The sequence below is a fragment of the Zalophus californianus genome, chromosome X, assembly GCF_009762305.2.
Source record: "Zalophus californianus isolate mZalCal1 chromosome X, mZalCal1.pri.v2, whole genome shotgun sequence".
NCBI classification, from domain to species: domain Eukaryota; kingdom Metazoa; phylum Chordata; class Mammalia; order Carnivora; family Otariidae; genus Zalophus; species Zalophus californianus.
In genome coordinates this window covers 52,678,895-52,750,983 of record NC_045612.1, presented here as the reverse complement: position 1 = coordinate 52,750,983, position 72,089 = coordinate 52,678,895, and positions in this window count along the sequence as shown.

Sequence of the window (72,089 nt, the reverse complement as noted above, 5' to 3'; positions counted from 1 at the left end):
AACTGGTGCTCTGCTAAAGTGACTCCTGTCCTTGGGGAGGTGGAAAGATAACCACACATGCCAGTGTGCTCACAATCCCAGCAGCCAAACTTTATACTTGGCAGCACAGAAAGAGTTACCAGCTGATCAACTCAACTGCAGCCCCTGCAGATGGACAGAGGGCAGACATTTGGTCTGAATGCTGACCACCCAACAAGCTCACAGCAGCTTCAGACAGGAACATTAATAGCACAGGGACCAAACCCTGCCTGGTGTGTGCACAACAGGCAAAGTGGGCCATTGCAGTCAACTGAATAGAAAGCAAACATGGCTCAGCCATAACAATAGAGTGCATGCAGCCCACATAGGAAGACACCTCTTGAGTGACTGGTTCTGGTGGACAGGGAACATTGCACTACAGGATACCACAGAGCCTTTTCTTTATAAGGCCACTACTTTAAAATCAGGAGATGTAGATGAGTTTCCTAATACATAGAAAAAAATAGAATTAGAAAAAACGAGGAGACAGATGGATATGAAAAAACAGGACAAAACCACAGCAAAAGAGCTAAATGAAATGGAGATAAGCAATATGCCTGATATAGAATTCAAAGTAATGGTCATAAAGTTACTCACTGACTTAAGAGTGGAGGATCTCAATGAGGCCCTCAATAAAGAGATAGAAAATATAAAGAAGAACCAGTCAGAGATGAAAAAATCAATAATTGAAATTTAAAAAATATACCAGAGGAAATTAATAGCATATTAGAGTGGGGAGAAGAATGGATCAGCAACCTGGAAGACAGGATAATAGAAAGCAATGAAGCTGAACTGCAAAAAGAGAAAAGAATAATAAAAAATAAAAATGGGTTAAGGGAACTCAGCAACATTATCAAGCATGATAACATTGGCATTATAGGGATTCCAAAAGGGGAAGAGAAAGAGAAGGGAAAGAAAATTTATTTGAAGAAATAATAGCTAAAAACTTCCCTAATCTGGGGAAAGAAACAGACATCCAGAACAAGGAAGCACAGACAGCTCCCAACAAAATTAATCCAAGAAGGTCCAGATCAAGACACATAATAAAATGGCAAGAAGTACCAATAAAGAGGGAATTTTAAAAGCAGCAAGAGAAATAAAAACATTACATACAGGGAAATACTATAAAGCTATCTGCTGACTTTTCAGCAAAAACTTTGCAGGCCAAAAGGCACCATATATTTGAAGTGATGAAAGGAAAAACCTGCAACCAAGAATATTCTATCCAGCAAGGCTATCATTCAGAATGGAAAGAGAAATAAAGTTTCCCAGATAAACAAAAGTTAAAGGGGTTCATTACTACTAAACCAGCCTTACAAGAAACTTTAAAGAGAAAATTCTTTGAGCAGAAAGAAAAGGTCATAACCAGGAGTAAGATAATTATGAAAGGAAAAATTTCACATGTAAATGTAAAAATATAATAAAGGTAGTAGATTAATCACTTATAAAACAAATATGGAGGGGCATCTGGGTGGCTCAGTCGTTAAGCATCTGCCTTCAGTTCAAGTCACGATCCCAGGGTCCTGAGATTGAACCACGCATCAGAATCCCTGCTCTGCAGGAAGCCTGCTACTCGCTCCCCCACTCCCCCGCTTGTGTTACCTCTCTCACTGTGTCCCTTTCTGTTAAATAAATAAATAAAATCTTTAAAAAACAAAACAATATGGAGGTTAAAGCAAAAGAACAGTAAAATAAATTATATCCACAAAAATCAATCAAGGGATTCACAAAATAAGAGAATATAAACTGACATCATATATATAAAACATGGGGGAGGAGAGTAAAAGTTTAGTGCTTTTAGAATGGGTTCAAACTTAAGCAACCATCAACTTAATAAGACTGCTATATGCATAAGATGTTATACATAAACCTAATGGTAATTACATATCAAAAACCTATAATAGATACACGAAAAATAAAGAGAAAGAAATCAAAGCATAACACGAAAGAAAACCATCAAACCACAAGAGAAGTGAGCAAGAGAAGAAAGTAACAGAAATGAACTACAAAAACAACCATAAAACAAGTAACAAAATGGCAATGAGTGCATATGTATCAATAATTACTTTAAATGAAAGTGGACTAAATGCCTCAATCAAAAGACAAGGGTGACTGAATGGAGAAAAAAAGCAAGACACATTTATCCTGCATACATGACACTCACTTCAGACCTAAAGATATATACAGATCAAAAGTGAAGGGATGGAAAAAATTTACCATGCAAATAAAAGGAGAAAGATGGAATAGGAAAACTTATACAGAAAAACATAGACTTTAAAACAAAGACTGTAATAAGAGAAAAAGTGGAACTCTACATAGAGATAAAGGGAACAATCCAACAAGAAGATATAACATTATAAATATCTATGCATGAAACATGGGAGTACTCAAATACATAAAGCAACAATTAACATAACAAACATAACAGAAGAAATTGACAGTAATACAGTAATAGTAGAGGACTTTAACATCCCACTTACATCAGTGGATAGATTGTCCAGACAGAAAAGCAAGAAGAAAACAGTGGCTTTGAATGAAACATTAGACCAGATGAATATAACAGAAATATTCCATCCTAAAATAACAGAATACACATCTTTTTCAAGTGCACAAAGAATATATACCAGGGCAGATCACATATTAGGAAACAAAACAAGTCTCAATAAATTCAGAATATTGAAATCATATCATGCATCTTTTCCAACCACAATGGTGTGAAACTGAAAATCAATCACAAGAAAAAATCTGGAAAGAACACAAATACATGGAAAATATGTGGAGGTTAAATAACATGCTACAAAACATGAATGGGTCAACCAAGAAATCAAAAAGGAAATTAAAAATAATACATAAAGACAAATGAAAATGAAAACACAATAGTGCAAAAAATTGGGGGTACAGCAAGTTATTCTAACAAGAAACATTACACAGAAACAGGCCTACCTCAAAGAGCAAGAAAAAATCTTAAAGAAACAACCTAACTTTACATGTAAAAGAGCTAGAAAAAGAAGAACAGAGTCCAAAGCCAGTAAAAGGGAGTAAATAACAAAGATTAGAACAAAAATAAATGAAAAAGAAACTAAAAAACAATATAACATATCAATAAAACTAGGAGTTTGTTCTTTGAAAAGTTCAACAAAATGTATAACTCTTTAGCCAGATTCATCAAGAAAAAGAGAAAACTCAAATAAAATAAGAAATGAAGGAGCAGTGGGGTGCCTGGGTGGCTCAGTCGTTAAGCCTCTGCCTTCGGTTCAGGTCATGATCCCAGGGTTCTGGGATCAAGCCCTGCATCAGGCTCCCTGCTCTGCAGGAAGCCTGCTTCTCCCTCTCCCATTCTCCCTGCTTGTGTTCCCTCTCTCACTCTGTCTCTCTCTGTCAAATAAATAAATAAAATCTTAAAAAAAAAAAAGAAATGAAGGAGCAGTAATAACAACCAACACCACAGAAACACAAAGGATTAGGAAAGGAGGGAAGATGACAAAAGAATAGGAGACCTTCGTTTCATCTGGTCCCTTGAATCCAGCTAGAAATCTATAAAATCATTCAGAACACCTGTGAATTCAATCTGAGATCTAAGAAAAGACTTGCTACAATTCTACAAATAGAAAACCGACCACTTTTTGCAAGGTAAGAGGTGTGGAGACATGGGAACTTAAGGGGATATATCAGAAGATAAACCACAAGGGGTGGGAGCCTCCAGAAGCTGGCTACTGGAAAATGGTATAACAGTGTAGCGCAAAATTGGAACTTTTACAAGTCTGCTCCTGTGAAGGATGTCCCTGCCTGAAAGGTGTTCAGGTGGTGAAGAGAGGCAGAATCCTAGGTGGGACAGTGTGGTCTCAGGATCCACAGGTTCACAGAAAGAGCAGGGGTGCCTGAGTGTGGCAGAGCTCCCAAGCATTGGAATAGGGAAGCCAGCTACAATCAAGGAGCCAGAAGTGGGCTCTCAGCTTGGTGTTGCCATAAACCATGAACCTGCAGCATGATCAGGTGACCACTCAACAAGCAGGGGCCCAGGAAGCTGATGAAATCCAACTTTTACATCAACATGGATAGGACTGGAGGAGATTATGCTAAGTAAAATAAGTCAAGCAGAGAAAGACAATTATCATATGGTTTCACTTATTTGTGGAACATCAGGAATAGCATGGAGGACATTAGGAGAAGGAAGGGAAAAATGAAGGGGGGTGGAAATCAGAGGCCGAGATGAACCATGAGACACTATGGACTCTGAGAAATAAACTGAGGGTTTTAGAGGGGAAGGGGTGGGGAGATGGGTTAGCTTGGTGATGGGTATTAAGGAGGGCACATATTGCATGGAGCACTGGGTTTATATGAAAACAATGAATCGTAGATCACTACATCAAAAACAAATGATGAATTTTATGGTGACTAACATGACATAATAAAATAAAATAAAATTTAAAAAATAAAAGAATAAAAGAAACAAGGGCTTTCAATGACACACTGAAGCAGAGGGACTTCACAGATATATACAGAGCATTCAATCCTAAAGCAACAGAATACATATTCTTCTCTAATGCACATGGAACATTCTCCAAAATAGATCACATACTGGGTCACAAATCATGTCTCAACTGGCACCAAAACATTGGGATTATTGCCAGCATATTTTCAGACAACAATGCTTTGAAACTTGAACTCAATCACAAGAGGAAATTTGGAAGGAACTCAAATACTTGGATGTTAAACAACATCCTGCTAAAGAATGAATGGGTCAACCAGGAAATTTAAGAAGAATTTTTAAAATGATTGGAAATGATGCCTAAGTCACACATTAGAAGAGAAATAATTGATTAGAGCAGAAATCAATGAATTAGAAAACAGAAACACAGTAGATCAGATCAACGAAACTAGAAGCTGGTTCTTTGAAAGAATTAATAAGATCAATAAACCACTGGCCAGACTTATCCAAAAGAAAAGAGAAAGGACCCAAATTAATAAAATTAAGAATGAAAGGGGAGAGATCACGACTAACACCAAGGAAATAGAAACAATTATTAGAAATTATTATCAACAACTATATGCCAATAAACTGAGCAATCTGGATGAAATGGATGCCTTCCTGGAAACCTAGAACCTGCCAAGACTGAAACACAAAGAAATTGACAACCTGAATAGGCCAATAACCAGGAACGAGACTGAAGCAGTGATCAAAAACCTCCCAAAAAACAAGAGTCCAGGGCCTGATGGATTCCCTGGGGAATTCTACCAAACATTCAAAGAAGAAATAATACATATTCTCCTGAAGCTGTTTCAAAAAATAGAAAAAGAAGGAAAGCTTCCAGACTCATTTTATGAGGCCAGCATTACCTTATCCCCAAACCAGGCAAAGACCCCATCAAAAAGGAGAATTTCAGACTGATATCCCTGATGAATATGGATGCCAAAATCCTCAACAAAATCCTAGCTAATAGGATCCAACAATACATTAAAAGGATCATCCACCACAACCAAGTGGGATTTATCCCCAGGATGCAAGAGTGGATCAACATTCACAAATCAGTCAATGTGATAGAACACATTAATAAGAGGGAGAGAAGAAATATATGGTACTCTCAATTGATGCAGAAAAAGCATTTGACAAAATACAGCATCCTTTCCTGATTAAAACACTTCAGAGTATAAGGATAGAGGGAACAATCTTCAAGTTCATAAAATCCACCTATGAAAATCCCACAGCGAATATCATACTCAATGGCGAAAACCTGAGAGCCTTTCCCTTAAGATCAGGACCGTGTCAAGGATGCCCACCCTTGCCGCTATTGTTCAACATAGTGCTAGAAGTCATAGCAACAGCAATCAGACAACAAAAAGAAATAAAATGTATTCAAATTGGCAAAGAAGAAGTCAAACACTCTATCTTCTCAGATGACATGATACTTTATGTGGAAGACCCAAAAGACTCCACCCCCAAATTACTAGAAGTCATACAGCAATTTAGTAATGTGGCAGGATACAAAATCAACGCACAGAAATCAGTTGCTTTCTTATACACTAACAATGCAACTGTAGAAAGAGAAATTAGAGAAACAATTCCATTTACAAGAGCACCAAAAACCATAAGATACCTCGGAATAAACCTAACCAAAGAGGTAAAGGATCTTGCTCTAGGAACTACAGAACACTCATGAAAGAAATTGAAGAAGACACAAAAAGATGGAAAAACATTCCATGTTCATGGATTTGAAGAATAAACATTGTTAAAATGTCTATGCTACCCAGAGCAATCTATACCTTCAACGTCATCCTGATCAAAATTCCAATGACATTTTTCAAAGTGCTGGAACAAACAATCCTAAAATTTGTATGGAATCAGAAAAGAACCCGAATCGCCAAGGAAATGGTCAAAAAGAAAAACAAAGTTGGGGGCATCATGTTGCCCAATTTCAAGCTCTATTACAAAGCAGTGATCACCAAGACAGCATGGTACTGGCACAAAAACAGATATATAGACCAATGGAACAGAATAGAGAGCCCAGATATAGACCCTCAACTTTATGGTCAAATAATTTTCGACAAAGCAGGAAAAAATATGCAATGGAAAAAAGACAGTCTCGTCAATAAATGGTGCTAGGAAAATTGGACAGCCACATGCAGAAGAATGAAACTCGACCATTCTCTAACACCCTACACAAAGATAAACTCAAAATGGATGAAAGACCTCGATGTGAGACAGGAATCCATCAAAATCCTAGAGAAGAACATAAGCAATAATCTCTTTGATATCAGCCACAGCAACTTCTTTCAAGATACATCTCCAAAACCTAGTGAAACAAAAGCAAAAATGAACTTTTGGGACTTCATCAAGATAAAAAGCTTCTGCACAGCAAAGGAAACAGTCAACAAAACAAAGAGGTAACCCACAGAATGGGAGAAGATATTTACAAATGACACTACAGATAAAGGGCTGGTATCCAAGATCTATAAAGAACTTCTCAAACTCAACACCCAAAAAACACATAAGTAAAAAATGGGCAGAAGACATGAACAGACATTTCTCTGAAGATGACATACAAATGGCTAACAGACACATGAATAATTGTTCATCATCATTAGCCATCAAGGAAATTCAAATCAAAACCACACTGAGATACCACCTTACACCAGTTAGAATGGCAAAAATGGACAGGGAAAGAAATAACAAATGTTGGAGAGGTTGTGGAGAAAGGGGAACCCTCTTACACTGTTGGTGGGAATGCAAGTTGGTACAGCCACTTTGGAAAATAGTGTGGAGGTGCCTCAAAAAATGAAATATACAGCTACCCTCTGACCCAGCAATTGCACTCTGGGTATTTACCCCAAAGACACAGATGTAGTGAAAAGAAGGGCCATATGCACCCCAATGTTCATAGAAGCAATGTCCACAATAGCCAAACTGTGGAAAGAGCTGAGATGCCCTTCAACAGATGAATGGATAAAGAAGATGTGGTCCATACATACAATGGAATATTACTCAGCCATCAGAAAGGATGAATACCCAACTTTTACATCAGAATGGATGGGACTGGAGGAGATTATGCTAAGTAAAATAAGTCAAGCAGAGAAAGTCAATTATCATATGGTTTCACTTATTTGTGGAGTATAAAGAATAGCATGGAGGGTGAGGGGAGCTTTTGTTGCTGAACTTTGGGTGCAAATAAGTGCAGCCTGATGGGAACAGGACTCCTATAACGCCAAATAATGTCTGGAAGGCTGTGGTCCAAGACCATTTTTTCTGACTATAAGCAGGGTCTCTGGAACCAGAGGGAGCACACAGCTCTTCTTAAAATCAAAGGTGTTTATGCTCGAGATGAAACAGAATTCTATCTAGGCAAGAGATGTGCTTATGTGTACAAAGCAAAGAACAACACAGTGACTCCTGGTGGCAAACCAAACAAAACCAGAGTAACCTGGGGGAAAGTAACTCGTGCTCATGGAAACAGTGGCATGGTTCCTGCCAAATTCCGAAGCAACCTTCCTGCTAAAGCCATTGGCCACAGAATCTGTGTGATGCTGTACCCCTCAAGGATTTAAATTTAATGAAAAGTAAATAAAGGTGTAGATTTGTTCAAAAAACAAAAAAGAATAGCATGGAGGATATTAGGAGAAGGACAGGAAAAATGAAGGGGGCGGAAATCGGAGGGAGAGATGAACCATGAGAGACTATGGACTCTGAGAAGCAAACTGAAGGTTTTAGAGGAGAGGGGAGTGGGGGGATGGGTTAGCCCAGTGATCGGTATTAAGGAGGGCATGTACTGCATGGAGCACTGGGTATTATACAAAAACAGTGAATCGTGGATCACCACATCAAAAACTAATGATGTATTGTATGGTGACTAACATAACATAATAAAATAAAATTTTGAAAAGGAATTATTGGAAACAAAAGAAAAATAAAACGCAACTGTTCAAAAGCTTTGGGATGCTGCAAAGGCAGTCCTAAGAGAGAAGTACATAGCAAGACAAGCTTTCCTCAGGAAACAAGAAAAGTCTAAACTATATAACCTAACCATACACCTAAAGGAGCTGGAGAAAGAATAGCAAATAAAGCCTAAAGCAAGCAGGAGACAAGAAATAATGACTATCAGAGTAAAAAAATCAATGAAATAGAAACTGAAAGAACAGTAGAACAGTTTAATGCTGATTCTTTGAAAGAATTAATAAGATTGATAAACCCATAGCCAGACACATCAAGAAGAAAAAAGTACCCAAATTAATAAAATCATGAATGAAAGAGGAGTGATGATGACCAACACCAGGAAATACAAACAATTATAAGAACATATTATGACCAAATATATCCCAAGAAATTAGATAATCAGGGAGAAATGGATGCATTCCTAAACACATAAACTACCAAAACTGAAACAGGAAGAAATAGAAAACCTGAACAGACCCATAACCAGCAAAGACATTGAATCAGTAATCAAAAATCTAACAATGGGGCACGTGGGTGGCTCAGTTGGTTAATTGTCTGCCTTCGGCTCAGGTCATGATCCTGGGGTCCTGGGATTGAGCTCCGCATCAGGCTTCCTGCTCAGTGGGGAGTCTGCTTCTTCCTCTTCCTCTGCCACTCCCCCTGTTTGTGCTCTCTCTGTCAAATAAATAAATAAAATTTTTAAAAAATCTCCCAACAAAGAAGAGTCAAGGGCCAGATGGCTTCCAAGGGAATTCTAACAAACATTTAAAGAACTAACACCTATTCTTCTGAAGCTGTTTCAAAAAATAGAAATGGAAGGAAAACTTCCTAACTCATTCTATGAGGACAGCATTACCTTGATCCCAAAACCAAAGACCCCATCAAAAAGGAGAATTACGCACCAATATCCCTGATGAACATGGATGCCAAAATTCTCACCAAGATACTAGCCAATAGGATCCAACAGTACATTAAAAGGATTATTCATCATGACCAAGTGGGATTTATTCCCAGGCTGCAAGGGTGCTTCAACATCCACAATTCAATCAATGTGAAACATTACGTTAACAAAAAAAAAAAAAAAAAAGGACAAGAAATATATGATCCTCACAATTGATGCAGAAAAAGCACTTAACAAAATAGAGCATCCTTTCTTGATTAAAACTCTCCACAGTGTAGGGATATAGGGAACATACCTCAATATCATAAAAGCCATCCATGAAAAGACAATACCAAATATCATTCTCTATGGGGAAAAACTGAGAGCTCTTCCCCTAAGGTCAGGAACATGACAGGGATGCCCACTCTCACCACTGCTGTTGAACATAGAACTAGAAGTCCTAGCATCAGCAACAAACAACAAAAAGAAATAAAAGGCATTCAAATTGGGAAAGAAATCATACTCTCACTCTTTGCAGATGACATGATACTTTATGTGGAAAACTCAAAAGACTCCACCCCCTAATTACTAGAACTCATACAGCAATTCAGCAACATGGCAGGATATAAAATCAATGCACAGAAATTGGTTGCATTTTTATACACTAACAATGAGATGGAAGAAAGAGAAATCAAGGAATCATTCCACTTACAATTACACCAAAAACCATAAGATACTTGGAAATACACCTGACCAAAGAGGTAAAGGATCTGTATTCTAAAAACTACACAATACTTATGAAAAACTGAAGAAGACACAAAGAAATGGAAGAACATTCCATGCTCATGGATTGAAAGAATAAATATTGTTAAAATGTCTATGCTACCCAGAGCAATTTATACATTCAATGTAATCCTTATCAAAATACCATTGACATTTTTCATAGAGCTGAAACAAACAGTCCTAAAATTTGTATGGAACCAGAAAAGAACCCAAATAGCCAGGGCAGTGTTGAAATAGAAAACCAAAGCTGGGGGCGCCTGGGTTGCTCAGTTGTTAAGCATCTGCCTTTGGCTCAGGTCATGATCCCAGGGTCCTGGGATCGAGCCCTCCATTGGGCTCCCTGCTCCACGGGAAGCCTGCTTTTCCCTCTCCCACTCCCCCTGCTTGTGTTCCCTCTCTTGCTGTGTCTCTCTCTCTGTCAAATAAATAAAATCTTTAAAAAAAAGAAGCTAAAAATAGAGCTTCCCTATGCCCTAGCAATTGCACTATTAGGGATTTATCCAAAGGACACAAACATAGTGATTTGAGGAGGCACATGCACCCCAATATTTATAGCAGCAATGTCCACATTAGCCAAACTGTGGAAAGAGCTGAGATGTCCATCAAAAGATGAATGGATAAAGATGTGGTATATATATAGAATAGAATATTATTCAGCCATCAGAAAGGATGAAATCTTACCATTTACACTGCTGTGGGTGGAACTGGAGGGTATTTTGCTGAGTAAAATAAATCAATCAGAGAAGGACCATTATCATATGGTTTCACTCATATGAGGAATATAAGAAACTGCACAGAGGATCGTGGGGGAAGGGAGGGAAAACCTGAATGGGAAGACATCAAAGAGGCAGACAAATCATGAGAGACTCTTAACTATGGGAAAGAAAATGAGGGTTGCTGGAGGGGAGGTGTGGGGGGGGATGGCATTACTGGATGATGGACATTAATGAGGGCACGTGATGTGATGAGGACTGGGTAGTATATGCAACTGATGAATTACTGAACTCTACATCTGAAACCAATAATGTTCTATATGCTGGCTTTATTCAACATAGGACTAGAAGTCCTAGCTAGAGCAATGAGACAAGAAAAGGGAATAAAAGACATCCAAATTGGTGAGGAAGAAGTAAAACTTTCACTATTTGCAGATGACTTGTTACTATATACGGAAAACCCAAAAGACTCCACCAAAACACTACTATAACTGATAAATGAATTCAGTTAAGTCACAGGATACAAAATTAATATACAGATAGCTTTTTCATTTCTATACACTAATAATGAAGTAGAAGAAATAGAAATTAAGAAAATAATCACATTGATAATTGCACCAAAAATAATAAAATACCTAGGAATAAATTTAACCAAGGAGCTAAAAGACCTGTACTCTGAAAGATTTAAAAAACATTGATGAAAGAAATTGAAGATGATGCAAACAAATGGAGATATACTCCATGCTCATGGAGTGGAAGAACCAATATTGGTAAATTGTCCATACTACACAAAGCAGTCTACAGATTTAACCCAATCCCTATCAAAATACAAACAGCATTTTTCACAGAACTAAAATAAGTAATACGAGGGCACCTGGGTGGTTCAGTCATTAAGCATCTGTCTTCGGCTCAAGTCATGATCCCAGGGTCCTGGGATCTAGCCCTGCATCAGGCTCTCTACTCAGCAGGAAGCCTGCTTCTCCCTCTCCCACTCCCCCCTGCTTCTGTTCCTGCTCTCCCTATCTCTCTCTCTGTCAGATAAATAAATAAAATCTTTTAAAAAATAAAACAAAATAAGTAATACTAAAATTTGTATGGAACCACAAAAGACCCTGAATAACCAAAGCCATGTTAAAAAAAGAACAAAGCTGGAGATATCACTATCTCAGATTTAAAAATATTCTACAAAGCTATAGTAGTCAAAACAGTATGGTGCTGGCAGAAAAATAGACACATAGACCAATAGGAAAGAATAAAAAGTTCAGAAATAAATCCACATTTTTATGGTCAATCTATGACTATGATGAAGGAGGCAAGAATATACAATGGGGAAAAGACTCTTCAACTTGGTGCTGGGAAAACTGGACAGCTACATGCAAAAAAATGAAAATGGACTACTTTCTTATACCATACACAAAAATAAACTCAAAGTGGATTAAAGACCAAAATGCGAGACCTGAAACCATAAAACTCCTAGAAGAAAACATAGGCAATAATTTCTTTGACATCAATAATACAAACATTTTTCTAGGTAGATCTCAGTTAAAGGAAACAAAAGCAAAATTAAACTATTGAGTCTACACCAACATAAAGAGCTTTTGCACAGTGAAAGAAACCATCCACAAAGCAAAAAGGCAACCTAATGAATGGGAGAAATCTCTGCAAATTTATATCCAAAACATATAAAGAACTTATACAACTCAACACCGAAAAATCCTCAAATAATTTATTAAAATCATCTCTTCATATTTGAGACTTTTTGTCATATCCACCAGTGTATCAACATTAACATGTTGGCAGACAAACTGAACATGACTCCAGAAGAAGCTGAAAGGTGGGTTGTAAATTTGATTAGAAATGCAAGGCTGGATGCCAAGATTGATTCCAAATTATGTCATGTGGTTATGAGTAACAATGCAGTTTACCCTATCAGCAAGTGATTGAAAAGACCAAAAGCCTTTCATTTAGAAGCCAGATGTTGGCCATGAAAATTGAGAAGAAACTTAATCAGAATAGTAGGTCAGAGGCTCCTAAATGGGCAACTCAGGACTCTGGCTTCTACTGAAGAACTGTATAAAGACAAGATGAAAAAACTATAAAATAAAGATGAAATAATAAAACCATTATATAAAGGGTGACCTACATTTTAGGAACAATTAACATACTGAGTATAAGTTTTGGGGAATTTGAATAAAATTGGCTGTTTCATTTAAAAAAAAATGGGCAGAGGACCTGAATAGACATTTTTCCAAAGAATACATGCAGATGACCAACAAACGCATGAAAATATGCTCAACATCACTAATCATCAGGGAAATATAAATCAAAACACAATCAGATATCACCCTACAAAAAAAATAAAGATAACACCTTACACCTCTCAGAATGGTTAGAATCGAAAAGACAAGAAACATAAGTTGTTGGCGAGGATGTGGAGAAAAAGGAAACTTTGTGCACTGTTGGGAATGCAAATTGGTGCAGCCACTATGGAAAACAGTATAGAATTTCCTCAAAAAATTAAAAAGAAAATTACAATATGATCCAGTAATTCCACTACTGGGTATTTACCTAGAGGAAATGAAAATACTAATTCAAAAAGATATATGCACCCCTATGTTTATTGCAGCATTATTTACAATAGCCAAGATGTGGACAAAACCCAAGATATGGAAGAAACTCAAGTGTCCATTGATAGATGAATAGATAAAGAAGTTGTGAGATATATATGTATCAGCCATGAAAAAGAATGAGATCTTGCCATTTGCAAAAATATGGATGGACCTATGGGGTATAATGATAAGTGAAATAAGTCAGAGAAAAACAAATATCATATGATTTCACTTATATATGGAATTTAAGAAACAAAACAAATGAGCAAACAAAGAAAAAAAGAGATAAACGAAAAACCCAGACCCTTAAATACAGAAAACAAACTGGTGGTTGCCAGAGGGGAGGTGGGTGAGGAAATGGCTAAAATAGAGAAAGGAGATTAAGAATATAATTGTGATGAGCACTTAATAATGTATAGAAATGTTGCAACATTATATTGTATACCTGAAACTAGTATAACATTGTATGTTCATTATACTTCAATTAAACAGGAAAAAAACTAGCTGAGAAAAAAATGTAATGACTTAGTATATACTCAGACATCTTTGTTTCCTCCAGTTCTCAAAGCAAGTTTTAGTTACAGTGAGTCCCCCAGACATAAAACAAGAAACAAGGACCAAACCTTACCAAGTAAGAGATGCAACATCCCTTTCACTTTGAAAATAAAGAATATATTGTTGTAAAAGCATTAGGATTGCTCATATTTAGTTTACTAATGGATTATGTTTTGCTCTAATATGTCTTCCTACACAGAAATACATGTAACTGTAACATACTGAGAAATTATACAGAATTAAACCATTTAATTTTATAAACATATTTATTTTGTTGTTGAACATGTAAAAGGTCACAATCAAATCTATTTCTTATAATTTATCACTTAGCCCAAGAAATGTGTTTAATGAAAACTTATTACAAATTCAAAGTATTAGTGTCTGAAGACTATTTAACATTTTCTTATTTGCACTGTATATTTTATCTTAGCATTGACATAATATTCTGTTTTACTTCTTCAAAATCAAAACGTTTGGCTCAGTTGTTAAGCGTCTGCCTTTGGCTCAGGTCATGATCCCAGGTTCCTGGGATCGAGCCCCACATCGGGCTCCCTGCTCTGCAGGAAGCCTGCTTCTCCCTCTCCCACTCCCCTGCTTGTGTTCCTGCTCTCGCTGCCTCTCTGTCAAATAAATAAAACTTCAAAATCAAAACGTCTTCTATTATTCTAACCAAATAGTGTCCAGACATCAAAGGATAAGTTTTTTAGTCTTTTTACCTTTTAAAAGACACAGAGAACTACTGGAGAGGAAGAGAAGAAAACTAAATCAAATTTTAACATTTTTTAAGCTATATATTCCCATTTCTTAACAGATAAAGAGACAATAAATAACATTTATATTCTGTGATCAATAGAAATGTAGAGATTTGAGTTTTACTATTTTTCTCTTGCTTGCCTTTAAAAATAAATAGAGCTTCCCAATGACTTCATTACACACAGCACTTCAAGGTAAGCATAATAGAAATCTGCTTTATTGGCACATTGCATTGGCATGTTCTTTGTGGTTAGTAAGAGATGACATTGAATTAAAGAACTTATTTCTTTATAGGAAGTCAATTAGAGCCTTCTCTGGCATTCTCCTGAATCATATCCACTGATACATCTTGAGTTAAAATTCTCATATACTCCCCTTGGCACAGAGGTAAAGGAAGATTTCTCTGCCCTCTTCTTTGATCTTCCTCTTCAAGCAGGTTAAAAATCCAACCCAGGATTTTTAACAAAGACAGCTGTATTTAAAAAAACAATTGCTAGAATACCCAAATGTTGCCAAGTTCTCCAGTCTTCTGAAGCCACTCTTTCATGTAATATCCAACTGTAAAATTACGTAAATCACATTACTCACACAATGAGAAATCCAATACGTTTCCTAAAATCTAAGGATTCCTGGGGTGCGGGTTGTTGACTGGAGAAGCCAAAATGTGGCCTCCTTATTTCTCAATTCCCTGATCATCATATGTCTGAAACCCGCTAATCTTTTTTCCCCCATTTTGCAGCCCAAGCTAGGGTCTTTGTCATATACTTAATGTTTTTTCAGGATGGTATTTTTTCTTTTAATGAATCCAATGATTAGAGATCTGTCAAAGTAAATAGGAAACCAGAAAGTAACCAGGGAATAAGTGTTGTGTTTTATAATTGGCCAGGTGACTGAAGACCTGTCTTGAGTGAGTAACTGGACAAGAAGTGGCCAGGGAGGAATAATGTTTTCAGAAAGTCTGACTGAGAGGGAATTCTATGTTCTTATTGTCTAGCAAGATATCCAACATCTCCCAATCATTACACATGAATAACTAGAAGAAAGGTTGTTCAAGCTTATTCAGTGCACCTGTGTGATAATATTCTAACTCTTGATTAGAGTTCACTTGCTCTATAGAAAGCCATTTCCAAATGAAGTGTTACTATTTAATCTTCCTGATTTTATTCCTTGTTTCTTAGACTCAAAGAAATACTTGCTAACAGGGTCACATTTTCTGAAATATCCAGTGAGCTGAGAATTCAAATAAATGCTGGATCCTAACTGTAAATTTTAAAAGTATTGGACAGTAGAAATATGTAATCAGAATTGGAAATACAGATACACAAAGAGGAAAGACTTTCAAAAAATAATCTTCCAGGCACTCTTGTACTCTACTTATATATTTCCGTGTTTGACCTTGAAGCAACTTCTGGCAAGTTGGGTGGCGTAATTTCCTAGAATATCATAGTGGAAAAATCCATTAGCTTGATGACCCTCACTCGGCATTTTCAAAGAAATTTACTGCTGGTAATGATAAGGTTGCAAACACTAAAATCTGTCAGGCTGATGGAAATCCTATTTGAAAAAAAAAAATCTAAGCAGATTTCACATTAAGAGTTCCATCAAATACACTCACACATATATACTGTTAATATGTATACTTTCTAAAACCATACATTAAGTCCTGAGGATATCATGGACATTACAAATTAATTGAAATTATTCTTAATGCAGGGACCTACTATGTGCAAGGCATATGCTAGGTGCTTAAGGGAGCACAAAGATGAATAATAGAGTGACTCCTTCTTTCTCCTAAAAAAGATAAGACAATTAGGCAAATAACCAAAGCAGAAGAAGTAAGTACTAAGTAGAGATAGAAATGCCATATTGGGAGAGCTCAGGGAAAGAAATGATTGATTCTGACCAACAAGGATTAGGGGAGGCTTAATTGAGGTGAGATCTGACTCCAATTTGAAACCAAATTAAGCCACATCTTTTGTGGAATCAAACAATAATATGCATTTTTTAGCTGGATAATATATGTTGGGAAACCTGCTCAGAGATTATGCATCTTACAAATGGAGAAATGTTATTAATGAAATAAAAGAGCTTTTGCCCATGTCATCATGAATTACACAACCTAAAATGCTATAAGTGAATAATAACTGACCTCATGAGAATTGCAATATGACAAAGTATAAAATTTCAAGAAGAATAATGTCATGAATCTTCATTGTAGAAAATAACATTTTGAACAGTGCCTAAAGGAGCAGAAGGACATAAATATTCTATAACATACTGAGGGTTGATGGAGGGGTGGTGGGCAGGGGACAGGATAAATGGGTGATGGGTATTAAGGACGGCAGGTGTTGTTATGAGCAGTGGCTGTTATATGTAAGTGATGAATCACTGAATTCTACTCCTGAAACCAATAATACTCTATATGTTAAAAAACTACAATTTAAATAAAAATTTGAAACAAACAAACAAAAAGAAAGATGTATTACGGAGTAGAACAGGAGTAGTTTGCTTGGCTCAAGCATGACTAAGATGCACTCTTCTCCCAAAACTACCAATTATTTTGCTCTTATTCCATAATTAACTAGTAGCATTTTTATTACTAATATAATCACACATCTTAATCCCAGAAAAGAAATTGTTTTAAGGATAGCACTAATCTTTTGACTCCTTGAAGGCAAGGACTATATGGTTAGCATAGATCAATATGGCAGTGCTTGATGACTCCTTAGGTAAACTGGCAAAATTGAAAACTCACAACATTGTCCAAATCATAATCTTAAATACCAGCAAAGGAAAACTGACTCTTGCTAGTCAACTCTTACACATCTTACTAGACCTGCAAATTTACCTATTGTATCCTTATTTTCCAAAATAAAAGAAAGCCAGTAGAAAATTACTGAAAATAAAACAATGAAATAATCTGATATATAGCATGAGGCTATATCTTCAGTTTGATCACAAGTATTGGATATCAGAATGAAGTAGAAGGCTAGATGATCAAGGATCTATTTATTTTTTAAATCATATCAGCAATATTTAAATAATAAATATGATGAGAGAATGTAGAATATTTTTCAAGTACATCAAAACTAGAGCACAAATAACAATGAAGAAATTTAATGAAATAAGTATATCTTGACTCAGTTAAAATTATTTTAAAGTCTCTTGTGGCTCAAATTTTTAAAAATACTTTTTGTTTAGCAAAATTTTAATCTATTTATTCATTTGAGAACTATTATTAAACATCTACTCAATACTAGACATTGAGCATACTGTGGGGGCCAAGACAGGCACTGTCCCTGTCTTTTTGAAGCCAGGGCCAACATACTCATTAGGCATGGTAAACACAGTGCCTAGGCCCACAATATTCTTCAGGGGTCCGTGTTTTAATATCTTTTAAAATAAGAAGAAAAAAAGTGAATATAATCCTGACTTGATTGTATTAATATCAATGCAACCATAAAATATAATTTTTGTATTTTTATGAAGAAAGAAGCCCATGAAAGCAAAAATTGTTAGGGTTCATGAAAGTCATAAAGCCTGTCTGTGTGGAATTCACACTCTATAAGAAAACACTGGTAAATAGATAGGAGAGCTAAGATGGCAGCATAATAGGAGGACTCTAGCCTTGACTCATCCCTTGAACACAGCTAAATAAGTATCAACTCATTCTAAATACCCAAGAAATCAAACTGAGGACTGAGGGAACAAACTGCACAACTAGAGTGAGAGAAGAGGCCACATAGAGGAAGTTAGAAAGTGCAAAGATGTGGTTTGGGGGAGAAAGGGATCACAGGTGCTCTGGAGGGGAGGGGGCCCTGGTCATGGAGAAAGGTGAGAGAGAGAGGGGGGAGTGCACAAGGGAATATAAAAGGAGAATAATTCCCCAACGTCTTTGGCTGGGAAAATGAGAGGGGCTGCTTCTCTTGAGATTTTGCCAACAGTGGGGTTCAAAGACTGGAGTTCTAGAGGATAGCAGTCTTGGCTGGGATAGAGATCTGAGGGTGCTGCCCTACTCCTGGAGAGAAGACAGGCAAGGAACCCTGGGCAGATGGTGTGATCTAAAGATTGCTTAGGGGTGCCTGGGTGGCTCAGTCACTAAGCGTCTGACTTTGGTTCAGGTCATGATCCCAGGGTCCTGGGATCGAGCCCCACATCAGGCTCCCTGCTCAATGTGGAGCCTGCTTCTCCCTCTCCCACTCCTCCTGTTTGTGTTCCCTCTTTCACTGTCTCTCTCTCTGTCAAATAAATAAATAAAATCTTTAAAAATAAATTTAAAAAATAAAGATTGCCTGAGGTACACAGGGAGAGAATGTTCACTCTTTTGGAGTGCATATGTGAGAGGTGGCATTTTCCAAGTCACATCTCCAGGGACAAAAGAGCTGGCAGAGGTCATTTCCCTCCCCTGCCCCTCAGCATAAGCACAGAGTTACCTGCTGAGGGCAGCTAAATCAGACACTGGCTGTTAGCTGGCCTTGCTCCAAATCCCACACCCCTGCTCTCTGGTGCAACTGCCCTTCTCAATCAAACCTGCATCAGTCACAGCATGGTGAGACTCTCTCCCAGAAGACTAGCATAGGTCCCTGCCACACCAGGCCCTAAAGTTTGGAGTTTTAAAAGTCAGCAGGCATGGCTGAGATACAGCAAAAGTGCACCATGCTGCTCCAGGCAGGCAAACAACCCAGAGACAGTGTGAAAACAGTGATCTGAAAAATGCCTGGGATACATGAAGGGGAAATTATTCTCTCTTCTGGGAGTACTTTCCTGAGAGCAGCAAGCACAAACTCCCTTCTCTGGGGACAAAGGAGCTGGCTGGCACCATTTCCCACCCCCAACCGTCATCATAAACCAACTTCAGTAAAGAGCACAATGTCAGCACTGGCTGCCTAACCTGTTTACACCAAGTTCCACCACTCTGCACTCTACTGATACTGCCTTTCTCAAGCAAGTGTGCTTGAGTGCAGCAGGCCCCATCCCCTGAAGACCAGGAGAAACCCACATGTGTACCACGTTTACTGACTATAGCATTCTTTTTTTTTAAAGATTTTATTTATTTATTTGAGAGAGAGAGTGAGAGACAGAGAGCATGAGAGCGGGGAGGGTCAGAGGGAGAAGCAGACTCCCTGCTGAGCAGGGAGCCCAATGCAGGACTCAATCCTGGGACTCCAGTATCATGACCTGAGCCGAAGGCAGTTGCTTAACCAACTGAGCCACCCAGGCACCCTTACTGACCATAGCATTCTGAAAAGGTTCAGTTCTAGTGGAAGTAGCATCATGTCTCATTTAACAAGCAGACCACACCACCCCTAATAAAAAATCAACACACTCTAAGGTCCAAACATTGCTTATTGCAGGCAAGGAGAAACTCTGCAGATGACAGACCTAGGAAAAGAGCAGCCAAAACACATCAGAGCGCACACAGCACACACCAGAGACACTACCTGAAGCAACAGGCCCTGGATGCTATATGACCTCTTCATCAAGCCATTACTCTCAGAAGAAGGAAACATAACAGGATTTTCTAATACACAGAAGAAGACAGAGACCTAGACAAAATGCCAAGATGAAGGAATTCATCCTAAAAGAAAGAATAAGAAAAGGTCACAGCCAGAAATCTAAGCAAAATAGATATAAGTAATATAACTGATGGAGAATTTAAAGCAACAATCATAAAGATACTAGCTGGGTAGAGAAAAATGTGGAAGATACAAGAGAGATCTTTACCACAAAAATAAAAATGCTAAAATAAATCAGTCAGAAATGAAAAATGCAATAACTGAGATTTGAAACTGACTGGATGTAATGACCACAAAAATGGAAGAAACAGAGACATGAACAACTGATATAAAAGATACAATTATGGAAAATAATGAAACTAAACAAAAGAGAGAAAGAAGAATGATGGATCACAAGAATAGGGATCTCAGTGACTCCATCAAATGTAATAAAATTCATATCATAAGACTCCCAGAAAAAGAAGAGAAAGAGGGGCAGAAGGTTTATTTGAGAAAATAATAGCTGAAAACTTTCCTAATCTGGGGAAGGAAACAGACATCCAAATCCAGGAGGCACAGAAAACTGCCATCAAAATCAACAAAGGCAGACCAACACCAAGACATAGTATAGTTAAATTTACAAAATATAGTGATGAAGAAAAAATCCTAAAAAGAGCAAGACAAAAGAAATCCCTAACTTATAAGGAAAAACAGAAAAGTCTAGCTGCCACTATCTCAACAGAAACTGGCAAGCCAGAAGGGAGTGGCATGATATATTCAGCAGTGTTCAAAGGAAAAAATCTGCAGCCAAGAATACTCTATCCAGCAAGACTATGATGCAGAATACAAGGAGAGATAAAGTGTTTCCCAAACAAAAAATAAAGAAGTTCATGAACACTAAACCAGCCCTGCAAGAAATATTAAAGGGGACTCTTTGAGTGGGAAGGGAAGACCAAGAGTGAAAAAGACTAAAGAGGAACAGAAAAAGTCTCCAGAAACAATGACAAGTCAAGTAACAAAATGGCCCTTAATACATTAATATCAATAATTACTATGAATGTAAATGGCCTAAACACTCCAATGAAAACACAAGACCCATCTATATGCCACCTGTAAGAGACTCTTCTTAGATCTAAAAACACTTGCAGATTGAAAGTGAGTGGATGGAGAAACATTTATCATGCAAATGGATGTCAAAAGAAAACCAGAATAGTAATAGATATATCAAAGAAACTAGATTTTAAACCAAAGACTAAAACAAGAGATAAAGAGAGCACTCTATCATAATAAAGGGTCTATCCAACAAGAATATCTAACAATTGTAAATGTTTATGCCTCCAACTTGGGAGTACCCAAATATATAAAACAATAACAAACATAAAGGAACTAATTGATAACAATACAATAATAGTAGGAGACTTTAACACCTCAATTAAACCAATGGACAGATCATCTAAGTAGAAAATCAACAAGGAAGCAATGGCTTTGAATAACACACTGGACCAGATGGACTTCATAGATATATTCAGACAATTCATCTTAAAGTAGTGGAATACACATACTTTTCAAGTGCACATGGGACATTCTCCAGAATAGATCACACACTAGGTCACAAATCAGGCCTCAAAAAGTACAAAAAGATTGAGATCACACCAAGAATCTGATCTGACCACAACAATATGAAACTTGAAGTCAACCACAAAAAAATTTGGAAAGACCACATATACATGGAATTTAAAAAACATGATACTAAAGAATGAATGGGTCAACCAGGAAATTAAAAAAGAAATTTAAAAAAATACGTGCAGACAAATGAGAATGAAAACAATGCAGTCCAAAACCTTTGGGATGCAGCAAAAGTGGTCCTAAGAGGGAATTACATAGCAATACAGGCCTATTTTAAGAAGAGGGAAAATGTCAAATAAACAACCTAACATTACACCAAAAATAGTTAGAAAAAAAAGATGAAACCTAAATCCAGTAGAAGAAGAGAAATAGAGAGCAGAAATAAATAATATAGAAAAAACAACAACAACAACAACAAAAAAACCAGTAGAGCAAATCAATGAAAAAATTGATTCTGGAGCTGGTTCTTTGAAAAAATTAATAAAATTGTTAAACCCCTAGCCAGACTTATCAAAAAGAAAAGAGAAAGGACCCAAATAAACAAAATCACAAATGAGAGAAGAGAAATCACAACAAATACCACAGAAATAAAATTATAAGACAATGTTATGAAAAATTATATGCCACCAAATCAATCTGGAAAAAAATGGATAAATTCTTAGGAGCATATAAACTACCAAAACTGAAATAGGAAGAAATAAAAAACTTGAACAGACCAAAAACCAGAGAAGGAAAGAAACTGAATCAGTAATCAAAAATCTCCAAACAAAAAGCCCAGGGCTAGATGGCTTCATAAGTGAATTCTACCAAACATTGAAAGGACAGTTAATACCTATTCTTCTCAAGCTATTCCAAAGTATAGAAATGGAAAACTTCCAAACCCATTCTATGAGGCCAGCATTATTCTGATTTCAAAACTCTCACTAGTGTTACTTAACATAGTACTGGAAGTCCTAACTTCAGCAATCAGATAACAAAAAGAAATAAAAGGCATCCAAATCAGCAAAGAAGTCAAATTTTCACTATTTGCAGATGACATGATATTCTATATAGAGAACCAAAAAGACTCCAGCAAAAAGTTGCTAGAACTGATACACAAATTCAGTAAAGTTTCATCCTACCAAATCAATGTATAGAAATCTGTTACATTTCTATACACCAGTAATGAAGCAGCAGAAGGCGAAATCAAGGAATCAATCCCATTTACAATTGCAACAAAACCATAAAATACCTAGGAATAAACCTAACTAAAGAAGTAAGAGATCTATATTCTGAAAACTATAGAACACTTATGAACGAAATTGAAGAGGACCCAATGAAATGGAAAACATTCCATGCTTATGAATTGTAAAAACAAACATTGTGAAAATGTCTGTACTACCCAATTTAATCTTCATATTTAATGCAATCCCTATCAAAATACCACCAGCTTTTTCCACCAAGCTAGAACAATCTTAAAATTGTATGGAATCACAAAAGATGCCAAATAGCCAAAGCAATTTGGCTATTTCTTGAAAAAGAAAAGTAAAGCTGGAGGCATCACCGTTCTGGACTTTAAGTTATATTACAAATCTTTACTGATCAAGACAGTATCATACTGGCATAAAAAAAGACACATAAATCAATGGAACAGAATAGAAAAGACAGAAATGTACTCAAAACTATATGGTCAGTTAATCTTTAACAAAGCAGGAAAGAGTATCCAAAGGAAAAAAGACAGCCTCTTCAACACATGGTGTTAAGAAAAGTGAACAGCAACATGCAAAAGAATGAAACTGAGGCAAAGGAAACAAAAGCAAAAATAAATTACTGGGGCAAAAATAAGCTATTGAGACATCATCAAAATAAAAAGTTCCTGCATAATGAAGGAAACAATCAACAAAACTAAAAGGCAACCTATGGAATGGGAGAAAATATTTGCAAATGGCATATCTGATAAAGGGTTAGTATTCAAAATCTATAAAGAACTTAACAAGGTCAACACCTCCCAAAAAAATAACCCTGTTAAAAATGGGCAGAAGACATGAATAGACATTTTTCTCAAGAAGACATACAGACAGCCAACAGATACATGAAAAGATGCTCAACATCACTCATCATCAGGTAAATACAAATCAAAACTACAATGAGATATTACCTCATACCAGTCAGAATGGGTAAAATTAACAACAGGAAACAACAAGTGTTGGAGAGGATGTGAAGGGGAACACTCTTACACTGTTGGTGGGAATGCAGTGCAGTCACTCTGGAAAACAATATGGATGTTCCTCAGAAAGTTAAAAATAGAATTACCCTATGATCCAGCAATTGCACTACTAGGTATTTACCCGAAAGATACAAAAATACTGTTTTAAAAGGATACATGCACCCTGATATTTATAGCAGCATTCAACAATAGCCAAACTATGGAAAGGGCCCAAATGTCCATCAACTGATGAATTAGACAAAGAAGTACTGGCATGATATATATAATCCATCAAAATGAATGAAATCTTGCCATTTGCAATGACATGGATGGAGCTAGAGAGTATTATATTAAGTAAAACAATTCAGTCAAGGACAAATACCATATGATTTCACTCATATGTGTAATTTAAGAAACAAAACAATAAACATGGGAAAAGGAAAGAGAGGGGCAAATCAGGAAAGAAACTCTTAATTATAGAGAGCAAACTGAGGATTATTGGAGAGGAGGTGGGTGGAGGGATGTGTTAAATAAAGGTGATGGGAATTAAGGAGGGCTCTTGTGATGATCACTAGGTGTTGTATGTAAGTGATGAATCACTAAATTCTACACCGGAAACTAATATTACACTGTATGTTGACTAACTGGAATTTCAATAAAAACGTGAAAAAATACTGGCAAATAATTAAATAAAATATACTACAGTGTAAAAAGTAATGAGATAAGAATAAAGACAGGGTGCTATGGGAACCCATTTTGAAGAGTCATGAAAAGTTTCTCAAAAGCCTCAGCAGCAACAAGAAGGATGATAAGAGTATGAAAGGTGATGCACTGGAGTAAGAATATGCAAATATCTGAAGTAACAGCCATCATGATGAATTGGAAGAATGCCAAGTGGTTCTCAACTCAGAATAATTTTGCCCCTCACAGGACATTTGACAATGTCTAGAGACATGTTTGGTTATCACAACAGGAAAGGAATGCTACTGGCATCTAGTGGGTAGATGTCAGGAATGCTACTAAACATCCTACAATGCACAGAACTGCCCCCCGCATCAAAGAATTATCCTCCCCAAAATGTCAATAGTGCCAAGGTTAAGAAACTCTGGTTAGAGAATTAGAATTGGAGATTTTAAATTTTTAGTCTTTGCTAATTTGATAACCATAGATGGTATCTTGTTGCTTAAATTTAAATTGTCTTGAATTCTAATGAGCTTATACATTTAATATATAAACTATTAAAGACAGTTTCTAGGCAAGATGTTGGAAGAGTAGGGGACTTCGTTTTATCTGGTCCCTTGAATTTAGCTAGATAACTATCAAATCATTCTGAACACCCATGCATTCAACCTGAGATGTAAGAAAAGAATATCTGGAGCTCTATAAGTAGAAAAGTGACCACGTTCTGCAAGGTAGGAGGTGCACAGAAGTGAATCTAAGGGGATATATCAAAAGATAAACTGCAGAGGGAGAGAGCCTCAGTAAGCAAGCTAATGGAAAGTGTTATAGCCCTGGAGGGCAAAATCGGAACCCTTAGAAATCTGCTCCAGTGAAAGACATCCCTGCCTGAAAGGTGCTCAGGTGATGAAAAGGGGCAGATTTCTAGGTGCTATAGTGTGGTCCCAGGATCCCCGGAGTCACAGAAATAATGGGGGTGCCTCAGCCAGTAGAGTGGTGAAACTGGAGCGGTGAAACTGGTTACAGTCAGTGAGCCCGGGAAGGGGCTCTCAGCTAGGTTCACCATAAACAGCAAGTGGGACCTTCATCAGGTGACCACACTCCACATGGGGACCATACAAAGGACAGAAATGCCTTCCCCTAGGAGGGGCAGAGTGGGTGAGTGCACCATTAAGCAACCTCTCTCCATGCCAAGGCCCTACAAAATGCAGTAACTCAGGACCCTCCCCTTCCCCTGAGAGGATCAGTGTGGGCAAGCACTGTAGGAGTCTGCAGAGTTTGGCACACACCAAAGAGAAGACTGTTTATCCCTGAGGGATTACTGAAGAGAGGGGACCATGATGCTTCAACTCTGGGGCTGGAGATCACGTGGCCATTTTTATTTTGATCCTCTAAAGAGGCATGGAAAGCCTTTAGGGAACAAAAGCCCCACAGAAGACCAGCTTATACTGAGCCCTGCCTCCTGGCAAGGGGCAGTACAACTCTGCCCAGGCAAAGACACCTGAGAATCAGCCCAGCAGGCCCCTCCCCCAGTAGACCAACTAGAAGAACAGCTGCACAGTAAGTTTACAGACTACACAAGACTATAAAACTCCAGCACTAGGGGAAAATAGTATATAGAATTCAATTTTTTTCTAATGATTCATTTATCCTTCAGTTTAACATTTTCCATCTTCTCTGTCCTTTTCTCCCTTTCAACTAGTTTTTTATTTTGTCAACTCTTTGTTTTTAGGTCTATTTTTAACTTTCATTTTTTACATTTACATTTTATAAATATATTCTTCATTTTTGGCATCCTTTCACTCTATTCAATTATATATATATATATATATATATATATGATTTGTTTTCTTAACACTTTTGGGATTTAGTGTGTTCTAACACACAGACCAAAATACACAAATACACTCAGGACCAACTGGATCACACTGATTTATCCACCCTGTAAGATTATATCCTCTCTCCTCCCCCACCCCCTCTTTTCTTTTCTTTTGCTTTCTCAGTTGCTTTTCTTTTTTGGTTTCTGAGCTCTTCAGATTTCTCTAGTGTGTATTTTGCTTGGGTCGTGGTTCATATTTTTTATTCTGCTCACTCACTCATCCATTCTTCTCTGGGCAAAATGACTACAAGGAGGAATTCACAACAAAAGACAGAACCTGAGATAATACTCTCCACCACAGATCTAATTGATACGATTATAAGTAAAATGTCAGAGCTAGACTTCAGGATAACAATTATAAAGTTACTAGCAGGACTTGAAAAAAAAGCATAAAAGCCACTAGAGAATCTCTTAGTGCAGAAATGAGATCTAATCAGGCTGAAATTAAAAATGCTCTGAGATGCAGTCTAAATTGGATGCTCTAAAATCTAAGGTAAAAGAGGCAGAAGAGAGAGAAACTGACATAGAAGACAAGTTGATGGAAAGGAAGGAAGGTGAGAAAACAGAGAAAAACAACTAATAGACCATGAGGAGAGGCTTCAAGAATTCAGTGATGCCATAAAACAAACCAACATCAGAATTATGTTATGAAGACATAGAGAGAGGACCAGAAGGTATATTTGAGCAAACAGTAGCTGAGAACTTCCCTAATCTGGGGAAGGAAACAGACATTCATGTCCAAGAGGTAGAGAGGACTCATCCCAAATTCAATAAAAATACACCAACACCCCAACATATAACAATGAAGCTTGCAAATTTCAGAGATAAAGAGAAAATCCTGAAAGCAGCTCAAGACAAGAGCTTCCAAACCTTCAGAGGCAGGAATATCAGACTGACATCAGACCTATCCACAGAGACCTGGCAGGCTAGAAAGGGCTAGTATGATATATTCAGGGTAATAAATGAGAAAAACGTGCAGCCAAGAATACTTTATCCAGCAAGGACGTCATTCAGAATGGAAAGAGAGATAAAGAGCTTCCAGGACAAACAGAAACTGAAAGAATATGTGACCACCAAGGCAGCCCTACAAGAAATATTAAGGGGGATCTTACAAGCAAAGAGTAACATAAACCAGAAAGAAACAGAGACAATCTACAGAAACAGGGAATTTACAGGCAATACAATGGCACTAAATTCATATCTTTCAATAGTTCCTCTGAATGTAAATGGGCTAAATGCTCCAATTAAAAGACAGGGTATCAGATGGGAAAAAAAAAGCAGGACCCATCCATATGCTGTCTACAAGAGACTCATTTTAGACCTAAAGACACCTCCAGACTGAAAATGAGGGGACAGAGAACAATTTATCATGCTAATGGGCCACAAAAGAAAGCTGGGGTAGCAATTCTCATATCAGACAAATTAGATTTTAAACCAAAGACTGTAGTAAAAGATGAAAGGGGACACTATATCATACTTAAAGGGTCTACTCAACAAGAAGATCTAACAATTATAAATAGATATGTTCCTAATTTGGGAGCAGCCAATTATATCAACCAATTTATAACCAAAATAAGAAACACATTGATAATAATACAATCATAGGAGGGGACTTTAACACCCCACTCACAGCAAATCATCTAAGCGAAGATCAACAAAGAAACAAGGGCTTTGAATGACACACTGGACCAGATGGACTTCACAGATATATACAAAGCATTCCATCCTAAAGCAATAGAATACACATTCTTCTCAAGTACACATGGAATATTCTCCAGAATAGATCACATACAGGGTCACAACTCAGGTTTCAACCGATACCAAAAGATTGGGATTATTGCCAGCATATTTTCAGACAATACTTTGAAACTTGAACTCAATCACAAGAGGAAATTTGGAAGGAACTCAAAAACCTAGAGGTTAAAGAGGATCCTATTAAAGAATGAATTGGTCAATGAGAAAATTAAGGAGGAATTAGAAAAATTCATTGAAACCAATGAAAATGGAAAAAAAACTATTCAAAACCTTTGGGATATAGTAAAGGCAGTCCTAAGAGGGAAGTACATTGCAATAAAAGCATCTCTCACAAAATTAGAAAAATCTCAAATACACAAGCTAACTTTACACCTAAAGGAGCTGGAGAAAGAACAGCAGATAAAGCCTAATCCAAGCAGGAGAAGAGAAATAATAAAGATTAGAGCAGAAATCAATGAAATAGAAACCAGAAGAAGAGTAGAACAGATCAATGAAACTAGAAGCTGGTTCTTTGAAAGAATTAATAAGATTGATAAACCTCAAGCCAGACTTATACAAAAGAAAAGAGAAAGGACCCAAGTTCATGAAATCATGAATGAAAGGAGGAGAGATCACAACCAACACCAAGGAAATACAAACAGTTTTATACAAACAGTTATAAGAACATATTATGAGCAAGTATATGCCAAAAAATTAGGCAATCTGGAAGATATGGACGCATTCCGGGAAACTTATAAAGTACCAAAATTGAAACAGGAAGAAATAGAAAACCTGAACAACCCATAATCAGAAAGAAAATTGAAGCAGTAATCAAAACCTCCCCAAAAAATAAGAGTCAAGGGTCACATGGCTTCCAAGGGGAATTCTATCAAACATTTAAAGAAGAAATAATATTTATTCTACTGAAGCTGTTTCAAAAAACAGAAATGGAAGGAAAACTTCCAAACCCATTCTATGAGGCCAGCACTACCTTGATCCCAAAACCAGACAAAGACCCCATCAAAAAGAATTACAGACCAATATCCCTGATGAACATGGATGCCAAAATTCTTACCAATATCCTAGCCAATAAGATCCAACAGTACATTAAAAGAATTATTCACCATGACCAAGTGGGATTTATCCCTGGTCTGCAAGGGTGGTTCAACATTCACAAATAAATCAACGTGATAGAGAACATTAATAAATAAAAGACAAGAACCATATGATCCTCTCAATTGATGTAGAAAAAGCATTTGACAAAATACAGCATCCTTTCCTGATTAGAACTCTTCAAAATATAGGAATAGAGGGAACATACATCAATATCATAAAAGCCATCTATGAAAAGCCCACAGCAAATATCATTCTCAATGGGGAAAAACTGAGAGCTTTTCCCCTAAGGTTAGGAACATGATAGGGATGCCCACTCTCACCACTGCTGTTGAACATAGAACTAGAAGTCCTAGCATCAGCAACAGACAACAAAAAGAAATAAAAAGCATTCAAATTGGGAAAGAAATCAAACTCTCACTCTTTGCAGATGAGATGATACTTTGTGTGGAAAACCCAAAAAACTCCACCCCCTAATTACTAGAACTCATACAGCAATTCAGCAACACGACAGGATATAAAATCAATGCACAGAAATCAGTTGCATTTGTATACAGTAACAAAGAGACAGAAGAAAGAGAAATTAAGGAGTCAATCCTATTTACAATTGCACCCAAAACCATAAGTTACCTAGGAATAAACCTAACCAAAGAGGTAAAGGATCTATACCCTAAAAACTACAAAATACTTATGAAAGAACTGAGGAAGACACAAAGAGGTGAAGAAACATTCCCTGCTCATGGATTGGAAAAGTAAATATTGTTAAAATGTCTATGCTAAGTAGAGTAATCTACACATTCAATGCAATCCCTATCAAAATACCATTGACATTTTTCACAGGGCTGGAACAAACAATCCTAAAATTTGTATGAAAGCAAAATATACCCAAATAGCCAGAGGAAAGTTGAAAAAGAAAACCAAAGCTGGTGGCATCACAATGCCAGACTTTAAACTCTATTACAAAGCTGTAATCGTCAAGACAGTATGTTACTGGCATAAAAACAGACACATAGATCAATGGAACAGACTAGAGACTCCAGAAATGGACCCTCAACTCTATGGTCAACTAATCTTTGACAAATCAGGAAAGAATATCCAATGGAAAGAAGACAGTCACTTCAATAAATGGTGCTGGGATGTCTACAATAGCCAAACTATGGAAAGAATCTAGATGTCCATCAACATATGAATGGGTAAAGAAGAAGTGGTGTGTGTGTGTGTGTGTGTGTGTGTGTGTGTAATGGAATATTATGCAGCCATCAAAAAATGAAATCTTGCCACTTGCAACGACGTGGATGGAACTAGAGGGTATTATGCTAAGTGAAATAAATCAGTCAGAGAAAGACAAGTATCATATGATCTCACTGATATGAGAAATTTGAGAAACAAGACAGAGGATCATAGGGGAAGGGAGGGAAAAATGAAGCAAGATGAAACCTGAGAGGGAGACAAAGTATAAGAGACTCTTAATCTCAGGAAACAAACTGAGGGTTGCAGGAGTGGAGGGGAGTGGGAGGGATGGGGTGGCTGGATGATGGACACTACGGAGGGTATGTGCTATGGTGAGCGCTGTGAACTGTGTAAGACTGATGAATCACAGACCTGTACCCCTGAAACAAATAATACATTATATGTTAATAAATAAATAATAAATGGTGCTGGGAAAATTGGACAGCCACATGCTGATGAATGAAACAGGATCATTCTCTTATACCATACACAAAGATAAACTCAAAATGGTTGGAAGACCTAAATGTGAGACAGGAATCCATCAAAATCCTAGTAACCTCTTCAACCTTGGCCACATAACTTCTTGCTAGACATGTCTCCAAAGCAAAGGAAACAAAAGCAAAAATGAACTATTGGGACTTCATCAAGATAAAAAGCTTCTGCACAGCAAAGGAAACAGTCAACAAAACTAAAGGCAACCTACAGAATGGGAGAAGACATTTGCAAATGACATATCAGATAAAGGGCTGGTATCCAAGATCTATAAAGAACTTCTCAAACTCAACACTCACAAAACAAATAATCCAGTCAAGAAATGGTCAGAAGACATGAACAGACACTTCTCCAAAGAAGACACACAAAACGACAATTAACTAAAATTAACAAGACAGGAAACAACAAACGTTGGCAAGGATATGGAGAAAGGGGAACCCTCTTACACTGTTGGTGGGAATGCAAGCTGGTACAGCCACTCTTAAAAATAGTATGGAGGTTCTTCAAGAAGTTAAAAATAGAGATACCCTACAACCCAGCAATTGCACTATTAGGGATTTAACCCAAAGATACAAATGTAGTGATCTGAAGGGGCAAACATGCACCCCAATGTTTATAGCAGCTATGTACACAATAGCCAAACTATGGAAAGGGCCAAGATGATGTCCATCGGCAGATGAATGGATAAAGATACAATATATATATTACTCAGCCATCAGAAAGGATGAATACCTACCATTTACTTAGACATGGATGGAACTGGAGGGTATTATGCTAAGTGACATAAGTCAATCAGAGAAAGACAATTATCACATGGTGTCACTCATATGTGGAATATAAGAAACAGTGCAGAGGATTGGGTAAGGGAGGGAAAGAGGTCATCACAGAAGGAAATAAGCCATGAGAGATTCCTAACTATAGGAAAAAACCTGAAGGTTGCTGGAGGGGAGGCAGGTGGGCGGATGGGGTAAATGGGTGATGGGCATTTGTGGGGCACCTGATGTGATTAGCACAGGGTGTTAATTATTGAACTCCCCCTGAAACTAATGATGTACTATATGTTGGCTGATTGAATTTAAATAAAAAATTAACAATATGTATATATTAACCATTGCATTTCTTCTTTAGTATATTTTTTGTTTGTGTCCTTTGAAGATTTTTCAACTGGTTTTTGATCTGTTGCTTAGTGTCCTGGAAGAACTCTTTATATATTACAGATAGAAAACTTGTGTGTCATACATGTTGCAAATATTTTTTTACTTTATCATTTCCTTGATGTTTCATTTTTCTTTCTGTGTGGTTTCTAACTACTAGGTAGTCAAATCTATTGTTCTTGTTTTCTCACATTTTCTGCCTTTATATTATAAAACCCAAATTGCATAAGCTGATTACTTTAATACAATGTGATAAATGTTATAATAAAATTGTATGTCCCATACCAACAGTGTGGAGGTACAAAAAGGTGGTCATTTAAAATGAGAAAAAGGGGCAGGATCATTTTATTTATTTTTGTCCTTTATATCTTAGGTGCCTAGAAAAGTGCCTGACACACAATTGGCTATCAATAAATGTTCATTAAAGGATGAATGAATAATTAAGTCATATTTTATTGTTCATACAATTTCAGTTTATGAAATAATGTAAACTATTTATACTTACAATCATTCTTTGTGAAATTAGGTAATGAGTAGAAAAGATCATACACTTTTGCATTATTCCTAGTTTATCCCCTTCAAAGCTATGTCTGAATCTAACCAGGCTCTCAAGCAATCCTAGGAATATGCATCAGGCTTAGGGCTGGTCCAGATGAAGGTGGAGATTGCCACGCTTCTCCAAATCCTCTTCTCAAACCAAAATGATTTTTGTTTTTGTTTTGAAAGGAAAAGATTATTCTCCCTTCCCCCAGATACACACACATGGGCACACACATTTTAAGTAAAAGGTGAAAGTTCCTCTGGCTCCCATTCTCCTTCACAGAGGCTTGATGTATTCTTTCATTTTGTTGTATTTGTGATAGGCATGAATTTGTTTCAGACTGCTTGGGTACAATAGGTAGTATATTTTGTTCTTTTTTTTAAATTAAATTTAACTTTGTTTTGTGCCCTCACATTTCTAGCTGATAGAACATTTACTATTAGTTATTACTGGAGCTTCCTCCCCTATCAGATCCTATAGGAATCTCAGAGCTTACTGAGTCACAGGAAAATGAGAGAAGTGTCTAATCCTTAATATCTAGTGGTCACCATCATTATTGATTATTCTACTACCCAATGATACCATTGAATTCTGGTTTTCTGCCATCTGCCAGGTGCCAGTGCTCTATAGTGTATATGGTAGGAAACAGGATGGCAGACCTGCTTTTCAACAATGTTTTCTCCATGCCCCCAGTGACTAGCATTTACCTCAGGGCATCCTCACTGGTCCTCTCAAGGTCAGACCATGGATCTTTTTTATCAGTCCACAGCATATACCTCCTCCCAACAGTAGTACTGCCATCTCCCTGACTACATTCTCAAGAAACCGCTTCCTCTCCAGGAGTAATCACTCATCAATTTGACAGCAAGTATAAATTTCTATCCACCCTTGACCTCTAGGGTAACTCCAGACATTACCAACAAAGACTTGGACAGGTGTTTTTGTTTGAATTTTTGGGGTTTTTTTAGTGGTTTTGGTATGTGTGTTTTCTCTAGGAATGTCTCTATTAGAAAGAGAGAGGAAAGAAGAAAGAAAGAAAGAAAGAAGAAAGAAAGAAAGAAAGAAAGAAAGAAAGAAAGAAAGAAAGAAAGAAAGAAAGAAAGAAAAAAAGAAAGAAAGAAAGAAAGAAAGAAAGAAAGAAAGAAAGAAAGAAAGAAAAGAAAGAAAGAAAGAAAGAAGAAAGAAAGAAAGAAGACAGAAGGAAAAAAGAAAGAAAGAAAGAAGAAAGAAAGAGAGAGAAGGAAGGAAGGAAGGAGGGAATGGGGGAGGAGAAAGGAAGAGAGTGAAAGAAGGTAGAAAAGATGAAAGGACAGAAGAATGAAGGGAAGGAAGAAAGAAACAGCTGTTTACTTTTCCATCTCCCATCCCCAAGAAAGAGATTGATTCTTAGAAACAAGTTGGCTTTGGGCCAAGCAAGATAGATTTATGGCTCTAGGAATTGTACTTAATTTGAGAAAGGCCCTTTTTTTTCTTCGAGAGAGAGAAAGAGCACGCATGCAGGAGGGACAAAGAGAGAGAGGGAGAGAGAGAATCCCAAGTAGGCTCCACACTCAGCATGGAGCCAAGTGCAGGGCTCAATACCAACCTGAGATCACAATCTGACCCAAAATCAAGAGTTGGATGCCCAGCTGACTGAGCCACCCAGGTCACCCAGTTTGAGAAAGATCTTAGGAAGACTCTGAAATAAAGACCATCTTTAATAATCTTCATGTGACATTTTCAAAATCTATTCAAAAAAAAAGTGCTCAGAAGGTAGCAAAATATTTCCATCTACCCACCAGTCCCTCTGCATATAAAGCTCACTAATTTTGACAGGACATCACATCCACTTCTCTTTCCTCCGTCACATTGGCAATGACCCAAAAGCTTTTTCATTGATGAAAAGGATAAGATTGTGTGACCTGCTAGGAGATTTCCAATCAATGAAAAAAGAGCATCAGTCACAAATGTCTGGAGTTTATCAAACACTGGAGTAGCAACTTAAGATTTTATTAGAGAAGATTTCCACTTAAAATGAGAACATCAAGCTACTGTATTATTGGGAAACCATTACACGTGAGGATGAAGCAAAGTATGGACTACTTTAGGAAAAGTGTACTTTAGAATCCTTCAGCAGTAAGTGGAAAAAGTTATAATAACTTCACAAAGCTTTGCTTTTCTGAAAATACTGAGTTCTAGTCAACTTTAACATGAACTAAAATATTTTTCCAAGAATGTTATGACACTAATTTTTCATCAAACTTATTGGTATAGTTTTCAACCCCAGAGTATAAGTTCAATAATCACACTGCCATTGAGATTGTCTACTGTTGATCCATTGCACCAAAAGTTATGATTGGAAATGTTATAGAAGGATTCCACGACTATAAAGGAGAAAATGGTCTTGTTTCAGGGAATTGTATCAATTACCTTATTTACATTAATTGGCACATTACCAAGATTGTGTAAAAGAAATGATTAAACATTAGATAAAATATAAATAATACTTACATCTTTGAAGGAGCTAAAAGAATATCTACACACACAAACACACACACACACACACTCAAATACCTCTGAAGAATAAGTACTTGCCAATAATCATACACAGTCATAGCAACATTCTTTTCTCTGTGTGGCAGTGGGAACAGACCTCCTCAAAACCTATTCTTAAGGGCATCTAGTGACTCATAGATGAGCTCCCTTGCCCACTCTTTCACTAAATAGTATGTTTTAGTAAGTTAATATTAGTAAGTTAATTCATTGCTCTGGATCTTTATCTCCTCATCTATAAAATGAGGATAATAATAATCTACCCTATCTATTAGTCCATGAAGCTTATGAAGAGCCGAAATGAGATGATGTTTGTAACAGTTATTCCCAAAATATAAAGCTATCATTTAGCCAGGAAGTGTACTAGGTGATAAGATATAAAAATGAACTCAACAGAATCACTGTTCCCATGGGTCTTATAACACAGGATGTTCAGTAAATCAGCAGACTTATTTTCGGCATCTAATATTATGATAGTCACTGTGCTAAGTGAGGGCTTATGAAGATGAAAGACAGGGTCTTTACCCTTTAGAAGCACACAGTCAAAGCAAGAGGCATGCCCATAAACCAAAAACTACAAAACCAACAACTACAACTACATGGCACTAAGTGCCATGATAGGAAAAAGTACAAAAGAGGAAAAGCTTACATGCATTTCCATTAATTTCTAATGTACTCTGCCTATAATTAGGAGACATTGAAGCTATGTCAGTGGTACTGTCTTGGATATGCTCTTTTGATTTAAACAGTCATGTTCCCCATACGTGTGGTTAACTGAGAAAGAAACTAGCATACTTTCTTAATTATCCATTTTATGATTTTAAAAAAAAAAACAGAAATCTTTATTAAAATAGGTTAAGCACCAACATTAGAGAGTAAAGCAAATAGTCATCTGAGGCAAGTTCTTAAAAAGACATTAACTCCTAAGCATAGTTTGTTATTTCTCTCACTAATGGTTTAGGTCAGATCCACATTCTTTGCATGATAGTCCTCAAGACCAAAACATCTGTTTATTGTCGGAAAAACATCTTAGAGTAGAATTGCTCTTATTAATAATATAATTTAACTTACTTGAAATATTTAAGCAAAATAAATTTAAAATTCTAACCACAAACATATAAGATTCACCAAAGGAATCTTCTACTCTAAACCCCTTAATGTGAGATATTGTTGTGCACGAGCTCTTTTTTTAAAAAATGAAGTTTCAGGTTTTCCCAAGATAACGTCCTATGGGAACTGGGAAATTTATTTTTGAAGGGTATAATTTTTTTTTCTTTAATATGCTGCTATAATTCTAGGACAGCAGTCTCTGGGGAGAAAAAAAAGGCATTCAAATGGTTGCCATTTGTATAGCCTCATTCCAAATGATAGGAATAAGCTGGTTCAGAGGCTGAATGACAAATATTATGAATTTCAAACAAATCTAAACCTGCCATTCTTTTCAACTCTGATACTCAAGAAATCATTTAAAACATTTGATAACCATGTCATTGAACACCTTGAGAGGTGGTTTAATTTCAGGGACTACAATTACCTGAGAAACACAGAACCATTTGCCTTGCAGAAGCTATTTAGACTTCAAGACCCCTTCATCACAGCCCTGAAACTTTATCTTACATCATTTCCCGACAAGAGCTAACTGTATTATACTTGGAGCTGCAGTGAAACCTGCAGCAGTACCATTACTGCAGGCTTGTTTTACTGACAAGTCTTGCAGACAGCATTAGTATGATAGGCTGTGGCATAGACAGAAACTTTTGAAAAAGAGAGGTTAAATCCTAGAGGGAACAGAGTTTTGGGAACAAGTGATTTAGCAACAGGAAGAAATCAGCCAGCAAGGCAGCAGGTACTTAACTCTTCAGGGAAGCATCCACCCTATTTATCAAGGTCAAAGAAAAGCATGAGACCAATTAGAGTGATATTTGCAGGCTTAATATTTGATGGTGCTGATATTTAAAAAGAAAGGAAAAGGAATTCATATTTTCTGTGTGTCACTAATTTATAAATATTTTGCATTTAAAAATAAAATTTTTCACAGAAATTATATTCTTTTATCATCTTTATTCTTTGAAGTATATTTCTTGTTTGATTTTTTCAATAATTGAACTATATTAGAGCATACCATTTAAATGCTTCTTCACTTAACCCCAAAGTAATTAAATCCATAATAGGTATGCATTATCAATAACTTTGTCAATCAATGTCAGCATTTCAGATGTTTGAATTTGTGCAGTAATATCCAAGATAACAATTTCAGAAATATAGGGGAGGCATCATGATTCTTAATGTGTATTTTGACATTCATAAAATGCTAAGGAGAAAAAAATGAGAAAAAAAGAATGCTATTAAAGGCACACATGTCAATTTCATCAAGTGGTTCAAAATTACCATTTTATTCAAGATGAGCTAATTTTATCATTATTTTATAATCCTTAGACCAATAGATCAGTCTCCATTTCAGATATGTTCAGATGACAGTTTTCTTTTTCTTTTTAAAGATTTATTTATTTGAGAGAGGGAGAGAGGAAAAAAAAGAGTGAGTGGGGGAAGGGACAGAGGGAAAAGGGGAGAGAGAGAATCCCAAGCAGACACCCCACTGAGTGCAGAGCCTGACATGGGGCTCAATCCCATGACCGCAAGATCACGACCTGAGCCAAAATCAAGAGTCAGTCACTTAACCAACTGAGCCACCCAGGCACCCCTCAGATAAGTTTTCTAATTTAAGGTTTCTCTCTTTAAAGTTTACCTATCTGAAAAATAGTATTAGTAACAATATTTTTTATTAGAAGCTGAATGAATACACTTTAAAATCCCCAAAGCATAAATCCCCTTCCAAATTCTCAAATACACTCATAAGAAAAAGGTCTTTTATGTTGAATTGGTTTCAACTATTAAATCCTTGTTTTAGAAAATTGTCTCCTCTGTCTTTTATATAAAATTGTGTATTATAAAGATGATATATACAAAATATACACAATTTTATATATTCATTCAGCTTCTAATAAAAAATAAAATTACTCCTGAAATAAATCATTTTTTTGGTAAAGTCATATTCAATGAATTTCTAATGAAATAACTGCTGTTTTACTTCTTGCAAAACTTGAAATGAAATCATTGCCATTGAATGCAGATTTTGAGGGCAGTGATCTAATTATTCCTACATATTCCAGAGAACAATTTTAAAACTTTAATAACTAAAGTCAGAAGAAGCAATCAAGCTATTGAAGGAAATACTTTGAGGCTATTACTGGTAAGTGAGGTAAAAATAGATGAAACTTGTAATTGTTACTAATACTATTATGTGATATGTGTTGAAGGGGAAGCTAAAGTTTAAAAAAAAAAGATTTTTAAATGTTAAGACATTGGCCCTGTTTCCAGGAGCTTTGAAATTTATGTGAAGTCAACATACAAGAAGTAGTTAACAAGTAGTATCAGAGCTAATTTATAATCAAATGTTCAATGGCAGTAGGGTGTTGACTAGGGAAGAGAAATTAGAATTGGATAGGGCAGGAATAGAAAAGCATCTACTATGTTCCAAAGCTACCAGACAAGCTCTGAGGAGTCATTCTTTGACAAAGCCATGTGTAACCACCAATATACAAAAAATTAAAAAAAATAATTCTATTCTCACCTTCTTCACAGGGAAAATATAGAAAAGTTGATGATATTTAGAGTTAGCTAAAGAATTTTAAATCTCTTTCCCCAAAATAAGCTGTATTCATTCCTACTGTGAAATTATTAAAATTCCTGCCAAAGCATTAAAAAGTACTTTTCTCAACTTTAAGATATTAGATCTCACTAACTTATGATATATATTATAGTTTTCTTTCTATGGAAAACAGCACATAACTACAGAAAAATGTAGAGTAAGCTTTGAGCAGAAGTCTTCATTGAGGTAGAAGCATTTAGTAACACAAATTGCTTTAAATTAATAGTCACTACAAAAAGACTAAGACAAAAATATATACTTAGCAAACAATTTGAGGCAACCAAAAGAGAAAAAGGAAAAATGGGCAAGAAATATTACTCTTTGATATTACTCATTTGAAATAAAATTATTATACTGCAGATATTAAACCCACAAATGTATATAACCTGTTTCAAGGAAAAATTACATCATCTATTGAGGAATTGTAAAATGAATTTTTCATTGCCACTGAATCAGTTTTTAGTATAAATATACCTCTTTTTTTGCTTTTTTTGTGTGTTTTATTTACTTTGTGTTTCCCCAGGGCCTATAACTATGCTGGCACATAGTAGGCACTCAATAAATATTTGTTCAATTTTTCTAGGTCAGGCCCTTTCCTCTCTATAAATGTATAAACATTTAATCTTGATTGCTGCTTAGACCACAAGGGCTACACAAAGAGACTAATGGCAATCTGAAAACATTCTTTCAAAGCCATTGCATAAACAATGCTAAAATTAGATATAGTCGCGTGACAAAAAGCTATATCTCTTCTTCCTGTGAATAAATTAGTATTAAAACTGGCGAGACCTTTCAGAGCCTCAGTGTGAGTGAGACTAACCACCAAAAAAGGAAAAAGAAAGAATGAAAAAGAAAGCATGACATAGAACAAGAAGATCAAGAACTACTTTTATCACTAACCACTACCCAAAAAGTGAATAAGCAGAGCAAAATAGGGTAAATACTATTCTCCAAAAACAGAAACCTGAAATTGTATGAGGCTGCTGCCAGCTGCTATTCCTTATCTACTTGGCTTAAAACAAATTAGAGGCAAAGGAATTGAGTTAGGGGTATTGGTTTTGGGGTCAATTAAACCAGGATATGCATTCCAGTACTGTACCTCAACAGATGTGAGATTTTCAACGTCCCTGTGACATTAGAGATAATATCAATAGATAGCAGCTATCAATAAGTATAACCTTTTCAACTTAAGTTATAATTACTACTCAGATTATAGACAACCATGCTGTATTTAATCCTAATAAGGTACTTTTTCTGCCTAAAACAAATACCCACAACATAGGTGCTATGAGCATGCCAGTAAAACCTTGTTGAATACTTTTAAGCAAAACTTCTATCACATTACTAATATTCCTCAAGTCAGTACAAACAAAAATCACTGAAAAGTCCAATAAATTGTTCAAAAAATAAACATGAAATAAGTGCCCATTATTTGCCAAATGCTTTGCAAAGCACTGAGGGGACCACAATGAGTAAAGTTTAATCCTTGCCCTTAAGGAACTAATTGTTCAGTGGGAAAAGACTCTTAAGAACATTTACGGGGTGCCTGGGTGGCTCAGTTGGTTAAGCAACTGTCTTCAGCTCAGGTCATGATACCGGAATCCTGGGATCGAGTCACACATCGGGCTCCCGGCTCAGCAGGGAGCCTGCTTCTCCCTCTGGCCCTCTCCCCTCTCATGCTGTTTCTCTCTCTCTCTCTCTCTCTCTCAAATAAATAAATAAAATCTTTAAAAATAAAAAAGCATTTATGAAAGGGTAATGAGGAGGTCCATTGTTTTAAACATAATGTGTCATTTGGCAGGAAAAACTGGGTCTCAGGAATGTGTCTAACTAACCTTGGTCCCACTTCCCATGGTCCTGTTAACCATAACTGAAGATGTCAGGTAGGTCACCACTAAAATGCAGGCCATCTAAACTCACGGAAAACAATCACATTTAGAAAGCAGATCAGAGTACATAGATCCAAATAATGAAAATAATCACTCTTTAAAAATTATAAGAGCTAACATAAAATTAACATTTTATAGAGTATACAATTTACAAAGCACTTTATATAATCTTCTTTGTTTCTCATAAATCCATGAGTTAAGCACAATTATTTGGCACACTTTAGAGGTGAGGAAACAGGTTTCAAAAAGTGAAGTAAAGAGATTGAGTCAATATGAGACACTGGGAAATAAGAACAGATGCTCTGAAGGATTGGAAAAAGAAATGCCCCCAAAATAGAAGTCAGATGAAAGGAAAGGAGAGAGGAGAGGAGAGGAGAGGAGAGGAGAGAGAAAGAAAGAAGAAAGAAAGAAAGAAAGAAAGAAAGAAAGAAAGAAAGAAAGAAAGAAAGAAAGAAAGAAAGAAAGAAAGAAAGAAAGAAAGAAAGAAAGAAAAAAAGAAAGAAGAAAGAAAGAAGAAAGAAAGAAAAAGAAAGAAAGAAAGAAAGAAAGAAAGAAAGAAAGAAAGAAAGAAAGAAAGAAAGAAAGAAAGAAAGAAAGAAAGGACAAGCTACAGTCCAAAGGTGCATAGGAGGGACTCCTGAAAACTGAGCAGAGATTCAGAAATGCTTCTGGTACAGAATTAGCTGAGCTCATAGGACAAATAAAATGATCATATGTTTGAGCCCTACAGAAGAAACAGCCATGAAGTTTGACTCCACTATAATTAATGCCCCTGCCATGATCTTGGACCAGACAGCAAACAACAAACTTGCCTATACTTCCTGTCTTCGTTTCCTCTCCTCCATGCTCTTTAGACACTAATCAGCTTCTAGTCCTCACAGCAACTCCACCAACACTGCTTTCATCAAGATGACTAAGAAACTCCAAATTGCTAAATCCAATAGTTAATTTTCAGTCTTCATCTTACTTGACCTATGCTATAATCTGAAGGTTTCTGTTCCCCAAAATTCATACACTGAAATCGTGATGTTCAGTGTGATGATATTAGGAGATGGGGATTTGGGGAGGTAACTAGGTCATAAGGATAAAACCCACACAAATGGGATTAGTGTTCTTATAAAAGAAGCTCCATGAAGCTTCCTAGCCCCTTCTACCATGTGAAAACACAGCAAGAAGTTGGCAGTCTGCAACCTGGAAGAAGGCCTTCACCTAGTCATGGTGGCATCCTGATTTCAATCTTCCAGCCTCCAGAACTGTGAGAAATAAATTTCTGTTGTTTATAAGACTCCAAAACCGTGCATTTTGTTATAGCAGCCTTAACAGGCTAAGACAACCTATTAGGAGGATTGAACACAATAATCGACATCTCTTCTTACCTATATCTAAGATACAGTTCAAATCCAACATTCAAACCTGAATTCCTGATGTTCTTCCCAAACCTACACTACCTGCAACATCCTTCAGATGAGGATCTGAATGGATGATAATTTCAACTTTCCATTTGTTCAGGTCAAAAACCTTAAAGTTATCATTTAAAAATTTTTTTCACTGAAATACATGTATATATCAGACATCTAAATGTTCAAAAATATACACACATTGAACAAATACATGTAACCAACCTGAGATCAAGAAACAGAATAATTCAGGAGAACAGCAAGAAAGAGAAGTTAAGAGACATAGAATATATATCCAGAAGCTCCAGCACAATAAATGCCAAATGAAAAAGAAAGGATTAAAAAATGGACAGGAAAGAATAGACAAAACAATAACTGAAGAAAATTTCCCAGAACGAAAGAAAGATATGAGCATTCAGATTGAAATGGCCTAACAGATGTCAAGCAGATTGTATGAATAAATACCCACACCTACACACACTGTGGTAAAAATCAGAATAAAGAAAAAATGTTTCAGCTTGTAGAGAGTAAAACATTGACCTAAAGGAGCAAAAATCAATGAATCAATGACATCTGAATTGTCATAGGCAATATTGTGAAGGAAGATGATGTAACAATATTAAAAGTAAGAAAATTTTCTTTAAAGCTCTAGGTCATCATTATATTTATGCACATTATTGAAAAAATATATTAAAATGTCTGCATCCAAAAACAAAAATTGTCCACAATTCCATCACCTAATTAAGTCAATGTTTTCATTTAATCAGGTTTTTTTCTAGTCTTTCATTTTATGCATATTAAAATTTCACATATTTGCAATGGCATTAAAGGTAGAAATTTTATTCTACAGGCTAACTGTATAATATATCATAGGAATTATTCTATTTGGTAACTTTTCTTTATTTCTCACCTTCCCCTAACTCTTCTGCTTCTCTCTCAATCCCTCCCACCTCCATGATAAAATTACTACTCCTATTTTTGTTATTTTTTCAAAATTTCTCAACTCTTCTCATTTTATCCACCTCTTAAAAGTTAGAATCAGCCTGTCAAAATTCATTACAAAATTCTGTTGGGCTTTAATTGAAACTGCATAGGAATTACAGATAAATTTGATGAGAAAGTGCATCTCTAAAAAATTGAGACTTTCCATCTAGGAACATGGCATATCTCTCCATTTATTCAAGTTGTCTTTTGTGTGGTGAAACTACTAATGTCACTGTCACAGACATCAGGGAAGATAATTTGGCCATGTCTATTACAATAAAAATGCATACATCTTTTTTTCATTATGTTCAGTTAGCCAACATACAGTATATCATTGATTTTTGATGTAGTCTTCTATAATTCATTCGTTGCTTATAACACCCAGTGCTCATCACAACACATGCCCTCCTTAAGAACCATCACCCAGCTACCCCATTTCCCACCTCCCTCCCTTCTGTAACCCTCAGTTTGTTTCCTGGAGTCCAGAATCTCTCATGGTTTGTCTCCCTCTCTGATTTCTTCCCATTCAGTTTGCCCTCCCCTCCCCTATGGTCTTTCATGCTATTCCTTATGTTCTACATATGAGTGAAACCATATGATAATTGTCTATCTCTGCTTGACTTATTTCACTTAGCATAATCCCCTCCAGTTCCATCCATGCTGATGCAAATGGTAGGTATTCATCTTTTCTGATGGCTGAGTAATATTCCATTGTATATATGAACCACATCCTCTTTATCCACTTAACTGTTGAAGGACATCTCAGCTCCTTCCACAGTTAGGCTATTGTGGACATTGTTGCTATGAACATTGGAGTGCATGTGCCCCTTCTTTTCACTACATCTGTATCCTTAGGGTAAATACCTAGTAGTACAATTTCTGTGTTGTAGGGTAGCTCTATTTTTAACATCTTGAGGGATCTCCATACTGTGTTCCAGAGTGGCGGTACCAGCTTGCATTCCCACCAACAGTGTAAGAGCGTTCCCTTTCTCCACATCCTCGCCAACATTTGCTGTTTCCTGCCTTGTTAATTTTTGCCATTCTAACTGGTGTACGGTTGTATCTCACTGTGGTTTTGATTTGTATTTCCCTGATGGCTAGTGATGTTGAACATTTTTTCATGTCTCTGTTAGCCATTTGTATGTCTTCTTTGTAGAAGTGTCTGTTCATGCCTTCTGACCATTTCTTGACTGGATTATTTGTTTTTTGGGTATTGAGTTTGTGAAGTCCTTAGATCTTGGATACTAGCCCTTTATCTAAAATGTCATTTACAAATACTTTCTCCCATTCCGTGGGTTGCCTCTTAGTTTTGTTGACTGTTTCCTTTTTTGTGCAGAAGCTTTTTATCTTGATGAAGTCCCAAAAGTTCATTTTTGCATTTGTTTCCCTTGCATTTGAAGACGTGTCTAGCAAGAAATTATGTGGCCGATGTCAAAGAGCTTACTGCCTATGTTCTCCTCTAGGATTTTGATGTATTCCTCTCTCACATTGAGATCTTTCATCCATTTGGAGTTTATCTTTGCATATGCTGTAAGAGAATGGTCCAATTTCATTCTTCTGCAAGTTGTTGTCCAAATTTCCCAGCACCATTTACTGAAGAGACTGTCTTTTTTTCCATTGGATATTTTTTCCTGATTTGTCAAAGATTAGTTGACCATAGAGTTGAGGGTCCATTTCTGGGCTCTCTATTCTGTTCCATTGATCTATGTGTCTGTTTTTGTTCCAATACCATGCTGTCTTGATGATCACAGCTTTGTAATATAGCTTGAAATCAGGCATCATGATGGCCCCAGCTTTGGTTTTCCTTTTCAACATTCCCCTGGCTATTCAGGGTCTTTTCTGGTTCCATACAAATTTTAAGATTGTTTGTTCCAGCTCTGAGAAAAATGCCAATGGTATTTTGATAGGGATGGCATTAAAAGTGTAGATTGCTCTGGGCAGCATAGACACTTCTTCCAAACCATGAGCATGGAAGGTTTTTCCATCTCTATGTGTCTTCCTCAATTTCTTTCATAAGTATTCTGTAGTTTAGTATAGATCCTTTACCTCTTTGGTTAGGTTTATTCCTAGGTATCTTATGGTTTTGGGTACTATTGTGAATGGAATCGATTCCTTAATTTCTCTTTCTTCAGTCACATTGTTCTTGTATAGAAATGCAACTGATTTCTGTGCATTGATTTTATATCCTGCCATACTGCTAAATTGCTGTATGAGTTCTAGTAATTTGGGGGTGGAGCTTTTTGTGTTTTCTACATAAAGTATTATCTTATCTGCAAAGAGAAAGAGTTTGACTTCTTCTTTGCCAATTTGAATGTCTTTTATTTATTTTTGTTTTCTGATTGCTGAGGCTAGGACTTCTATAACTATGTTGAACAATAGTGGTGGAGAGTGGGCATCCCTGTCATGTTCCTGACCTTAGGGGAAAAGCTCTCAGTTTTTCCCCATTGAGAATGATATTTGCTGTAGGCTTTTCATAGATGGCTTTTATGAATTGAGGTATGTTACCTCTATCCCTACACTTTGAAGAGTTTCAATCAGGAAGGGTTGCTATATTTTGTCAAATGCTTTTTCTGCATCAATTGAGAGGATCATGTGGTTTTTGTCTTTTATTAATGTGCTCTATCACATTGATTGATTTGCGAATGTTGAACCACCCTTACATCCCAGGAAAAAAATCCCACCTGGTCATGATGGATAGTCCTTTTAAAGTACTGTTGGATCCTATTGGCTAGGATCTTGTTGAGTATTTTGGCATCCATATTCACCAGGGATGTTGGTCTGTAATTCTCCTTTATGATGGGGTCTTTGCCTGGTTTTGGGATCAGGGTAAGGCTGGCCTCTTAGAACGAGTTTGGATCTTTTCCTTCTATTTCTATTTTTAAAAACAGCTTTAGTAAAATAGGTATGATTTCTTCTTTAAATGTTTGACAAAATTCCCCTGGGAAGTCATCTGGCCCTGGACTCGTTTTTTGGGAGCTTTATGATTACTGCTTCAATTTCCTGGTTATTGGTCTATTCATATTATTTATTTCTTACTGTCTCAGTCGTGGTAGTTTATAAGTTTCCAGGAATGCGTCCATTTCTTCTAGATTGCTTAATTTGTTGGCATATAGTTGCTGGAAATAATTTCTAATAATTGTTTCTATTTCCTTGGTGTTAGTCATGATCTTGCCCCTTTCATTCATGATTTTATTAATTTGGGTCCTTTCTCTTTTCTTTTGGATAAGTCTGGCCAGTGGTTTATCTATCCTGCTTTTTTATCCAATCTGAAACCCTGTGTCTTTTGATGGGAACATTCAGCCCATTTACACTGAGTAACTATTGAAAGATATGAATTTAGTGCCATTGTATTGCCTGTAAAGTCCCTGTTTTTATAGATTTTCTGTTCCTTTCTGGTCCCTGTGACTCTTAGGGTCTCTTTTAGTTTACAGAATCCTTCTTAATATTTCTTGCAGGGCTGGCAAGGGGGTTGTATATTCTTTCAGTTTCTGCCTGTCCTGAAAGTTCTTTGTCTCTCCTTCCATTCTGAATGACAGCCTTGCTGGATGAAGTATTCTTGGCTGCATATTCTTTTCATTTAGTACCCTGAATATGTCTTGCCAGCACTTTCTGTCCTGTCAGGTTTCTGTGGACAGGTCTGATATTGTTCTGATGTTCCTCCCTCCATATGTAAGGTACCTCCTTTCCCTGGCTATTCTCACAATTCTTTACTTGGCTCTAAAATTTGCAAGCTTCACTATTATTATATGTCAGGGTGTTGATCTATTTTTTGATTTTGGGAGGAGTCCTCTCTGCCTCTTGCTTGTTTCCTTCCCCACATTAGGGAAGTTCTCAGTTATGAGTTTCTAGAATATATCTTCTAGCCCTCTCTCTCGTTCCACCCCCTCGGGGATCTCAATAATTCTGACATTGGAATGTTTCATGGCATCATTAATTTTGCAATCCTTTTTTCATGTGCGATGAGCAGCCTACCTCTGTTTTCCTCCACTTCCTTCTTTTCTATCAGCATATCTTTGAGGTCACTAATTTTCTCTTCTGCCTCATTTACCCTGGCTATTAGAGTATCCAATTTAGAATGAATCTCATTCATAGCATTTTTTAGTTTGGCCTGATTCGATCTCATTTCTGCTCTTAGAGATTCTATAGAGTCACTAATGCTTTTTTCAAGCCTAGCTATTGACTTCATGATTGCTATCCTGAATTCTATCTCTGACATCTTGCTTATATCTATATCCATTAGTTCTGTGGCAATGACATTGTCTCTGCTTCTTTGCTGAGAGTTCCTCCTCCTAGTCATTCTGTGAAGGGATGGTTGAGCAAATGAGCAGAGTCCAAAATAACAACCATGACCCAAGTAAGATGCACCTTCATCCCTGGTTGTCAGGAGCCCTGGGACCACATTCCTGGTCAGATGAGTGCTCTTCCCAGAGGGGAATCAAGTTCCAGGCCAGAGCACAAACATGCAAGGATGGTCACCAGTGACCAGCGACACCAGTGGGTGTCAAAAATGCACACATCTTATGACCCAGCAATCCATTCTCATCAAATCTAGAGAAATATACATACTCAAATACATCCTACAGTATTGTCTATAGCAGGAAAAAAAAAGGAAATAACCTAAAGGTCCATCAACTGGGAAATGGATAAAGAACATATTGCCAACCATGCTTCTGAACACTATGCAACAGTTAAATAAAATGGGGTAGATCTCCATGTTTTGGCATGAAACAATAACTAGGACAGATTGTTAAACAAACAAATCACTTTACAGAATATACATTCTTATGTAAAGCACACACACAAACATACAAAACAAAAGCACATATTTTTACCACTCACCACCCTTATAATATTGAACATACCTGATATTTCATTGTTATTTTTCTGATTTGTATAATTCGAACAGGATTGTAGGGAGGATTAATACTTGTGAACTTCTTAAAACAGTGGCTGGTACAAAGTAATTGCGCTCAATATTAGCTATTATTAGCATTAGTTCAATTCAACAAATATTCATTAACTTGCCAACATGCACCAGGCACTCCACCTGCCCATTGGTGATACAGCGATGACTAAGAATCAGTCCTTGCCATTGAAAAAGCTTACACAGTGTGGAACAATTAGCCACATATGTCCACATTGGCAATACAATGATAAGCACTTTGAAGGAATAGTTGCAGGGTGTTCTGAGCATACAGATGAGGCTCACTCAGCACAGGACTGAGGAGGAAAGGGTGTAAGAGTAGGGCACTTTTGAAATGGAAAACTCTAGTAACAACTTTCTCTCCATTCCCTTTCCTCATTAAAGGACAGAAAGTCCTTGGTAGATTATTTATGCCTTTCCAAACCTAAAAATGACCCATCAAAATTTATGTTGGCACAAGATTTTCTGATTACCACTCAAGCTTGGCAACTGAGAGTAGCCATTGTGAGATATAACAGGGTCGTTCCACAGGACAAGTTGGGAAACAACTACAAATTTTGTTACAAACCTCATGGGGTATCTACTTTGTTCCACAGGGTGCCAGTCTTTCATAACATAGTTTCCACATTCAGAGAACATTTTATGGTAAGTTCCCAAAGATTGTGTTTCACAACAAATATCTAAATCCCTTGCCAAAGACTTAATATTGTATAAACTCAAAATAAACATTAGTCAGCACCACATCTCTATTAAAAAAAAAAGGCATGACAATGGCTTGTATCAACGAGAATATATTATCTAGGAACTATTAGGTAACTTTCCAGCCATAGGTCACAATATTACAAGATTCAGACTAAATATTCAAGAAAGGGATAAAAAATCCAGTGTTACTTAAAAGATCAACTTATAAATCTGCAATTAGTTAAAGGGATAAGGAATGCTTTCCAGTTAATTCAGTAAGAACTGCACACTCCAGGACAAACAAAAGTAAGAGATTTTCTGCCCATAGAGCTCATGATCTAGTCAGAAAAACAGAGCACACACACAGAAAAGTCTTTTACATAATGAACTTTAATTTTAAGCTTGAACAAGTCTTTTACATAATGAACTTTAATTTTAACCTTGAACAAGTGGGAAATCTAACTAAAGAGGTAAAATATCTATAGGTAAAAGATCTCTACTCTGAAAACTATAAAACACTGATGAAAGAAATTGAAGACAACAAAAAGAAATGTAAAAATATTCCATGCTTATGGATTGGAAGAACAAAAATTGTTTAAATGTCTATACTATCCAAAGCAATCTACATATTTAATATAATCCCTATCAAAATACCAACAGATTTTTTTCACAGAGATAGAACAAACAATCCTAAAATTTGGATGGAACCACAAAAGACCCAGAATAGCCAAAGCACTCTTGCAAAAGAAAAGCAAAGCTGGAGGCATCACAACTCTGGACTTCAAGTTATATTACAAAGCTGTAGTGATCAAGACAGTATGGCACTGGCACAAAAACAGACACAGAGATCAATGGAACAGAATGGAAAACCCAGAAATGGACCCACAACTGTAGCTTAAGCAGCATGCCTCAGATTTCCCATCTGGAATACTTTCTACAAATCCTAAGCATGGGTAGCCATATTAATCCCAGCTCTTCCATGAAACTTTCACAGCTATAGCACCTACTGTCCTCTTTCCCCACTGAATACTCCTACCACTTATCTACAGTCTACATTCTGATATCTCTTGGCAATGTCCACCTCTACCACAAGAACTTGGTCATAAATGAGGAAATTTTACAAAAACAGATCAGAACAGAAACATGCAAAGTCACCTTACATAGACAGAATAACTCACAGGCCTCCAACACTTGACTTACATCCTAACTGAATTGGTCTATAACTCAAGGATTGAGCAAAAAAAGGATAATAAATCTCAAAAGCTAGAGTTAGCTTTATCCAAACAGTATCTTCCTGAGGAGAGAGAGGCTTGGGTGCTGGACTTAAATATTTCTATTCCCTAAGGCAAAGCACACTTCATGTGAAGAGAGTGCAGGTGCTTCCAGCCAATAGATGTCACATATAACCTCACTGGCCCCAGCATGCCCTTCCCACTGAACAAAAAACTCCAGTGGAGGATGCCTTATGATATGCATTTTTAAAATTTACCTTTATTCCAGAATAACCTACATAGTGTAAAAATAACCCCCTTTAGAGGTATAGTTCTATGAGTTTTGACAAACACATAAGGATGTATAACCACCACCACAATCAAGATATAGAATATATGATTTAACTTCTTATGTAGGTTTGTTGACTAGGGAAAAAAAATGTGCTGTCCATGAAGACATGCTTGCAACAATTATTTTTCACTAAAAAATAATACTGTCATATTAGCTTGGCTAGAATGAGTCCATTCTTAATATACTGACAAACTCGCGAAAGTAAGAGAAACAAAATTGTCATCTCAGATCTAAATTACATCAACACAATGTATCAGATCATAATTACAAAAAGTTACCTTAAAGAGACAGACTATATCACAGGCCTGCAAGTCTTATTTACCATAACCTGGCTGCAAATTTTGCATTAACCTAGTGTGTAAAACAAAACAAAGATTGGTTTAGTTAGACATTTTTTAGACAAGTGTTACTCAAACTATGATCCTTAAACTGGTGCCCGTATGCAAACTGTTTGTTAAGGGGCCATGATAAGAAAAGTACCAAAACTAAGAGGTGGGCAATTAGAAACTTTTATTGCAATTTGACAGATTAATTTTATATTGACTTAATCTAATATTAAAACCTTTGGGCTTGTATTTTGTATGTCTTGGTTTCATTTTTCTACCGATTTATTTTTATTGTATATCTAAAAGATATTGGTTCCTTATAGATTGGATTGGGGAGTGGGGGGACTGGTCCTTCCTCACATTCTAGTGCATGCTTCTACTTCCTGCTTCTACCTACTAGATTTTGACCACTCAGTTAGACCTTAATCATTTACTACCTTAGTCGTGGGTTAGCAAATTTTTTCCATAAAGGGTCAGAAACTAAATAGTTTTGGCCTTGCAAGCTACACAGTTTCAGTCACAACTCTTCAACTCTGTTGTTGTAAGCCAAAAGTAGCCATAGACAATATGCAAATAAATAAGTTTGGCTGTATCCCAATAAACCCTTATTATGATAACTGGAGACAGTCTGATTTGATCCATGGGCAGAAGTTTGTCAATCCCTGACTTATATATATTATCATTTAATTTTGTCATATTAAATTGCAAACTCTTCACCAAGAGCAGACCTGCGGCTTATCTTTTTTTTTTTTTTTCTCGTTTTAAGCAGTGACTTCAAATTCCAATAACCACCTTTAGAATGAATGAAGAAATGGTGAGTAACAAACTGGAAGGATGGGAGAGAGTACTCCAGATAGTGGGGGCAGAAAAAGTAAAGGCATAGGGTTAAGAATACAAGTGAGGATAATTTAACCAAAGCCAAGAAGACTGAGAATAATTTCAATGTTTCCATCAATGATATAAAGCATTGTTTAAAAAAAAAAAAAAACTCCTGGCCAATTTCTTTTCTGTCTTCACTGAAAATAGAAAATACAAAACAAGTTGGCATTTTCCCAGAAAGTTTTTACATGGCACATAAACAAGAACTTCTAGTAAACTTTAGACTGGGGTACTAAAGAAACTTGTTCAGCAAGAGGAATTTCTCAAAGTAATATTAATACAAATTGTCCTGAACTATTTGAAAAAATTATTGTGGGTGTCCAAGAAATGTCCTGGATGATTCCTCAAGATTGCTTTCATTTTCAAGAAATTCAGCAGAGGACCCATTTTCCCCCAGAGGCTCCATGCTTCTAAAAAAGAAGTTCTAAAAAAGAAACATAATATTTTGTTTAAAGGTTATTGGTATTTCAAATTATATTATATATACTAATTATATATATTTTGTGCCTAATAAAAGCATATTGCCTAAAATAAAGATTTTCAGAAAATTACTCACTGTAATGAATGACTAAGATTTAATCCAAATTTGATGGTTTTAGCCTTCAGTCATATAAATTTCCATTTGGGCATTAATACTTAAGGAGTTAGAGGAAGAAGAACAGGTTATAAATATTGTGGAGGTAGAATATGAAGAATGTTAAATAAGTGAATTTCCAGTCTTCATTATACTGGCAAAACTGTCATATAAAGCCACATTCATTTAGTCAATATTTATTGAGTACCAGTTTTGTGCCAAGAATTGTGATGCACAGGATAAACCAAACATAACCCCTGCCTTCGAGGAGCTTATTTATACTCTAGGGAGAGCGCAAAACTTGATGAATAAAATACTACAACAGATGAGTCAAATTTTACTGCAATTTGACAGACTATATTGGCATTTTCCAAGAGCTATCAAATGTGTCTTTCAAAAATTACTCAAGTAACTTTATTTACACATTTTCTTGTTACTATATCTCCCCATGGTAGAAGAGCTGTTGCCTTTTCCACAGAAAAAAAAGAGCCTTTTTGGAAGAAATGGAAAGTTAATTAGGCTAATATGATTGCTTAAAAAGCATGTCTAGTGAAGGAAAAGTAACAGAGAGCAAAATGAAAAAGTTTCAGGCCTAAGAAACACATTCCAAAATGTTCTGATCTATACTAATATAGAATCAGTCCACAGTTATTTAAAAAATCATTTAAAATTCATAAAAGTCACACTACTTATTGCAAAATTCTTGGGAGTTGAAATATTTACAAATGTAAAGAGAGTCTTGTGAAAAACGTATCTGCAACTTCCTTAATTAAATCAATTGTATATTGATTTACACATTAAAGCGTGAAAATGTAAGGTACATAAATTCACTCCTTTTGGGTACTTAATGGCTTTATTAACCATGAAAATTGCCATTAAAATAAGCTTTTAAAGGCCAATCTAATATGACAATTTTGATTTTTTTTAACCACATGTTGTATCGTACTCTGCTTTCACAAATAGGAACATTTTGGTCTGATCCTTACATAGCAATGCTGAATGCAAATGTGGTTAATCCAGTGTAGTGTATATTTGCAACTTCCAGATATCCAGATAGTCACTGAGATTTTCCGTCTAACTTAATGCTTGTCATATGAGAAGCCCAGAAGCCAGGCATGGTACATTTTTTGCATACTCCCACTCAAGAGCTGATCTGTTATTTAAGACTTCTCACCTACACCAGAGGGCCTTAAGTGATTCACTAACAACCTCCCTGCCTTATCTCTGTGTTTTGGTACTCACAATCTCGATCTTGCCCAGATTACATTTTTTACTTTGGTTAATGATTTTGGCTTTTGTTCATGTCCCTAGTATATTAATTCCATCACCTGGGCCTTAATCATGACCACACTGTATTCCTTTCTGCCTTGTCTTCCCTGATATTTTGATTCTAGAAAATTACTGTGCTTCCCTAACCTAAACCTCAGTGTTTGAGTTACATATGTTCCAATTTCTGCCCTATGGTATACTGGTCAAAATCTTAATGATAAAGTTTATATCCATTTGTTTATTTAACTGTAAAAAGCACTCTCTTAGGTTATGTGATACAAAGATGAATGAGAGAAAATCCTTGTCCTCAAGGAGCCTGCAGTCTAGTGAAGGATTCAGAGAAGTTAATCAACAATTGTAATAGAATATAAAAGTGTTATGTTAAAGGGGTCATGAAGACACAAAGGATATTAAAGATGGCTTCCTAGAGGTGGTGATAACTTATTTTGAAGGCCAGAGAGGAAATAGCAAAGCAGAAAAAAATGATTAATAAATAAGAGGGTGTGAAAAGTATTCCAAGAAGAGAGAGGAGAACATATGTAAGCAAGAGACAACATGGCAGATTAGAGGAACTACAAGTAGTTAGTATGACTGAAACATATTTCCAGTGAAGTGGTGAAATGTGAGGCTGGTTAGAGCCACATCATGAAAAGCATTGTTGAACTATATTCTATCTAGTGGGCAATAGGGACCCACTGAAGGGGATTAACCAGAAGAGTGTTTGAGATTACTCTCCAGGGTTATGGAAGATGGATTAGAAACAGTTGAAAGATGGGTGAACAGAGAGGGGCTTACAATAATCTTGATAATATGTAATGATGGACTGAAATAAAATGGTTGCAAAAGGAATGGAAAGGAGAGGATGAGAGTAAGAATAAGAGATGTAGTATTTGATCATAGAGAAATTGACAAATCATTTGGTACAAGATTTAAAAAGTCTAAACTAACTTTGATAAACCAAATATGGTTACATATTTGAGGTATTAAGAAAATAAATAATTTGTAGTTAAAAGTTTGATGCAGAAGACAATGACTTATTTAATGAAGCTGAGTGTGCAGTGTACATAATCATCCAAATGGAGATAATCCAAAGGTAGGTGAAAATGTCAATCTGTAGCTCCAGATAAAAGTTATGTTTACCACAGATATGAGGGTTGTCTGCATAGAAACGATAGCTTATAAGAATGAGTATATAAAGAAAATCTGGAAAGGTTTTCAAAGAAAAAATGAAATTTTAGATTAGGCTAGAGTTTCCAGTAGGTTTTACATTGTTGATATACAGCATGTACAGTGTCAGAAGAAAAGTCATTGTCTTACCTCTTCATTTCTAAAAAGTTTCAATTAATTCTTTTTAAAGTACTTCCTCTTACCCAGTTTCATGTGACTCTCTTCATAAGTGCCCTTTGAATTGGATAGGTGAAGTATTATCCCCTTATAAGAACTTCCTGGTAATATTAGCACCTCTGTCCCTTCCCCAGGGCAGACTCCTTCTCCCAGCTAACTTAACGACCTTTGCCCTGCTGGCACCCATGCCCTAGCATGACACTCAAGTCATAAGTGAAAGGGCCAGAACACTAAGTCTTCAAGTGTTTGCCAAAGGTCACACAACAAACCAGTACAAGAAGAAAATGACACACAAAGACGTCAGGACTGCTGACTTCGTGCCTAGGGCTGTTTGCACTCTATTTTATTTTTTTATTTAAATTCAATTAGCCAACATATGGTACATCATTATTTTCAGATGTAGTGTTCAATGATTCATCAGTTGCATATAACACCTAGTGCTCATCACATCATGTGGCCTCCTTAATGCCCATCATCCAGTTACCCCATCCCCCCACCCACCTCTCCTTCTACAACCCTCATTTTGTTTTCTAGAGTCAAGTCTCCCATGGTTTGTCTCCCTCTCTGATTTCTTCCCAGTTTTCCCTCTTATAACCTATGATCCTCCGTGCTATTTCTTATATTCCACATATGAGTAAAACCATATAATTGTTTTTCTCTGATGATTTATTTCACTTGGCATAATACCCTTCAGTTCCATCCACGTCCTTGTTAACAGTAGGTATTCATCCTTTCTGATGGCTGAGTAATATTGTATATATAAACCACATCTTCTTTATCCATTCATCTGTTGAAGGACATTTTGGCTCCTTCCACAGTTTTGGCTATTGTGGACATTGCTGCCATGAACATTGGGGTACAGGTGCCCTTTTGTTTCACTACATCTGTATCTTTGGGGTAAATACCTAGTAGTGCAATTGCTGGGTCATAGGGTAGCTCTATTTTTAGCTTCTTGAGGAACCTCCATACTGTTTTCCAGAGTGGCTGTACCAGCTTGCATTCCCACCAACAGTGTAAGAGGGTTCCCCTTTCTCCATATCCTCGCCAACATTTGTTGTTTCCTGTCTTGTTAATTTTAGTTAATTGTGGCTCTGTATGTCTTCTTTGGAGAAGTGTCTGTTCATGTCTTCTGACCATTTCTTGACTGCATTATTTGTTTTGTGGGTGTTGAGTTTGAGAAGTTCTTTAGAGATCCTGGATACCAGCCCTTTATCTGAAATGTCATTTGCAAATACCTTCTCCCATTCTGTGGTTTGCCTCTTAGTTTTGTTGACTGTTTCCTTTGCTGTGCAGAAGATTTTTATCTTGATGTAGTCCCAAAAGTTCATTTTTGCTTTTGTTTCCCTTGCCTTTGGAGATGTGTCTTGAAAGAAGTTGCTATGGCTGATGTCAAAGAGGTTACTGCCTATCTTCTCCTCTAGGATTTTGATGGATTCCTCTCACATTGAGGTCTTTCATCCATTTTTCTATTTCCTTGGTGTTAGTTGTGATCTCTCCCCTTTCATTCATGATTTTATTAATTTGGGTCCTTTCCCTTTTCTTTTGGATAAGTCGGGCCAGAAGCTTATCGATCTTATTAATTCTGTCAAGGAATCAGCTTCCAGTTTCCTTGATTTGTTCTCCTGTTTTTCTGGTTTCTATTTCATTGATCTCTGCTCTAATCTTTATTATCTCTCTTCTCCTAGTTGGTTTAGGCCTCATTTTCTGTTCTTTCTCCAGCTCCTTTCATTGTAAAGTTAGCATGTGCATTTGGGATTTTTCTACTTTTTTGAGAAAGGCTTGGATGGCTATGTATTTCTCCCTTCAGACCGCCTTTGCAGAATCCCATAGATTTTGGACAGATATGTTTTCATTCTCATTAGTTTCCATGAATTTTTTAAGTTCTTCTTTAATTTCCTGGTTGACCCAATCATTCTTTAGAAGGATGCTCTTTAACTTCCAAGTGTTCGAATTCCTTCCAAATTTCTTCTTGTAATTGAGTTCAAGTTTCAAAGCACTGTGGTCTGAAAATATGCGGGGAATAATCTCAGTCTTTTGGTATTGGTTGAGACCTGATTTGTCACCCAGTATGTGGTCTGTTCTGGAGAAATTTCCATGTGCATTCGAGAAGAATGAGTATTCTGTTGTTTTAGGGTGGAATGTTCTGTATATATCTACGAAGTCCATCTGGTCCAATGTGTCATTCAAAGCTCTTGTTTCTTTGTTGATCTTCTGCTTAGAAGATCTGTCCATTGCTGACAGTGTAGTGTTGAGGTCTCCTACTATTAATGTATTATTATCAATGTGATTCTTTATTTTGGTTAATAGGTGGCTTATGTAGTTGGCTGCTCCCATGTTGGGGGCATAGATAGTTAAAATTGTTATATTTCCTTGTAGGATAGACCCTTTAAATATGATATAGTGTCCCTCTACATCTCTTACTATGGTCTTTGGTTTAAAATCTAATTTGTCTGATATGAGAATTGCTACCCCAGCTTTCTTTTTGAGGTCTGTTGGCAGAATAAATTGTTCTCCATCCCCTCACTTTCAATCTAGAGGTGTCTTTAGGTTCAAAATGAGTCTCTTGTAGACAGCATATGGATGGGTCCTGTCTTTTTATCCAATCTGAAACCTTGTGCCATTTCATGGGAGCATTTAGGCCATTCATGTTGACAGTAACTATTAAAAGATATGAATTTATTGCTATCATATTGCCTATAATGTCCCTGTTTCTATAGATTGTCTCTGTAAATTCCTGGTCTATAGTACTCTTGGGGTCTTTCTTCTTTTATAGAATCCCCCTTAATATTTCTTGCAGGGCTGGCTTGGTGGTCGCATATTCTTTCAGTTTCTGCTGATCCTGGAAGCTCTTTGTCTCTCTGTCCATTCTGAATGACATCCTTGCTGGATAATGTATTCTTGGCTGCATGTTCTTCTCATTTGGTACCTTGAAAATGACTTGCCAGCCCTTTCTGCTTTGTCAGGTCCCTGTAGACAGGTCTGATGTTATTCTGATGTTCTTCCCTCTGTACGTAAAAAAGAAGTCTCTACCCCTAGCTGCTCTCAGGATAACTTCCTTGGCTCTAAGATTCGCAAGTTTCACTATTATATGCTGGGGTGTTGGTCTATATTTATTGATCTTGGGAGGGGTCCTCTCTGCCTTTTGGACATGAATGCTTGTTTCCTTCCCCAGATTAGGGAAGTTCTCAGCTATGATTTGCTCAAATATACCTTCTAGTCCTCTCTTTCTACCCCCTCAGGGATCCCAGTAATTCTGACATTGGAATGTTTCATGGTGTCATTGATCTCTCTAAGTCTGTTCTCATGGGCTTCTAGCTGCCTATCCCTATCCTCCTAGGCTTCCTTTCTTTCGATCAGCTTATCTTCTAGGTCACTAATTCGTTCTTCTGCCTCATTTAGACTTAGATGTAGTTTAGACTGCATCTCATTCATAGCATTTTTAAGTTTGGCCTGATTAGATCTCATTTCTGCCCTTTGAGATTCTATATTGTCGCTCATGGTGTTCTCAAGCCTAGCTATTGACTTCATAATTGCTACCCTGAAGTCTATCTCTGACATCTTGCTTATATCCATATCTATTATTTCTGTGGCAGCGGTCATTGTCTCTGGTTCTTTTCTTTGTTGGGAGTTCGTCCTCCTAGTCATTCTGTTGAGGGATGGTTGAGGGCATGTACAGAGTCCAAAATATCAACCATGACCCAAGCAAGATGCACCCTAGGAAACCAGAGCGGTTGGAAGCCACCGCCAAAAACACAAAGCCAAAGTGAAACATGAGTAGGTCCAGGTTTGAATCTCAGTTCCACTACTCAGTTTCTTACTTTCTCTGTGCCTCGGCTTCCTCATCTTTAAAATGTAGATAATAATGAGTATCTCATAGAATTGTGTAAAAATTAAATGAAATAATTTGTATATGAGTACTTCAGTTTTGGCCCATTACTGTTCCTTTCCATGCCTCGGTGTCTTCAATTTAAAAATCCACACATGCATACATACACACACACATTCACACACACACAGACACACACAGAGTTATATTCAACATGACTATAAGTTTCATGAGAGCAGAGATCACAGCTGATTTTTGTTTATCACTCTATCCCTAGTGTATGGTTTTTAGGGGATCCTCAAGTATATTTTGAATTATAAAACCAGATTAGTTAAGAAATTGAGCTTTTGTTCAACTAAATTTCTCAGTCCATTTAGAGATCTTAGTTAAACTAAAAAACCTACCACATACACTAAAGGTCTTAACAGGTGTCACTTTTATGATCTTTGATTAATCAATATAATGTCTATTTAAGTGACCTTTTAAAGTATTTGGGTTTTGTCTGAAACTTCAAATAGGCAACTATACTCATTTGGTAGGGTTGTTGTACCATAAACTGAGTGGTTGGAACAACAGAAATGTAATGTGTCACAGTTCTGGAGGCTAGAAATTCAGGATCAGGGTGTCAGCAGGGTTGGTTTCTTCTGAGGGCTATGAGTGAAGGATCTATTCCAGGCCACTCTCCTTGGCTCATAGATTATTGTCTTCTCCTTCTATATGTTCACACTGTCTTCCCTCCCTTCCCTCCCTTCCCTCCCTCCTTCCCTGTCCAAATTTCCCCTTTTTATAAGGATACCAGTCATATTAGGGTTTACTGTAATGATCTCATCTTACCTAATTCCAATTGCAATGACCCTATTTCCAAGTAAGATCATATTCTGAGACACTGGGGGTTAAGACTTCAATGCATGAATTTTTGAGGGCTCATAATTTAACCCATAACAGCAAATTCTAAGGGATTACCTTTAAGGCTTCTGGGTATAACCTATCCCTGGAGTGCTTTCTTACAATTGCATATCGAGGAAAACATTTGACATTTACTGAATTAACATTTTAGGATGTTTTGACTATTCTCAAATAACCTTAAAATGTACACAGTAGAGTGAGCCACTTAACTTGTGAGGGTAACTAGGTATCTACAGTATCTGTATTTTAACTGACTTTGTTATTAACTATTCTTGAGAATGTTTTGTGTGTTGAAGGGGGAGGATAGGAGGGATGGTCTTCAATCTAGGATAAAATTCTAGTAAATTTTGAAAAGCCAGTATATGAGGACATGTCAAAAAAGATTGAAATATAACTTAAGAGAAATGTGGGGGACTGTAAATACATGAAACCATGTTCATGAATAGGTGCAAATAGGTGAATTTCAGAGGAATATCAAGGACATAGGACAAGATTAAGCCTCAGTCATGAGTATATATTTCCACTAAAATGAATCAAAATGTAGTCATTCCAACCATTTCAGTCATCTTCACAATGGATTTGGATACAGGTGAATTGATTCAAATACTGATCTTTAAAATGGTTAATGCAATTGCTTTCTTAAAACTGGTCAATTATTTCATTGACTAAAATTGAAAAAGTTTCATTGAACATGTGTCTTGTTTCCCAACAGATCATCCAGATCAAAATAAGGAGTTTGCTTTAATTGATTTTGGGGAATAAAGGTGAATTGATGCAATGGTCTTATGAAGGATACATTTTTTTTTTATAACCATGCTTCATTGCCCATCAGTGTAAGGGGAGCACTTATATGTTTAGCATTCTGGAAATTGTCATCTTTATGTTTAATTTGACTTCTAAAAGTCTTGAGTGCTTTGTAAAATTGCACTTCTTTCTCAAATGTAAAGCAATATGTTACAGAGGAATGAGTTTTGGACCAGGAGAAAGAAAAAAAATCTAGATTCCAGTCCCAGATCTGCTTTGTGGCCTTGGGAAAGTCAAACAGAGCTCCTGCTTTGCCTTAGCAACCTAAAGGTTTCAATCAGATGATATGCAAGGTCCTTTTCAACTCAGAGGGTCTACAATTCTGTTATATATAATTATTATACCTCTAGTGAAATATTTTCATTCAAATGCAAAATATATTGACATAAAAGAGGGCTTTTTGCTCTGCAGGATTTAGGGTATATTAATAGAGACTATTCATTTAAAGAACATTTTCTATCAGATTTTCAGTCTGATTATCTTCATATTGTACATCATAAGGTACCCACATAAAATGCTACATGCTTTTAAATATTTTTTCTTTTACTCCAAAAGATTAAACTCTCTTTATTATGTCAACATTGTGATACAACTAGATCCCATATAATTTTATTTTACATAAATCTTGGCAGGAATTACCTTGGCGCTTTTGTCTTGCCTAAGAACCAGATACATTTCTACTGGATATATACCAACTGCTCTTCTCATTTTAAAACTTTACATGAGGGATCTTATATAATTGATTTTCCCACCTATCTAATTACCCTTGATGATATTATAATTCTTTTAAATAATTAACTGCACTATGACTAATTTTAATAATGATAACATTTTAATTCAGTCTCACAATTTTAATATTGGCAATGTGATACTTGGAATGTAAATGTATTTAACCCACATTCCAAATGTTTCATTTTGTGACACTTATATTGAATAATAAAGTGTTCAATATAATACAAGTCCTTTAATGAACATGGGGCCATATATTGATCAGTTTATTAGTAGAGTTTAATTTTTGAGACCCAGTATTTAAAACTGATAATTGAACTTCCATATTTTAATTCATGAGGAAATCAGTTCTACCTTTTGTTTTGTTTTAAATTTTAAAAAGTACACTCTTGAAAAAATTATCTGAAGATTGGCAGAACAGACTCTCCACAGCTAAACATAGACAAGAGGCCACATAGAAGAGGGTAGGAAGGGTGGAGAAGGAGAAGGAGAAGCAGTTGGGTGCTAAACAGATTCATGTCCTTGGCTGGGAGGGAGCTGTGGGCAAGGAGAGGGGAAACAGACCCTCACACCAGGGAAGCCCACACAGGGAAGATGAATCCCCATAACATTTGGCTTTGAAAACCAGAGGGGCTGAATTTCCTGAGTTCTTACAAGGAGCAGGACTTAAAACCTGGAATTTTAAAAATCAGCAGCTTGTCCCCTAGAGAGCCGGAAAGGTGAGAAGCTGAGTCCCCACACTTAAGGAGATAGCAGGACAAGTAGCCTGCACAGATTCAGCATAGAACCAGCAGTTTGAAAAACACCTGGGGTATATGGGAGGGAGAGTTGTTTATTCACCTTAGAGTGTGTCCTGGAGGGACAGAGCTTGGTGGGGGATTCCTCCAGGAACAAAGTAGCTGACAGGCACCACTTCCTTTCCTCATCCCCCAGCCTAGATACCCAGCTACCTGGGAAACCCAATACCGACAAACACCACCCAACTTGCTTGCACCACCACCCTACCACCACCCAACCCTGTGCTGTGCTTCTGTGGATCCACCTCTCTGGACTGGCCTTTCTCAGTCCCAGTGCTGCAGGGCCCTCCTGTAGGGGACCACCAGCCCACAAACCTTGCTACCCAGCCCCTCCAGCCCCTATGCATGTTGCAGATCTACCCCCTCCAATATGCTCTTGGCCCAAGCCCATCCAAAGCAGTACCACAAGCCTGGCAGTGTGCAAGCAGCCTGGACCGACACCAGCACCACTCTAAAGGGACTCCTGACCCAGGGAGAGGGGAAGATAACCACATATATTAGTCTCACTGTGGACCCAACAGTGGGCTGGGGGCAGACAGCTTGTCTGACTGCAGGCCCTGCTCACCAACAAAAGCTTCTCAGGGGACAACACAGGGATGGTGCCCTGCAGTTTGGTGCTACTTCATCTCTGGTAAATGCCTGGTCTGACTCAACTTAAGCCCAAGGCAGCCCCCAACTGGCCCACTAACAACACAGGGACAAGACCCTGCCCACAACAGGCAAAGAGAGTCATTGCAGACAACTGAATTGAAGGCAAATCTGCTCAGCCATAACAGTAGGGCATATGCAACACACATAAGAGACACACCTGAAGTGCCATTTTCTGGTGAAAGAGAGACATTGCCCTGTGGCACTACAGGACTTCTTTTTCACAAGGCCACTACTTGCAAGAGCAGGAGACATAGTTGACTTTCCAAACACATAGAAACACACATAGCAGTAGACAAAATGAGGAGACAGATGAGTATGTCCCAAATGAAAGAACAGAACAAAATCACTGCAAGAGAGCTAAGCAAAATGGAGATAAGTAACATGCCTGATAGAGTATTTAAAGTAATAGTCATAAAAATACTCATTAGACTTGACAAAAGATTGGAGAACATCAGTGAGACACTTAACAGAGATAAAAAAGAATGTAGCAGAGGTGAACACCACAATAAATGAAATTAAAAATACACTACATGGAATAAATAGTAGACGAAAGAAAGTAGAACAGAGACCTGGAGGACAGAAAAATTTGGAAAGTAATCAAGTTCAGCAGGTGAGAGAAAAAAAATTATTCAAAATGAGAATAGACCTAAAGAGCTCAGCAACACCATCAAGCATAATAAAAGTTGCATTATAGGGATCCCACAGAAGAAGAGAGAGAAAAGGGGGCAGAAAATTTATTTGAAGAAATAATAGCTGAAAACTTCCCTAATCTGGGAAAGGAAACAGAAATCCAGATCCAGGAGGCACAGAGATCCCCCAACAAAATCAACCTCAAGGAGGTCCACACCAGAACACAGAGTAATTAAAATAGCAAAAAGTAGTGATAAAAAGAGAATTTTAAAAGCAACAAGAGAAAAGAATGCAGTTACATACATGGGAAACCCTATAAGGCTATCAGTTGATTTTTCAGCAGAAGGGGGCGGCATGATATATTCAAAGTGCTAAAAGGAAAAATTCTGCAGCCAATACTCTATCCAGCAAGGTTAAGATTCAGAATAGAAGGAGAGATAGTTTCCCAGACTAACAAAAGTGCCATTGGCCTGTCAGTCCCAAATCCACAGCCCAGCCACCCTCTTACCTGGATCAGTGTGGACTGCCTGCTGCTGGCTCATCACCAAGTAAACAGGCCTTCACCTCAGATCAATAGGGACTCAAACGGAGACCCTCCCCCTCAAATTCCAGCCCCTGTACTCAAATCTGTGCACAAAATTGGGCATAATTATAACAGCAGAATGAAGCAACCCCTCAAAAAAATTTTTTTTAATAAATTTAAAATATATTCTCTGGCTTCCTTTTATTTCTTGAGGATTACATGAAATGTGAGCCATACTGGAAAGTTCCCCACCATGGAGGATGTGGACAAATGCTCTTGCACTGGCATCTCTACTCCCCTGCCTCCTGAGCTCCCCTCTGGCCATCTGTCCACCTATCTCTCTGTCCATCCCTGCTGGCAGAGCCCCTAGTTGTAGGAGGAGGTCATGAAGCTGTTCTTAATGCAGAGTATAATGAAGGTATTGTGGCAGCTCACACCATTCTGCCCCAGCAGCCTGACTGCCAGCAGGGAAGAGGACTGACCAGCAGCTGCTGCAGCCTCCATCTGCCACATCTTGCAGTAGCTGTTGATCAGCCAGTGTCTGCTGGGATCTGAGCCATGCCATATGCTCTTCTGGGGCTAGGTGAAATAGTGCAAGACATCTCTGCTGTGGAAAGAGAAGATGCATCCTGGGTTTAGGTGCTCCTTGGAGCCCAAGAGCAAGGCCTCCTAGCTGGGAAACATCACCTCATCCATGAGGTTAATGATGGACATGTCTGTGTGGTTGGCTTTGGTGTGAGGGGTCTACCTGGTCCCTCAGGGCCTCCAGGGCTCCCAGGCCCTCCCAAGACTCCTATCTATGATACCAATGCATTTATGTAGTCTGGCTGCCCTGGACCTCCAGAATTCCCAGAGTACCAGGGGCCTTCTGGACCAAAGGGTGACAAAGGAGAAGTGGGCCCACCAGGATCATCAGGGAAGTTCCCATTCAACCTCCTTCAGTTGGGGGTTGAAATGAAGGAGGAAAAGGGTGACTGAGGGGACACCCAGCAGAAGGGTAAATGGAGTGAGCCTGGGGTTGGTGGATTCTTTGGCTCAAATGTGCCCATTCCCCCAAGCCCACCAGTTCTATTACCATAAATATTATTTCATCTTAATTTGATAACCAAAATTAAAAATTTTCATTTTGTTTTTCTTGTTGCCTTATATAATAGCCAATAACCTATTTGAAATGAAATTTTATTTTCATTTAATGTGTTTATCTTATATTCCCTGTTTGTTTTAGTGGCATTCAGATGTTTTGTCTTTTTAAAAAATAATCCTTTAATTGGATAGGTTTAGTTTATTACAGCATTTTATCCAGTTCAAATATTCTTGAAACTACAAGAACTCAATCCATTTTCATTTACATAATTTTAAACTAATGAAATCTATGCAACTTTTTCCATCATAGTATGCAAGGACAAAAAAAATCACTTTTTATATTTTGGCACAAGGTCCTTGTGCCCTTCCTCCCCTCCCTTTTATAGAACATTAACACAAAGTGTGTAGTTTTTTTTTTTCCTTTAAGAAGCAAGTTAGCCCTTGAGAATTTTTTAACCTAATTTCTAGTGTCTCAGGAATTTACATCATAATACCAAGGTTTAAGATGTTTCATGAAATTGGAAAAGTCACAATCCAAGAAAAACTTAACTGTTTTTCTCCTTGCCTACTTCATAAAATTTTTATGAGGTTCAAATGATACACATAAGGGCTTTTAACATATGTAGGTAGAATGCTATGCAAATATATAGGCTGATGTTGTTGTTGTCATGACTATTGTTGATGTTCAGTTATTAGGATGTCTAATATGGGAAAGGAAAGGAAATTTACTAGAAAATAATTCTAGCTAGTTTTACCCATTTGTCATAGTGGAATATTCCAACATATACTAATGTCTAGCAATTCTAAGCTTCATATATAACATTGTATTAGTTATAAGATCTTCAGAACATGAAGTATACTAAAGAGGGAAAATCCTAATACAGACAGGCTTAAAGGAAAACTAAGTCAGGACTTCCTCATTAAGAGCCAGTGGAGAATGAGAAGAAGCTAAATAAGGATAGAATGGGAAAATAACTCAGCTGTGGGATTGATCTCTCCAGAAGATCCAGGCAATCAAATGCAGTATTCATAGGCAGACAACTCTGAGGAAGTCCAACTAACAGATGGATCACAGCAATAATAATCTAAGTCACAACAGTATTTCAAGTTGGGAATGTGGTCCTGTTTGGTTCTGAGCAATCAGTCTATAGATAACAGGACACCGCCAAAAATCTTTCTTTTGCCCATGCTTTAAAATAGATTCAGGTATCACCTCCTCCAGGATATCTTTTGTAATCATCACCGAGGCTGTGTGTAAGCCATTCTTCTCTGCTCCTTTACTTTGTGCTGATCTATGGCACACATTATAATTGTTCAGCCATTCATTCAACAGATATTTATTAAGCACCCACTATATGCTAGACATTGTATTAAGAGTGGGGATACAATAGTGAACAAAACAAAATCCCTGCCCTCATGGAGCTTATATTCTAATGAAGGGAAAGGACACATACAATAAAAATAAATGTAAATATAGAATGTGTCATGAGAGAATAATGCAGATAAGGGGAATAGAGTATGGGGAAATTGCTACTTTTTATGTATTATACTTTTTTTAAAAGATTTTATTTATTCATTTGACAAAGAGAGAAAGAGAGCACAAGCAGGGGGAATGGCAGAGGGAGAGGGAGAAGCAGGCTCCTGCCAAGCAGGGAGCCCAATGTGGAGCTGGATCCCAGGACCCTGGGATCATGACCTGAGCCAAAGGCAGACGTTCAACCATCTGAACCACCCAGGCGCCCCTGTATTATACTTTTTTATGTGATCTTCTTTTTAAAGTTAGCTTTACCTTTGGTAATAAATATTCTTCTAAAATATTATTTTTATGCTTGCATATATATTGCCTTATATGGATGTATGTACCATACCGACATAACTATTCCTTCATTGTTGGGCATTGAGCTTTCTTCTCTATCATAAACGATATTGAGAAGAACATATTTAAAGTTATCCTTTGGAAGCACATTCTTAATTATTTCCATAGGATAAGTTTCTAGAAATGAAATGGTTGTAACTTGGCTGTGGCCATGATGAACAAGTCTGTCATCTCCAATCCTTTGAACACTGGGATTGGCATCAATAGCCACTTTCTGTAGGAGTCAGTTCCAAAGCTTGGTTATTCTCCATGATCCTGGACCCACACATTCACCTTTCTCTTTCTTTTCCCAATGACTCACAGAAAAGGATCAACAAACTTAGTGGTGGAAGCCATGAAAGTTATGATACTACCTGATGAAACTCCCCAAAACTTAATGAGCCTTTGTCTAAATCTAAAGGTATTGGTGTTTTAAATCCTAAAATTTCTGCTGTAGGTATGGATGGTGTCAACCTTAAAGCTAACTATAGAAGTCTCCAGCTTTACTTCAACTCCTTCTTTAGCTCCATGTAGAACAAACTGAAGTTTTGAATCTATTCCTTGACCTTCACCTCCCAGAATGTGTGACTTCTCTTTCACGTCATTTCTGCTAGACCTCAACCTTTCCCAACTCTAGTCTCCTGACTAACTTCCTAGCTCTGGTCCCTAAGGTATATCTTGACCATACTTTCTTTTTGTCTACCATTATCAAGTGAATAACCTAAATACTGTTCTAATCATGATGAATATGGACCTGGCCTTGGTGTTGGAACCCAGAATAGGATAACACATTATTACTCTTTTTCTCTTTATTTACTACCACCTTCTTGTTATTTGTCAATGTTGTGCAGAAGAACTGTAGAAGATTTAGAACATCTCAACACACTGTGTATTTGTCTCCAAAGCCCAAAGAAATGGTTGGGAAATGGTGTACAGATTAAATAATATAACAATTAGTTTAGCTACTTATCAGCAGTTTTTTAAGGAATAAACAATTTGATGATTAAGGAGGTCAAGCTAATGCTTAAAGTAGTTTTAGGACAGAGTTTGTGTTCTTCATTTGTCCATGACTTTACTTTCTCTTATAAAAAGAAATGATTATAAATTGTCTCCAAATAAACTATTGTATTTTCTTTTTCTTGTTTAACTTAATGAATACACAAAACTTGGTTTTCTCAAGGTGATAATGGGAAAAATGGAGACCACAGAGACACCCATAGATGTGGCTTTCCTATTGCTTGTGTATCTTCTCCCTTCATGACTGCTTTCATCAGGGGATGGTCTTCAAACAACCAGACCATGCTAGACACACAAGTTCACATTTTCACTTTCACCCTCTCAGATTGAGAACAAAACTTACTGGCCCATGAGTTATCTTGTGCACACACTTTATTATTTTCCTAGTTTTATGGATATACAAAGGAAATAAACAACCTTAATGGGGATGTGAGATTTACCTGACCTGGAAAACAATATACTACACAGCATGAACAAAACCAATAGGTATAACACATCTTCTTAGAGGTGATAAGTGGCATCTTCCTACCTATAAATCGTAGGTCACACTATCCAATCTCCTCTATTCCTTGAATGATGGATTTTGCAGGGTGTTCTTCATCATATAATCTATATACTACTATTTCTTTTACTTTCACCTAAAAATGGAGCTGGGAAGACCATCTAAATTTGATTTTGAGGTAAGTGAACACAGAAAACATGCTGAGAGACTCAAGTTGTTGCATTTACATTAGTTGGAAAGTATGCAGAGTCTGCCTTGAAGTGATTGTTATATACTCACTCTAACTTTGATCAAATGTAACAGGTTTCTGTTCAAGACAAGACAGATCAAACTGGAGATGACCAAGGATCAGGAGACAAGACTGATTCACAAGGAAATAACAGATATTCAAATATCAAGCCACAGAAGGTAATGCAGATAGATGGACAGGTAGTGTCAGGAAGAGCCAGAGGGGGACAATACATAGGATTACTGAAAATATGGGAAGTATGACATTAGAAATATATGAATTAGGAATTATATTCTGCTATTAGTACTAGAAATCTCAAAAAAATATATTGGCTTACTGAGGTTTTTTTTCCTTTTGTATAATTAAAAATTTGGAGATTTTTACACCAGGGGTTATGCCAGCTTTCAATGCCATCAGATTACTAGTCTCCCTTATTGTTTTCATTGGTCATCATTACAGCATGTGACTCTCATCCTCATGGTTACATAACGGTTGCAATCCTATCTGTAAAGGAGATAAGGACATAAAATTTTTTATCTAAACGCACTGACATCCTCAAATGTGTAGAAATTCTGTTTGCAAGGATGAAGGAGAGAATAGATATTGAGTAGGCAACTAGCAGTGTCTACAACAGTCAAATACAGAATTCAGTGGGAGACCTTCCATTCAGTGATTCAAGGACCCAGGCTCCTTCCATCTTACAAGCTATTTTCAACACATGGCTTTAGTGGTCACCACAGAAGGGAAAAGATGGGATACAGAAGACATACCTGCTGAGCAACAGCAAATAGGAACCTCACCACAGGTAAAGTTTCAAAAAAGCAGAACACCACTCAATGAAAGGACTAGAGGATTGGCTGCAAATTAAAATTATTAGATATGTTAGACCTTTTAACAAGTATCAATGCCCAGGTCCAAGCCAAATGGAGTGAGAATAGGCATCAGTATATTTAATGTCTTCACAAGTGATTCTAGTGTTTATCCAGAGTGGAGAGTCATGCTCCTAGAAAGATACAGCTGGACCTCAGACCCAGAACTGACTGCTGGACAAAGATTGAAGACAGAGACTTAATTAATGCATCTCATACACAAATTCATGAAACAATGCAACAAAATAAACTTGATATTTAATACTAAGAACTTGAGCCTTGGTCTACTTAGATAACTTTATCTAAATATCTGAGGTGAAGCTAATATAAATAAGGGTAATATGGTCTCAGCAGTGAAATTTAGAGGACTCACAGCCGGGAAGCCAATCACACTATCAAAAAAACAAAAAACAAAAAACGGTCAACCTCCTAGAATCTTGGGAGTGTATGCTACATAAGGGATAGACTTTAACAATTTCATTTCTAGTATATCCCCAGTGCCTGGAATAGACCCTGGTTCAGACCCAGAATGCAACAAATATTTTTTGAATTAATTAATAAATATCTAGAGAGACTATTCTATGTACTCAGAATGGTGATTAAAATAATTTGGAGGTATAGGAAAATATAAAACTGATCATTGAACTCAAAAACAGAGAAAAAGAGAGAGAGACAGAGAGAGAGTCAAGATTTAACACAGAGTGACAAAAATCAGACAAGTGGTTGCCTGCTGCTCTGGGGGATGGATTGATAGTAATAGTAATAGGATAGGAACACGAGGGAATTTAGGGCATAATATTAACATTCTGCATCTTAATTGTGGTGGTTGATGCATTTGTCACAGCTCATCAAACTATAAACTTAAAATGGGGTGCATTTTATTGTATGTAAAATGTCTCATACTAGTTTTCTAATGTTTCATAACAAACTAACCCAAATATAGCGGCTTAAAGCAACACTCATTTATTAGCTCACAGTTCTATAGGTCATAAATATGGGTACCACATGGTTGATGGATTCCTCCATCTTTAAATTCAGCAATGGATGAATCTTTTTTGCATCAAATCCCTGTCATGTTTCAAATTTCTCTCTCTAGAAAGAGTCTAGTTCCTTTTAAGTGTTCTTGTCATTAGTCAATTACATCTGAAAAATCACTTTTGTTATTAAATATGACATAATCCCAGGAGTGATGTTTCACATATTCACAGATTCCACCCAGACTTAAGGGGAGAAGATTTTAAGAGTCACTTGGGGCATCTTAGAATTCTGCCCTACACATACCCCAATAATGTGTGTGTGTGTGTGTGTGTGTGTGTGTGTGTGTGTGTGTGTGTACGTGCACATGAACCAGTTACAAAAAGATGCATTTCTGGCTTTATGACCCAGTGATAATGCAGGTCTCACTTATTTTAGATGGAAAAAATAAACACTATATAATATTTATTGTATATATTCACAGATTTAAAAATCAACATTTGTGGGGCGCCTGGATGGCTCAGTTATTGGGTGTCTGCCTTTGGCTCTGGTCGTGGTCCCGGGGTCCTGATATCGAGTCCCATGTCAAGCTCTCTGTTCCGCGGGAAGCCTGCTTCTCCTTCTCCCACTCCCCCTTCTTGTGTTCCCTCTCTCGCTGTGTCTCTCTGTCAAATAAGTAAAATCTTTTTAAAAAAATCAACATTTGTGAAAATTGTCTAACACTGTGATTGTCAATGAGCTACTTTTTTTTTAGTTTTGTTTTTTTAATTGCAGTAAAATATACACAATATCAAGTTTACCATCTTAACATTCCTTAAGAGTATCGTCAGTGGCGTTAAGAACATTCACATTGTCATACAACCATCACCACCATCTACCTTCAGAACTTTCTCATCTTCCCAAACTGAAACTCTGTATCCATTAGCAATAACTCCTCCTTCTCCCCTCCCCCCAGCCACTGGAAACACCATCCGACTTTTAGTCTCTATGAATCTGACAAAGAGAATGAGCTACTTTTAATTTATGCTTAGAAAATACTATACAAAAGAAGGTACTATATTATGTCATGGACTTTATTAGGGAGCATGTGCTATGAATCTCTGTTCCCTTCACAGTAGTTGTCTGTTTTAGGAATGATCCACTTTTATATTTATATCCATGAGAGATTAATTGCTTTTCCAGTAGTTTTATTAGAAAGAATGATAAAACATAAGCACACTTGAATTTCCACAATTTAAAAACTCAAAATTCATCGCTAAACATTTTTAAACCTTCAGAAATATTTCTTTCCCCCTCAAAATATATAATGAGTTAATTCCAAATGCTTGAGGTTAAATTACTGTAGTATTTTTATTCAGTAAATTACATGGCACCTTGTAGAAGTTATCATAATTTAAGAAATGAATCTTGATAAGTGATTTTGCTTTATATATATCCCTATGTTTTTATTAAATATAATTAGACTATGTTCAAGTATGCAGATATTAAGACTTAGGATAAGTGACATGCCTTTCCTGCTAGCATATTATTCAACTGATATAGGGCCTACTGCTTTTCTGGTCAGAATGACAGATAATGACTTTGTACAAGCTAATTTAAAATTGGATCCTTAATTTTCATTCATTTAATTATAAAGTAGCATTATAAAATCTCTACCAAAATAGTTCACATAGCAGGCTGCTATGAAGAAGCTTTTATGTGAAAGCACATTGTATAAGCTTGGTCAGTCGCCAGAAGTAGTAGGATTTTGCTGAGCAAG